General features: G+C 42.5%; 1 protein-coding gene across 1 annotated transcript; it reads right to left on the reverse strand.

Annotated features, from left to right (window-relative positions):
* Nucleotides 1-549: 549 nt before the first annotated feature.
* LOC122539642 (E3 ubiquitin-protein ligase TRIM41-like) lies at nucleotides 550-50,050 on the reverse strand. The gene is made up of 7 exons (XM_043674641.1): nucleotides 49,986-50,050; nucleotides 35,461-36,042; nucleotides 11,204-11,299; nucleotides 7,179-7,412; nucleotides 2,126-2,148; nucleotides 1,916-2,037; nucleotides 550-575 (listed from the first exon to the last, which is right to left on the reverse strand). Exons 2-7 carry the CDS (start codon nucleotides 35,971-35,973, stop codon nucleotides 550-552), a joined length of 1,014 nt encoding a protein of 337 aa, XP_043530576.1. The 5' UTR covers nucleotides 35,974-36,042; nucleotides 49,986-50,050.
* Between the last annotated feature and the right edge of the window lie 13,049 nt (nucleotides 50,051-63,099).

The raw sequence follows: 63,099 nt of genomic DNA on the forward strand, positions 1-63,099 counted from the left end.
CTCTTTTACTTGCCCCCTATTCCTTTTGAAGCATCTAACCCCTGGAGCATTCAATAACCATTCCTTGTTTTTTCCCTTCCTCTCCAGCTGCTTCATTTTCAAATGAATTTTTGCCACCTCTAGGGATTCTCTTGGCGTTTCCAGCAAATTGAAATTCTGAGCCATTGCTATAATTCTCTCTCCTTTCCTCATGGAAGGAGGCAGCTCCAACTCCACATTATCTGCTAATTCTAGCAGCTTAGCCTTAATCATCTTTTATAAAACCCCAAAAGTCACTTCTTCCATCCCCAGAAAGCTCTTGGTGACTGAAAGAGCCATTGCTATCCCAAGCTCTGTTTAAACCAATCAAATTCAACACTCGGAACAAAAGATACTAACACCTACCACTCACTGCCTTAGAGTCCAACAACCCTAATCCCAAATCGAACTACAGAACAAATCTCACAAAGGACCTCCAATCTGTTATAGATGAGGCCAGACCCCCTCAAAACATTTCAAGAAAGTAGCCCAGACCCTAACTTTGCTAGCTGTTTTAAACAGGTGGATATTTCAGGATGGATGCAGCTGGCCCAAAACTATTTAAACAAAACAAAATTAATTTGCAAGATCATCAAACGAAACACAAACAAAAGAGAACAGAATATAGAATAGCTTAACTTGTCCAAAAACCCAACAGACTATCCCAACTTAATTATGCTGTCCTAAATACTTGTAACAATCCCCTTGTCACAAAAGGTAAACTCAAACATAGGGCCTTACGGGAGAGAGAGTGATGGCAGAGGGACTCGGTATGGAACACCTTCTTCCATGTAGCTATTTCTTGGATCAGCAGTCTCAAGCTGACTGACAGTTTTCAGTGAACAGTCAGACTGCTAAAGATCAAACCAGAGAAAGGCTGAGCTTGGGGAGAACTGGCCATTCCCCCTTTCATTGTACAACCACCTGATGAAGGAGCAGCGCTCTGAAAGCTAGTGCTTCCAAATAAACCTGTTGGACCTGGTATTATGTAATTTTTAATCTCATTATACAAGTTTTTCTTGAACTTAAAAGCCTATTGCCTGAGGCAGTATCTGTTAGCTATAATCAAACTGGCCCTAAAACCCTTAAAACCTAAATTTTCAGAACCTGTGTCTTTATGACCTCCTGGAAAATAAAGACCAAGAACAACATAATCTTATTCAAGTAGCAGCATCATCATAAAATAAGCATGCTGAACAACTTCTTCACCATCCTGTCTACTTGTGACACCATTTTCAAGGAGCAGTAAGTCCTAGATTCCCTTGTTCTTTAACACTTCCCAGGCCCTACTATTGACTGTGTAAGCCCAGCTCCTGGTTTGTCTTACCAAAATGCTACACCTTGCATTTATCTAAATTAAACTCCATCTGCCATTCCTAGTCCATTGGCCCAGTTGATCAAGATTTCTCTGCATTCCCAGATAACCTTCTTCACTGTCCACTGTACCATCAATATTGGTGTCACCTGGAAACTTACTAACCATACCTCCTAAATTCTCATCCAACTCATTTATATAAACGATGAATAACAGTGGACTCAGCACCAATCCCTTTGGAACACCATTGGACACAGGCCTCCAGTCTGAAGAACAATCCTCTACTTTTACGCATTTGACTTCTACTGTCAAGCCAATTTTATATCCCATTAGCTAGGTCTCCTTGGATGCCATGAGATTTAACTTTACTCAACAATCTACCATTTGTATAGAAGATCTTTAAAATTACACCCCTGTATGAGATCACATTGGACACTTCTAACTTGGGGACCCCCTGTAAAACTGAACATTGTGGTGGTCTAATGGCAAATAAAACACTAGGAGTCTGGAGGTAAAGAAAGGAAGATTCTCAAAACCATGTTTTGCAAAATCTAAATTTTTTTTTGCAAATAATTTCCTCACCTGTATTAAAACCAATCTCATGGACCATTTTTTTCCAGGAATTGTACAGCATCAGAAATTTATATTTGGCACCATCTATCTTTACTGACACATCCCTGGGATCGGAGATTGTCATTTTAATTCTAGAAATGGGAATTCAATGTTAAAATATTAGGTAGACAACTCAGACAAGTCCAAACAAATAGAAAGTCAGTGTCAAAATGGAGTTACCTCTCTTGTGTAGTTTTCAGTTTCTGAAAGATAAAAACACAGATATGAATAAATTGATCATCTCAAGAGGATGTGTGAATAGACAATAGGCGTCTAACAGGCTCACTGAAAGGAACAGTAATTTTGGTTCACTTACTGCACAGGATCAAGGAAGGTGGCTTTATGGTATTGCTGAGCTAGTGATGGTAATACTCAGAGGATCTGTATTCACATCGATCAGGGTGGTTGGTTAATTTTTATAAAAATTCTAGTGATGACTATTTTTAATTTTCATAAAACCACTCTGCTTCACCACCTAAGTTGCTCTTTATCCTTACCCAGTTTAACCTGCATGTGACTCCAAACTCAGAGCAACGTGGCTAATTCTGAGATGGCCATTCAGTTATATCAAAATCACTAAAATGACTTAAAGAATGAAACTGGATGGACTGCCTAGCATTGGCCTTGGTACCAATAACCACAAAGGGCAAACACAGCCATGTTGGATGTGCTAAAACTTCCTTACAACATCTGGAGGCTAATGCTAAAACTAAGAGAGCTATATATGGTCAAGTATCAGTCAGATATACTCATGGAATTGTATATTACAGGTAGTGGGAGAAAGTGAGCACTGTAGATGCTGGAGATCAGAGTCGAGAGTGTGGTGCTGGAAAAGCACAGCAGTTCAGGCAGCATCCAAGGAGCAGGAGGATCGATGCTTCGGGCAAGAGTCCTTCATTAGGAATCAGCACTTCTGACCTGCTGTGTTCTTACAGATGGTGTCCTCAACACTACAATCATCATTCTTTGGTATGTCCTATCCCACTGACAGGACAGACCCAGCATTGGTGGTGACACTGTGGTATTCATATCACCAGGAAATTGTTCTTGGAATTGTCTCCAAGGACTCTGTACATCATGAAATCTCATAGAGTCAAGCCAAATATGGACAACAAAACCTCCTGCAGAATACATACCAAACCACCTCAGTTGAAGAGTCCACACTCCTCCATGTTGAATGCCATTTTAAGGAAGCACTAAGGGTGGCAAAGACAGGGAATGTGCTCCCGGTGGGGGATTTCAATGTCCACCATCAAGAGTGGCTCAGCAGCAGTACTACTGATCAAGCTGGTCGGGTCCTAAAGGACATAGCTGCTAGGTTGGGCCTGCAACAGGTGGTAAAGAAACCATCAAGAGGGATAATCGTACTTCACCTCATCTTTAGCAATCTACTGGCTGCAGATGCATCTATCTATGACAATTTTGCTAAGCGTGACCAACACACAGTACTTGTGAAGACAGCTTCCTGATTTCACATTGAGCCAACTTTGCATTGCGTTGTGTAGTACTATCTCTGTACTAAATATCTCAAACTCAAGACTGTGTATTCATGAAGCCCTGTGGGCCATGAACAGCAGCAGAATTGTACTCAAATACAATCAATCACCAATCTCATGAAATTGTGTTTCTCCCGCTATTACCATCTAGCCAGGGGATCAGTCCTGGTTCAATGCAGAATGCAGGTGGTCATGCCAGGAGCAGCATCAGGCAAACCTAAAAATGAAGTCACCTTTGTGAAGGTGCCAAACAGGACTATTTGGGTGTCAAACAGCAGAAGCATCAAGCAGTAGACATGGCTAAACAATCTCACAATGAAAAGATCAAATCTAAACTCCTCAGTCCTAAGGGAAGATGCAGCTCCCCCTTACACCCTTCCCCAGTCCTGAAGAAGGGTTACACCTGAAATGTTGACTTCTCCACCTCCTGATGCTGCCTGGCTTGCTGTGTTCTTCCAGCCTCTTGTTTGTCTACACTGCAACTTAGTGGTAACAGTGTGTACTATCTATAAGTTGCATTTCTGAAATTCATCAGGGTTGTTCAGACAGGACCTTCCAAACCCATGACTATTACCATCTAGAAGGACAAGGGCATGAGAGGTAGGTGGTGGTGTGCTCATGCCATTTCCCCTCTAATCCATTCATCCTGACTTGGAAATTTATCTCCATTCCTTCAGTGTTGCTGGGTCAAAATCTTGGAACATCTTCCCTAACAGCACTGCTTGTGTGCCTACACCATCTGAAGTGCAGCAGTATAGTGACAAGCTTTCTCTACACTTTCCCATCAAACACACCCAAGCAGCTCCACCACAGAGTTAGATACAGGATAAAGCTCTGTCTACATTGTCCTCATTCAGTACCTCCAAGATGGATGCAGATGATTTAGATGCAAAGTGTCGGTCTCCACATTCTGTGGTTTCGATATTTTTCTGCACTGAGACAATGAGGCCCTACTGTAGTCATGCAAGCTTATGATCATTAGTAGAGATATTGTCCATTCAGTCCTGTCTAGTAGACTGGCACCCACAAGAAACTTAACCAAGACTGGTAGAAATGCCAAATGTGCTTTGGATTAAGTATGTTTGTGTTGGCTCATGAGAACAAAATAGTCATTTAACTGGAGGCAGTTCAGAGGAGGTTCACTAGATTGATCCCAGAGATGAGGTGTTTGTTGTATGAAAAGAGATTGAATATTTTAGGCCTATACTTTCTGGACTTTAGAAGAGTGAGGGTGAGGATCTAAAATCTGGATTTAGGCTGTTTTCAAGAGCAACCATTTTATGCATGATTTTACTAACTACAAAATGGCTTCTCAATGCAAGTAACATAAAGTAACATAATAAAATGGCTCCAGGCTGCAAATTAACACTATGTTTAAAATGGCTTCTCACCCTGCTAAAGGCTGCACTCCTGCCATGCTGAGCTAACTTAATCAAAGATAAAGCAGAACAATGGACCCTTCATAGTATGGAATTAACTAAGCTAGATAGGATATTACTAACCACCCTAGCTAACCTTGAAATGCAAGTGGGAAGAGATAATGTGTGGTAAACAACTTTGTTTCCTAGGAAATATCATTGGGTTACCCTGCTGTCCATTATGTCATTTTATTATACTTTATTGGATTTACTCTGCAATTAAGGCTGTACTATTTCTTAAGAAACATATAAAAATGCCTTTGTTCCAAGTGAAGTTGTGCCATTTCTCCAAGAAACACAGAAGCCTTTAATCTCTATGTTGCTGGACAAACCTGTGCCCGGCCATTACTCATTAAAGTGTGAAATCTTGCTGTAGCAGACCATACTTCTGTTGTTTATTTGACCGATCGTGGAACCGAAAGACCCCTCCCAGGGGGTTGAGATCTTCAAGGGCAGATCAAATGGAGGTATTCAAGATGATAAAAGGTGTAGATAAATTGATGTGAAGTGGATGTTTCCTCTTGTGGGGCCTTCTAGGATGAGAGGTCATAATTTTAGGATAAGGGGTAGCAAATGTTAAACAGAGTTGGGGAGAAACTATTTCTCCCAAAGAGTTGTGAATCTGTAGCATTTGCTACCCCAAAGTGCAGTCGATGCTGGGACAGTGAGTAAATTTAAGGAGGAGTTAGACAGATTATTAATTGGTAATGGGTTGAAGGGATGTGGTGACAAGGCAAGAAAAATGGCGTGAGGAGCATGATTGGCAGAGCAGTCTTGATGGGCCAAATGGCATAATTCTGTTCCTATATCTTATGAACTCTAATGGACTTATGAATTTCAATATGAAACATTATTCATAGAATCTCTACAAGATGGAAACAGGCCAGTTGGCCCAACAAAAGTAACCCACCCAGACTCATTCCCCTACCCTATTACTCTAGATTTACTCCTGACTAATGCACCTAACCTACACATCCCTGAACAGTACAGGAAATTTAACATGGCTAATTCACCTAACCTCCACATCTTTGGATTGTGGGACAAAACCGGAGCACTTGGAGGAAACCCACACAGACACAGGGAGAATGTGCAAAGTTGCCCAAAGCTGGAACCAAGCCCGGGTGCCTGGCCACTAACCACTGCTAACCACTGAGCCACTGTGCAACCCCTTCAGGGAACATCTCTGGGACACCCGCACCAATCAACCCCACCACCCCGTGGCCCAACATTTCAACTCCCCCTCCCACTCTCCCAAGGACATGCCTCCTCCACTGGCGCTCCCTCACCAACCGTCGTCTGGAGGAAGAACGCCTCATCTTCCGCCTCGGAACACTTCAACTCCAGGGCATCAATGTGGACTTCACCAGTTTCCTCATTTCCCCTCCCCCCACCTTACCTCAGTTTCAACTTTCCAGCTCAGCACTGTCCTCATGACCTGTCCTACCTGCCATCTCCCTTCCCACCTATCCACTCCATCCTCCCCTCTGACCTATCACCTCCATCCCCACCCCCATTCACCTATTGTACTTTTTGCTACCTTCTCCCCAGTCCCACTCCCCCATGTATCTCTCCACCCTGGAGGCTTCCTGCCTCTAATTCCTTTTGCCTGAAACATTGATTTTCCTGCTCCTCAGATGCTGCCTGACCTGCTGTGCTTTTCCAGCACCACTCTGATCTAAACTCTGGTTTCCAGCATCTGCAGTCCTCACTTTTGCCTCTTTGTTTGAATTTAGCAGACTGTTGAATTCATGCACTAATATAAGAGTTAGAAAGGATATTGCCAAATGTCAGCACTGCTCAAGAGCTCACAATGAACTGGTGCCTCAGCTCAGAACACTTTGCTCAGATGAAGCTGTAAATTCAAGAATTTTATAAAGCACAACCGCAATGAAGTCTTAAAAAGTTTTTCAGAAATATATGTGATTGCCCCTATGAGTGGTGTTTTTCCTGGTGAATGGCACACCAGGCCATCATGTAATCTATAGCTAAGTGTGGGTACAAATAGGGCATAGGCTGCCAACAAATAGGTGCAACTTCTTCCCTTTTCTACTCCAGGATTTCTGGAGTCAAGTGTTGGCATGTGTGAGACATGAGTCGTGAATAATATTTTTCCTTTGTTCCACTCTCCCCCCTGTAGATAACTCTAACTTCCAAATGGCATTTTCCTAATACCGTGAGAGGGCCGAGAGAGGGAAGCATCACCAGCACACATCTGTGATCTCACAAGAACCAAGCAAATTCACAGTGAACAGGAGTGGTATTCAATGGTGCAGGTGATGTTGGGACAATGAATAGCTTACTTGGTATAAAATACTTAACCATTAAGAATAGTATGGCATCTTCCTGAATCAGATCTTCACTGACTGCTTGAATAGTGTCTGATAATGAGGTGGACTCGAAAGTCAATTGCATGATGATTTCTTCCAGCACAGTGAATCGCTGCCATGCATCGTTGTGGAGTTCCTGCATAATATTCTCTTCTTCCATTCTCAGGTACTCATGAAGATGTACAAAGACCCTCCCAATTCTCTGCTCTGTCAGAGACACTTCATCCTACAGAAAGTAACCACAGCACACAGGGTTAAACCGAGGAGGGTGGGTGGTTGAGGGAGCAAGGGAGGGACAGAGAGGGAGAAAGAGAAAGCAAGGAGCAAAATGACAGTGGATCTTCTGGGGGTAAATTGCCCAACTGGATTCAGGATGCCACTCACCCAGTTTTGATCAGTTTGGTGTCAATGCATGAACGAGTGCCTTCAATCACAATCCTGCTATTGGGTGACCCATGTACCACACTACTGTCTGACAGCCAAACAGAAGGCAAGTCAACTGTTCCTAGCCTCATGGAATGATTCTTCACGTCAAGTACACATGAAAGTTTTTGTCCATCTCTAATAATTTTATTACTAATAAACAAAAGTGTTCAAAATATTGTTTTGAAAAGAACACTATTTGTAATGCCTTCTCATCCTAGGATGCTTACTGCAGAAATTAACAAACGAGGATGCAAATGCCTGACTCTATTGCCTCTTTTGTTTCCCAGCCAATAGGTACCTGTCAATTCACGTGAATGAAAAGATTATCTTATCATGATCACTTTGCTTATAGTGTGTTTTTGCTGTGTACAAAGTGATAACTGTATTGGCTTCCATGACAGAATTGACACATTACAAGATCAATTAATTATTGTTAACTCAGTAACTTAAAGTCTGTGGTGTTTTGGGGTGATCATAAGGCATGAAAGGAGCTATATAATGCAAGCTTCTTTCAATGTTAAGTAAGGATCATAATCAAATTTTGCCATTTGCAGCTAAGTGCTTGGTATTCATTTTGTGATATAGTTACATGGGCATCAGCAATCCTACAGTTCCTGATTCATGCAATATTTATTCATTGCTAAATAACAAGTCATTATTTGATCATCAGGGCAACCAGTGGGCAGACAACTACAGTAGCAAAATTTAGTGGATGTTGTGGGGGGGGGGGGTGGGAGGGAAGCAGAGGAGGTGGCCTACAAAAAGCTGAAGTAACTATTTTTGGGACAACATCATTAAACATACAGACTTCAGCAGTGAGAATTAAAGGTTAAAATATAATCAAATTAAATACACGTCCTGAATCCACTTATACTGACATCCATGATAGAAACAGGAAGTGCTGGAGAATCTCAGTAGGTCTGGCAACATCAGTGGAGAGAGACATAGAGTTAATGACTCAAGTCTAATATGATCAATATGATCTACTTTGGATTTACTTTTTGGTTTTATTTCAGATGCCCAACATCCACAGTACCTTGCTTTTACTGACACATGTAAATTTCCATATATTGCATTGCTGCCTTTCACATATTCCTCTTTAGATTAGATTCCCTACAGTGTGAAAACAGGCCCTTCAGCCCAACCAGTCCACACTGACCCTCCGAAGAGTAACCCAGCCAGCCCCATTCCCCTCTGACTATATTTAGCGTGGCCAATTCACCTGGCCTGCATATCTTTGGACTGTGGGAGGAAACCGGAGCACCCGGAGGAAACCCACACAAACACAGGGAGAATGTGCAAACTCCACACAGTTACCTGAGGCTGGAATCGAACCCAGGAACCCTGATGCTGTGAGGCAGCAGTGCTAACCACTGAGCCACCATGCCGCCCCACTGTGCCACTTTTCTGTTAAAGCAACAGTTTTCACATATTTGTACATCAACATGACTGTTTCAAAGCTTCAAACCAGTAAATAATTTAATTTAGCTTGCCCAAATTGTAACAATGTGCATTTTGCTTGTGCATATCCTATGAAAAGTATAGAACATTGAGAATTTACAATCAGATTAATCATATTCCCCTTTCCCATATAAAATAAGTCTATCATTCTAATGCACAACATTCATTTTCCAAAGGTGATTATGTGTGCTGGGGGAGTAGGGGTGTTCAAGGCTGAAGGTTTGCTCCGTTAACCCAATTTTCTTGCACAGCCCTCTCAGTCATGGCCTTTGTCTCAAAATCCATAGCCTCTAATTTCCAGTTGCTTGCCATTATAATTCCTGGCCCATTCCTACTCTAACCTCTGTTCTAGGTCTCCTTCATCTCGACACAACTCAAGGTGCAGCATCTCATTTTTCAGTTAGACATTTTACAGCCTTCTGGACCCTACATTGTGCTCGGCAGTTTTAGACCATAACAGATGCTTCAGAAAAGTGGCTCAGTGGTTAGCATTGCTGCCTCACAGTGCCAGGGACCCAGATCCAATTCCCGCCTTGGGCGACTGTCTGTGTGGAGTTCGCATATTCTCCTGGTGTCTGTGCTGGTGTGCTCTGGTTTCTTTCCACAATCCAAATCCAAAGGATGTGCAGACCAGGTGAGTTGGCCATGCTAAATTGCCCATAGTGTTAGGTACATTAGTCAGGGGGAGATGGGTCTGGGTACTTTTCAGAGGTCAGTGTGGACTTGTTGGGTTGAAGGGCCTGTTTCCGCACTGTAGAGAATCTAATCTGAAAAAAGTAATTATTCTGCTGCTATCATTTATATCTCCACTGGACCCATCTTTTAACTCTTCGCTTTATTCTTTCCTGTACTCTTTTGCCTCACAACATTAATCCTTCAGTCATTTAATCTTTTCTGCTTTCCTTCCCATTGCTGACCTTTACTCCAATTCTTGTCTCTCCCCTACTGTCTGTTCCTCATTTCCCTGTCTTTATACTTGCTTTAAACCTGTTAGATCGCTACCCCCAAAAGAAAAAACATTTGGAATCAGCAGAAAAATGCACCAATGTCTCCCCTTTCTCTGACCAGAGTTATTTGGTTTGTATGGCGGCTAACCAGAACCAACAAGTCAACTTAACCCAGAACAAGTTCACACCTGAATATATAGCGGACTTCAGATGTTCTGCTTCACCAGCAACAGGAAATATGATCTGGAGACTTGATGTAGAGGTACTGGTGTTGGACTAGGGTGGATAACGTTAAAAATCAGACAACACCAGGTTATAGTCCAACAGGTTCATTTGAAAGATCTGGAGACTGACTGCAGGACTCACTCTCACCCTGGAGATGATAGAGTCCTGAGGCTGCAAGCTAGCAGCCTGGAACAAAATGGGAGGTTGGGGAAGCTGGAAAGTGAGCCTAGGAAGCAGGCTGAGAGGTTGGGGTGGGGGGTACATGCAGATGATAAAATCCAGGAATTAGGGAACTGAGGCCCACAGGAGCCAGGAGCAGTGGAGACTGACAAAAGCTAGGGCCAGTGGAAACTGACAGAAGTCAGGGGCAACAGAAACTGGAAGAGGCCAGGGGCAACAGAAACTGACAGAAGCCAGAGGCAGTGGAGACTGACTGAGACAAGGAGAGCAGTAGACAATAGCGGAGTTTTTTCAATTATAATGAAAGGTAAGAGACCTGAAGTATTGATTCTGTATCTCCCTCCATAGATGCCGTCAGACTTGATGCTACTTTTTGCTTGTAATCTACATTTTGTAGTCTAAGTCACTACTTAACAATCAGGAGTTGGAATGATCACTAATTTCTTCATAAAAATGATGAATGAAATTGGCAGCACATAGCAATTTCTCATCAATCCATCCCCCAGACCGCTGTGCCCACTGCGTGCTGTGATTTGTAAATATTAATTAAATATGACCCATGAAAAGAAGACTATGAAGCTGCAGAATATGAGTTTGATTGATAGAGTAATTCAGCAAAGCATGCAGGAAAACATAACACACTGGTCTTTGAGCCATGGTATCTGATTCATCATTGACACTTTGTGAGAGTTTGGTGTGAATAGATCAGCCATTAAGATCAGTATTACATTCTAGTCATTTCATAAGCTGGCCACAGCCATGTTCAATACTCACGCACCATCAACTGTGTCAGATTCTCCTCATAGTTGGACTTTATTACTTGGTGATGGATGAGCTTTCTTTTCAGCGATTCCAACATTGCAGTCAGTTCATGCTGAGAATAAAATACCTCTTAGTATCGCTTTCACTGATCTGCAAAATATAAATTACTAACCAAGGAATTCACATCAAGATTGCATACAGGGAATTGCAAATCTTAATGGTTCGAGTTGTGTAGAAATTACATCATAGACCTGTTAAAAGTATATTTAGAAAACTGAGTGGTCATGAGTGATATAGTCCCATATTTTTGTCTCTGATGAAAGTGATATTGTCAATGAGTCAAATGAAATGGCAGACATGGGTGGGTGTAATGTAGTGGTATTATCACTGAACATTGTTACAAAAACCCAACTGGTCACTAAAATCTGCCATCCCATCTGGTCTGATTTCCACATGACACTGAATCCAGAGCAATATCGTTGACTCTGAAATAACCTAACAAGCCATTCATTTATATCTAACTGCTACAAAGTTTAGAGGTTAAAAGGAATGAAACTGAATGAACTAGCCAGAAGTGTGGAACTAATGAGATATTGTCCTGTTGACCTTGCAAAATCTTATTTACGAACATCCCCACAGCTTGGAGGGCTGTTCAACAGCTGACCAACATTGTCATTCTCACATAATAGTGCCTTACAGACAATGTCCCAGGCACCACCATCACTATCCCTGTCCTTCTAATCAACCAACTTTATCTCAGCCTGCTTGGCACACCAGCCTTATTCCTGAAGAAGGGCTTATGCCCGAAACGTCAATTCTCCTGCTCCGCGGATGCTGTCTGGCCTGCTGTGTTTTTCCAGAACCACATTTTTCAACTCTGGTCTCCAGCATCTGCAGTCCTCACTTTCTTCTAATCAACCAGACATGCTAGCAAGGTAGAATATGTGGAGGTGCTGGCGTTGGGCTGAGGTGGACAAAGTCAAAAATCACAGGACACCGGGTTATAGTGTGATGTATTTTTTCTCTCTCACCTGGCTGCTTGAGGAAGAAGTGGAGGCTCCAAAAGCTTGCAGTTTCAAATAAACCTGCTGGACTACAACTCAGTGTCGTGTGATTTTTGACAAGGTAGAATATAGTTGAGATGAAGTTGACCTTGGAATCCTCGACATTGACCCCAAAGCCCCAAGGAATCTTATTGTAACAGGTCACATATGAATGGGCAAGCAAACCACATGATAATTATGGCTGACCGTCATCACTGGTGAATCCACAATCCTCCATGTTGACCACGGCTTGGATGATACATTGAAGGGCACAGATTGTACTCTGGATGAGGATTTCAATGCTCCTCTCCAAGAGTGGCTCTGTATCTCCACTGTTGACTGAGTTTGTCGAGTCCTAAAGGACATTGCTTCTAGTTTGGGACTGCGACATGCGGTGAAGGAACCAACAAGTGGGAAAGATGTACTTACATACAAATTTATGAATTAGGAGCAGGACTAGGCTGCTCATTCCCTCAGACCTGCTTCACCAGTCAATATGGTCATTGCTCAACTGATTACTTCACATTCACACCTATTTCCAAATAATCTTTCACCCCATTAGACATCAAAAACTGATTTACTTCTGCCATAAAAATAATCAGTAACTCTTTCCACTGCCTTTTGAGGAAGAGAGTTCCAACAAGTCATGACTGTTGAGAGAAAAAACAATTCTCATCAACTCTGTTTTAAATGAGCAACTCATTATTTTTAGACAGTGGGCCCTAGTTCTAGAATGCCCCATAAGACGAAATATCTTTTCCAAATTCACCCTGTCAAAACTTCTCAGGATCTTTTATTTTTCATTCAAGCCACCTCTTAACCTCTAAACTCCTGTGGATACAACCCCATTTCCAAATTGTTCCAGAAATTCACCTGAGATGTTACTTTTATCCTTTCTAGTGTAAAGAAATGCAAAGTTCATCTGCCATTTCATTATTTTCTATTATTAATTCTTTAGTCTCTTATTTTCTGCAATAAACTTTGATATGCCAATTTATCAAATATCTTTTGGAAATCCAAGTACAGTGCATCCATTGGTTTACCTTTATTCATAGTATATGTTACCTCCTTGAAGAACTCAAAAAAATTGGTTATCCATGAATTCCCTTTCACAAACCATGTTGCCTCTGCCTGGTAACATTGACATTTTTAAAGTATCCAGCTTTAGTAATCGCTTGACCTCACCAATTTGCCTGTCACAAATATCTCCATCCATGACAATATCAGTGGAACTGACAATTGCACAATTCTTTTGGATACAAAGTCCTATCTTCACATCGAGGACACCCTCTGTTGTGTTGTGTGGCAGTTCCAATGTGCATGGATAGATTTTGAACAGACATAACTCAAGAGTGGGCATCTATGAGGGGCTGTGGACCATCAGCAGCAGCAGCAGCAGAATTGTATGCAACTGCAACCCGTAACTCCATGGCCTGGTGTATCTCCTGCTCTGCCATTACATCAAGCTAGGAGATCAACCCTAGTTCAATGAAGAATGCAGGAAGACATACCAGGCATAGTTAAAAATGAGCTGTCAACCTGATACCAAAACAGCATAAGCAGCAAATGACAGGCAGAGCTAAGCAATGCCACAATCAACAGATCAGATCTAAACAGTTCTGCCACATTGCAGCCATGAATGGTGGTAGTCACTAAAGCAATCACTGGAAGAGGAAACTCCAAAAACATCCTATCCTCAATGATAGGGGAGCACAGCCAATTAGCATAAGACAACTAGCAAAAGAAACTCTCAAAAGAAAGTGAAAACGAGGAAGATAGAAAGACAAAGAGATAGCAGCACGAATACCTGTGTGTGAGAAGAATGCAGGCCAGCAAAAAAACTGCAGTGCTTCAGGAAATACAACAGTTAGCAGGTAGCCCATACCAGGCGGAACTCAGGGAGATGAAGGAGAGAGGAGCCTGCTCTCTGTTCCAGCCAGAATAAATCAGCCAGAGCAGTACTATCAATCACCTCTTCTCCAAGGTTCTGCAGAAGATGCATTTGGATGAGGAGGTGAAGTGTGAGCTCAGCAAGATGGGCAGTGAGAGTGAAGCACAGCACATCAAACTTGAGGGCAAGACCAATGACTTGGGGGAGGGGTGTACTATGAGGCATGGTGAGCAACAGAATCACATCTATTGCGAAGACCCCACCCCCCTCCCCACCAACCTCCCATATACAGCTGCTGCAAACTCAATCACAAATGGGACAGCATGAGCAATCCCAGGACAGAGTCTGACATCAACTGTTGAGAGATTGAGAGGTAGAGAGAGAAAACTGACCACCCCAAATAATAAAGCCCATTTGAAAGAAAAAAGAAGCGATAGGATCTGACAACATTCTGACAACAGTACAAAAGAAGTGTGCTCTAAATGCTGTGCCCTTTCACCACCTGTTCCAGTACAAAGATAGCACTGGTATCGACGTAGTAATTCAGTCTTATCCAATTATATCCTGTCCACAAAATAAGCAGGATAAATCCAGCAAGGCCAATTCCAGTTCCATTAGTCTACTCCCACTTGTCAGCAAAGGGATGCAGGTGTTGTCAACAGTGCTATCAAGCAGCACTTAGTCAATAATAACCTGTTCATTGATGGCCAACTCGGGAACGACAGTGCTACTCAACTCCTGGTGTTGATACAATTCTTGACCAAATATAGACCAAACAGCTGAACTCCAGAGGGCAAGGGAAGAAGGTGACTGCTGGATTGACCAAGTGTGGTATCAAAACAGGGAACTTAAGGAATCAGAGGAAACCTCTCTACTCCTAGCACTGCTTCCCTTTCTCGTCCTGAATTGGAAAAGTTTATCGATTTTGTTTCCAAATTCCACCTCATTCACACCTTCACCTGCCCCATCTCTGACTCTTCCCTTCCCTTCTTCGACATCTCTGTTTTCAATTCTGGGTTTAAGTAATCTAAAAAAAAATGTTTTGGGGACCTGGGTTCAAATCCCACTATGGTTGATGGTGGAATTTGAATTCAATAAAGAAAATGTGAAATTAAGAATCTTCTGTTGACTAGGAAACCATTGGCGATTGTCGAAAAACCCGTCTGGTTCACTAATGTGCCTTGGGAAGGAAATCACCATCCTCACCGACATGTGACTCCGGCCCTAAAGCTATGTGGTTGACTCTCAATTGCCCTCTGAAATGACCATTCAGTTGTATCAATCATGACGATGCCTCAAAAAAATGAAACTGAATGGGTCACCCAGCATTGACCTAGACAACAGAAAAGACACAAGAGTGTAGTACCACACTCACAACTCTGATCTCCAGCATCTGCAGTCCTCACGTTCTCCTAACAGAAAAGACACGACAGAAACAGCTTTTCCAACCCTGCAAAGTACTCTTAATAACATTTGGGGGATAATACCAGAATTAGGAGATCTGTCTCACAGACTACTCAGTCAATAGCTTGGCATAATCATACTTAAAGACAATTCCCTAGACACCACCAACACCATCCCTGATATGTCCTATTCCACCAGCACAACAGACTCAGCAGAGCTGGTGGCCCACCAGTATACATTTGGGAGTGCTCAACATTGATTTTTGACCCTATCAGCTCCTGACCTCATTACAGCCTTGGTTCGAACTTTTGACCCTATCAGCTCCTGACCTCATTATAGCCTTGGTTCGAACATGGAAAAAAGAGCTGAATTCCACAGATGAATAAAAGTGACAGCTCTTGACATCAAGGCTGCATTCGACCGAATATGGCATCAAGGAGCCCTAGCAAAACTGGAATTAATGGAAATCTGGGGGCAAACTCTCCTCAGGTTAGAAGCAAACCTGGTATATTGGAAAATAGTTGTGGATGTTGGAAATCAGTCACTTCAGCTCCAAGACATCTCTGCAGGAGCTCCTCAGGGTAATGTTCTAGGCTCAACAATGTTCAGCTGCTTTATCAATGACCTTCCCTCCATCATAAGGTCAGAAGTGGAGATATTTGCTGATGATTATACAATGTTCAGCAACAGTCACAACTCCTCAGATACTGAAGCATTTTATGTTCAAATGCAACAAAATCTGGACAATATCCAACATGGGCTAACAAGTGGCAAATTACATTCATGTCACATAAATGCCAGGTTATGACCATTACCAGTAAGAGACCATCTGATCACTGCCCCTTAACATTCAATAGTGTTACCATCACTGAATCTCCCACTATCAACAACCTGGCGGATACCATTGACCAGAACTTCAACTAGACTCACCACATAAACACAATGGCTATAAGAGCAGGCCCGAGGCTAGGAATACTGCAGCACGTAACTGGCCTTCATCAGTTAGGGCACTGAGTAAAGAAGTTGGGAAGTTTTGTTGCAGTTGTACAGAACATTGGTGAGGCCGCAATTGGAGTATTGTGTTCAGTTTTGGTCATCTGGCTATAGGAAATCAACAGGAAATAATGCAGAAAAAAAAAATACAAGAATGTTGCCAGGGCTCAAGGGTCTGAGTTATAGGGAGAGGTTGAACAAGCTAGGTCTTTTTTCTTTAGAGCACAGGAGACCAAGGGAGGATCTTATAGAAGTGTATACGATCATGAGAGGTATGGATAGGATGAATGTACTCAGTCTTTTTCCTAGGGTTGGAGAATCATGGATCAGAGGGCAGCAGTTTAAGATAAGAGGGGAAAAAAATAAAAGAGAACCTGAGGGGCATCTGTTTTACACAGAGGGTGGAATGCATATGGAATTAGCTGCCAGCGGAAATAGTTGAGGCGGGTACAACATTAACAACATCTAAAAGGCATTTGAACAAATACATGTGATGAAGGAGCGTCGCTCCGAAAGCTAGTGTGCTTCCAATTAAACCTGTTGGACTATAACCTGGTGTTGTGTGATTTTTAACTTTGTACACCATCTATAAGGAGTATGATGGAATACTCTCCACTTGCCTGGATGGGTACAGATCCAACCACACTCAAGAAACTTTGTTCTAAAGAAAGGTCCTATAGAAGGGTCATTACACCTGAAATGTTGACTCTGCTTTCTCTCCATGGATGCTGCCAGAGCTGCTGAGCTGTTCCAGCAATTTCTATTTCTGTCTCAAGAGGTTTGGCACTATCCTGGTTACAGCAGCCCACTTGATTGGTACCCTATCTAATACCTTTAACATTCAGTCCTTCTTCCACTATCAATAGCAGTAGTGTGCATCATCTTCAAGATGCATTATAATTAACCAAGGCTCCTTTGCCAGCCCCATCCAAACCTGTGACCTCTACCACCAAGAAGGCCAAGAGCAGCAAGTAGGTCACCACCTGAAAGTTCCTTACTAAGTCACACACCATCCAAGGGTAATTAGGGGTGGGCAACATTTGCTGGCCCAGCCAATGACACCCACACCCCCTGGATGGATTAAAAACGTTCAATTAGGAAAGATGTTGTGAAACCTGAATGGTTCAGAAAAGATTTACAAGGATGTTGCCAGAAATGGAGAGTTTGAGCTATATGGAAAGGCTGAATAAGCTCAGGCTTTTTTTCCCCAGAATGTTGTCAAAGGCTTGATCTTATAGAGGTTTATAAAATAATGAGGGGCATGGATATGGTGAATAACTAAAGTCTTTTCCCCAGGATAGGGGAGCCTAAAACTAGAGGACATAGGTTTAAGGTGAGAGGGGAAAGATTTAAATGGGACCGAAGGAGCAAATTTTGCATGTGGAGGGTGGTGCGTGTATGGAATGAGTTGCCAGAGGCTGGTACAATTACAACATGTAAAAGTCATTTGACTGTGTATATGAATAGGAATGGGGCTAGATTAATTTGGGACACCTGGTCGGCATTGACAAGTTGGACCGAAGGGTCTGTTTTTGTAATGTACATTTCCATGACTCTGTGATAAGGAATGTAATATTAAATTGCTTGTGGTTATCAGTTACCTGCCAAAATAAGAGTTACAAATACAATAATAATGAAAGAAATTGGATGTTACTGAGAAAGCAGCTATGATGTTGAGGGGTGGTACACATCAGGAATTCAGAGAATTACTGAATTTAAAACTCAAACAAATTAAACCACAAGAATAAATGGTCAGCAACTTGATCCTGATTGCACAAGGTGTACCATGGAGAATGCAACAGGGAATTATTGTCCCCTCCCCCATATACAGATTAAAATTAAAAAAAGTGGAATGTAAGTGAGAATATTTCAGAACTTCCCAAAGTTCTCTTGTTTTGGGAATGATTGGAAATGGAAGAGGATATTTAAGGAGCAGTTAGACTAACATCTGTATTCGAGAAATTACTGTCATCACTGATTAAATTTGCATTGTTAACAACCGTGAAAATTTTCAGTTGCTCAGATAGAACCAGCATAGGTTAGATCATGGCTGAAAAACCCACTTGAAATCTTTGAAAAAGTTAACATTTCTTAAAGTAGTGGGACAGGGAAATGTCTGTGATTGTTATTTATCTCTATTTCCAGAAGGTATTTGAAATCTCTTATATGAAATTGTTAGCCAAAGGCAAAGCTCATTGGATTTGAAGGCAATTTATTGCCTTAGTTCAGAAATTAGCTCTGCAGTAGGTGACAGAGAGTAGGGAAAATAGGCAAGTTCTCTAATTGACAGCATGAGACTGTTGGTGTACTACAATGATCTTAGTCTGAACTGAACAGAAATTTTTGAAGAAAGATTGATAAGTTAGGTGAATGGAAGAAACTGTGCACAATGGAAAGGGTTCAATCATCTCCTTTTGACTTAATGAAGATAGTCAGAGTATGTTCTAAATGGCGAAAACTCAGAATCTAGAGAAATGGGAGTCATTGATAATTAAAATATCAAGCACAGACATCACAAACAAATCAGAGCATTGTGAGATTTTAAACTAGATATTGTGCTTCTGTCTATTGACTTGAGACTCAGTCCTGACTTTATCTCTGTGAAGTCACAACACAATTGTGTGTGGTTCAGACAATGACTTATCTGAAGTTGTGAGGGAAGATATCCACCTGGTAACTCTGTAGTCCCAGACTGAATCATCAGGATTGATGGCCACTTCTGGGTTCAAAGTCAAGCCAGACCTGAGCAAATCAATGGGCAAGCCTGGAGTTCAAGCAAAGTGGAAGCACCTTGCTGGCACCACTCAGGCAGGTGGGTCTAACTGGAGATGGCTTGGGACAGGGATGGGGGAGGGGAGGTTGGGGCTGCTCACTCTGGGGCACGGGAGACATGAACAAGCTGGATCCCATCTCAAGCCCAGATACAGCTTAACAAGGTAACAGTGATGGAGAGAGAATGCCCTTAAGAAGCTGTTGAAGTACCTCAACTGGTCCAAGGCTGGATGGATACTCAACACCTACCTGTCAGGATAAGACTAACAGAGAGCAAGTTTTGTACATGGTATCCTCTACCTTCCCTCACATGTTATGCACCTTCTGCCTGCCAACTCCTGCCTTCTACAGGAATGGGAAGGATGTTGATATTTGGTCTTTCGTAATTGAAGAAAGTGAGGACTACAGATGCTGGAGATGAGAGTCGAAAGTGTGTTGCTGGAAAAGCACAGCAGGTCAGGCAGCAGGTCAGAGGAGCAGAAGAATCGATGTTTTAGGCATAAGGCTTACATCAGGGACTGATGAAGTTAACTGAAGGCCTGAGGAAGCTACCATGCAATGGGGTTTTGTTACAAATCGATGATTATATTACAGAATGGCAAAATAGGCTCAGGAACCATGCCTGTTCAGGGCTGAACCATTACAACAAATCCTCTTCCTGCCCTGGTGCCATATTCTTACATCAAATCCTCTTCTTGCCCTGGTGCCATACCCCACATTAAATTATCTTCTTGCCCTGGTGTAATACCCCTGTATCAAATTCTCTTTCTACCCTGGTAATGTACTCCTGAAAGATATACAATCCTCCTCATGAACCAATCTCTTCCCCTTTCAGTTCTAAATGGCCACTCCTTATCTGGAGACTGTGCCCCTAAGTTTGGACTCTTAAGGTAGGGGAAACTGCTTCTCAACATCTATCCTGTCAAATTTTCTATGAATGTCATCTATTTCGATGAGGTGAGATCACTGCTCTTCTAAATTCCAGAGTTTATATGTCCATTCTCCTCATGGATAGCCTTCTCCTAACAGCTATAAACCTGGTGAACCATTGTTGAACTCACTGTAGGAAGGCAAAGTCTTCCTCAGCTAAGGAGAGTGGAGGTATACACAGTACTCCAGTGGAGTCTCATCAAAGTAGTCTACAATCATACAATATGAAACAGGCAAATCAGCAGACCATTTCTATCCCTATTTTATGCTTCACCTAAGCCTCTTCTGCTTTTTAATTCATTCATGGGATGTGGACATTACTGGCTATGCCAAAATCGCCCTGAGGACTGTTAAGAGTCAATGACACATTGCTGTTGGTCTGGATTCACAAATAGGTCAGGCATAAGATTTCCTTCCCTAATAAACCAATTGGTTAAAAATCACACAACACCAGACTATAGTCCAACAGGTTTATTTGGAAGCACTAGCTTTTTAAGCGCTTCTCCTTCATCTGGTGGTTGTGGAAAATAACATTGTAAGACACAGAAGTTATGGAAAAGGTTTACTGCATGAATCCATGTAAGATTATATAAATCAATTTTTTAGATTAGAATCAGTCTGACCATTGTGGCACAGACAGCCTCACAGAGAGAAGTGAACACCTTCAATAAATTATCTGAGCCGACATGACACCAATTAGATTACCTACAGCGTGGAAACAGGCCCCTTGGCCCAACAAGTCCACACCGACCCTCCGAAGAGAAACGCGCCCCACTATATTTATCCCTGACTAATCCACCTAACACTATGGACAATTTAGCATGGCCAATTCACCTAACCTGCACATCTTTGGACTGTGGGAGGAAACCGGAGCACCTGGAGAATGTGCAAACTCCACACAGACAATTGTCCGAAGCAGGAATTGAACCCGGGTCTCTGGCGCTGTGAAGCAGCAGTATTAACCACTGTGCCACCCCAGTTGTTAAAGTTTACTTGAGAATGTAACTTTTTAAAAAGGTTTTGCTATTTACATATGAAAGAACTGAAACCAACATGGTCATTCTAAAAGATGACAGACTTAACAAACAATCCAGGTCTTTTTCAATATATAATTTCAGTTACATCACACTGTAAATTTCTGCTATAAATTCTGTGTCTTACAATCTTATTCTCCAAAACCTCCTGATGAAGGAGCAGCGCTCCAAACGTTAGTGCTTCCAAATAAACCTGTTGGACTATAACCTGGTGTTCTGTAATTTTTAACTTTGTACACTCCAGTCCAACACCGGCATCTCCAAATCATGAGTCAATTGGGTCTTTACAACAATTGCTATGTGTTAGTTGTATTAGATTAGATTCCCGACAGTGTGGAAACAGATCCTTCACATCCAACAAGTCCACACCGACCCTACGAAGAGCAACCCACCCAGACACATTCCCCTCCGTTTACCCCTAAAAAATGCACCTAACACTATGGAAATTTAGCATGACCAATTCACCTAACCTGCACATCTTTGGACTGTGGGAGGAAACTGGAGCACCCAGGGGAAACCCACGCAGACCCACGGAGAATGTGCAAACTCCACACAGACAGTTACCCGAGGTGGGAATGAAATCCGGGTCCCTGGCGCTGTGAGGTAGCAGTGCTAACCACTGAGCCACCGTGCCACCCCAGAATAAGCTTGTTGTGTTGGAATTTTAACACAGCAGCAGCGTTCAACACTGAACTTTAATAAGCTGCAGCAGGATAGGCAACCCGCACAAATGACAATGGTGGGATATGATCACAATTTTATTAGTTCTGTACTCCAGATTTTTTCATTCGAATTCAAATTTCACCATTTGTCTTTGCTATGTCATCTATGACCTTCTATCCTTTCATTCCTAATGTATTTATCTGACTTCCCTAAAAAAGAGCAATTCACTTCAATTACACCATGGTAAATCTCACATTCTTACCGCTCTTTGGACACAAAGGTTTCCCATCAATTCTTTACTTTATTTAGAGAAAATGGCCCTTGGTTACTGACCTTTAAGTCAGTCTGCAAATAGATGGGTGGGAACCTGATAAATTCTCCCACCTTCTCAATATAACAGTGGACATAAGAAAAGGTCTAGCAATGTTTAAACATGCATATGAATAACTTGTAATAGATATAAATTGAAAGCTATCCATGGCAAAGTTAAGTTCTGGCTTCAGGCTTGGAGTTTAAGGCCTGCTCCAATTTGTCAATATTTTAAGAGAAGTTTTTCAATCCATGATGCCAGGTGGTACATGTGTCAGTGCCATGAAGGTGTTGTTATAGAGATATAGATACTCAGTCTATGTTTATAGAAACAGAACTTTTAGAGAGGTCAGTTTGGCTGGAAATTCAATCAGTACGACCTGTAATTATCATGAATGGCAGAAAAGTCACTCAAAGTGGGACATTTCTGCCTTGGAGGATGGCCCAAGGGATCGACTATGAGACAAGTGGGATGTTGCTGTTACTGGGAAGGCAAATATTTACTTATCCTTCCCTTAGTTAAGAGTAACTCTTATTGCTAATTATATAGGGATCACACGAGAGAAAGAAACTAGATTCTCTTTTTAAACTGATCCAGAAGAGTTTTTGAATCAGAAGTTTCATGTTTATTATTACCGAGTCCAGCCTTAAATTCCAGATTTAATTGTGCGGTGGCATGGTGGCTCAATGGTTAGCACTGCTGCCTCACAGTGCCAGGGACCTGCATTTGATTCTAGCCTCGGGCGACTGTGTAGAGTTTGCATATTCTCCCCGTGTCTGTGTGGGTTTCCTCCCACATTCCAATAAGATGTGTAGATTACGTGAATTGACCATGCTAAATGGTCGGCATGGTGGCTCAGTGGTTAGCACTGCTGTCTCACAGCGCCAAGGACCCGGGTTCAATTCCCACCTTGGGCAGCTGTCTGTGTCAGCTGAGTTTGCACATTCTCTCCGTGTCTGGGTGGGTTTCCTCCGGTTTCCTCCCACAGTCCAAAGATGTGCAGGTTAGGTGAATTGACCATGCTAAATTGCCCAATTAAGCACACCGACCTGGACCCAATATACCGACCACTACAATGGACAGCTGGAACTGACAACCGGAAGCGGCAGATTCAAACCACTATAAATGCCAGAGGAAACATCACAGAAGTGCTTCACAGGAGGCTCCCAAGCACTGAGGATGTCACCTAGACAGGGGACGAAACGTCTGCAACACAAATTCCCAATTCGGCGAACAGAACCACAACGAAATTTCTCTGGTTCTCAATTCTACCCCTTTTAAATAAACCTCAGTCTTTGAAAAAAAATGGAAATCAGTGGTAGATTCTTGACACAGAGAGTGGCAGGTACATGGAATGCACTGCCAGCAGTGGTAGTGGAGTCAGATACATTAATTACATTAAATGGCCTCTGAATAGGCACATGCATGATAGTAAAATGTAGGGTGTGTAGGTTATTTAGATCTTAGAGTAGGATAAATGGTCAGCACAACATCGAGGGTTGAAGGGTCTGTACTGTGCTGTACTATTCTATGTGCTGGAGAAACTCAACAAGTCTGGCAGTATCTGTGGAGAGAGAACACTGCTCTTCTTCAGAACACTGCTTTCTCTTCACAGACCTGCTGAGTTTCTCCAGCAATTTCTGTTTCTGTTTGAGATCTTCTTTCTCCTATATTTTAGTTTGCCTTTAGTTTACTTTTAGTTATTCTTTGCCTTAGCTTTTGGTTTTTTGGTTTTAGAAAGATTTTGTTAACCTGTGCTAAACTATGTAATTCACAATAATCTATGTTCAAATTAATCTGCTAACTAAAAACCAATTCTGCAAGTTGATTAATATATTTTAATAAGTTGTAACACCCCTCCTCAGTATTGATTGCCCTCACAGCATGTTTACTTTGAACATTTAGAAATAGTGAATTTGATTTTAAAGTTCTAATTATTAATGTTATGTGAACATCATTTGGCCCAGCAACAATCCAGCAATTTTCCACTTTTGGTCAGTCTGAATCTTCTGAGAGCTGCTACCACTGTTGGATTTCTGCTCTCAGACCTACTCTCTTACCCTGTGTCCAAGCTCTGCATTTCTGGCCCCAAATCCCGATGCCAGAGGCTTCAGATGTTTGCAGTATTGCTCCAACCAGCTGTATTCTCATACTGTAGGATTATCAGAGGAATCTAAGCCCTACCCCAGTTTTACAACACTCTGTGGCATATTTTGGCAAGTCAACAAGTTTAAAGATTTAAAAGGTTCTTTGAAAACATGATAGGGTAGATGGATGATCATGACTGACTAATATCTGACAGGGTACAATGACAGGTGAATGAGTGGGTAACTGGATAAGGGGATGGGAAGGCAAGTGGATAAAAGAATGGTGTGGCAGGTAACTGGCGAGGCAGGGGAAGGGAACCACTGGTAAGGTCAGGGAGGGAGAATCAGGACAAAGGGGCTCATAGGTTGATGGGGATGTAATGGATCAGGCAGGGGCAGGTCAGGGGATTTGAGTCAGTGAAGATTAATTTGACAGGGTTCAAAAGTTAGATAAGGGGAGGTCTGGAGGTCAGTGGGTGTCAGATTTATAGTTAAGAGGTAAAATCACCATAGGGCTGTTCTCTCACTAGTTAGTGATGACTGATTGGTGATGGTTAAACCTGAGGTCACCACACTACAAGCGAGGGGAAAGGTTGAGAAGGAAAGTCTTTCATGGTAACCTCCACAGGTATAGGAATTAGAACATTAGAACATAGAACAGAGAAAAGTACGGGCCTTTCGGCCTATGATATTGTGCCAAGGATTAATCCTAATCTAAAATAAAATAACCTAACCTACACTCCCCTCAATTCACTGCTGTCCATGTGCATGTCCAGCAGCCCCTAGTGACTCTGCTTCCACCACTACCGCAGACAACGCATTCCATGTACTCACAACTCTCTCCGTGCCTCTCATTACCTTGTACACCTCGATGAGGTCACCTCTCTTCCTCTTTCTCTCCAGAGAGAGAAGTCCGAGCTCAGTCAACCTCTCCTCCAAGACAAGCCCTCCAGTCCTTTGCATCCTCTCCAAAGCCTCCTATAACAGGTCGACCAGAACTGGACACAGTATTCCAAATGTGGTCTCACCAGGGTTTTGTAGAGCTGCAGCAAAACCTCATGGCTCTTAAACTCGATCCCTCTGTTAATAAAAGCCAAAACATCATATTCTTTCTTAACAACCCTATCCACTTGTGTGGCAACTTCGAGGGATCTATGCACTTGAACACCAGATCCCACTGTTCCTCCACAATGTCAAGAAACCTGTCTTTAAGTACATATTCAGCATTCAAGTTCGACCTTTCAAATGCATCACTTCGCATTTATCCAGGTTGAACTCCCTCTGCCATTTCTCAGCCCAGCTCTGCATCCTGTCAATTTTGTGCTGCAGCCTGCAATAGCCCTCGATACTATGAATGGCACCTCCAATCTTTATGTCATCGGCAAACTTACTAATTCACCCCTCAACCTCTTCATCCAAGTCATTTATAAAAACTACAAAGGGCAGTGGCCCAAGAACAGAGCCCTGTGGGACGCCAGCCACCACGGAACTCCATGCAGAATATAGTCCATCTATAACCACTCTCTGCCTTCTGTCAGCCAACCAATTCTGAATCCAGGCAGACAAATCTCCCTGTATCCCATACCTCCTGACTTTATGAATGAACCTACCATGTGGAACCTAATCAAATGCTTGCTGAAGTCCATGTACACCACATCGATTGCTCAACCTTCTTCAACCTGTCTCGTCATCTCTTCAAATGACTCAATAAGATTTGTGAGGCATGACCTGCCCCTCACAAAGCCATGCTGACTGCCTTTAATTACCTTTGTTTTTCCAAATAGTCATAAATCCTAATCCTCAGAATTCTTTCCAAAGCTTTGCTGACCATAGACGTAAGACTGACTGGTCTGTAATTGCCAGGGATTTCCCATTCCCTTTCTTGAAAAGAGGAACAACATTCGACTCCCTCCAATCCTCCAATATAACTCCCGTGGAGAGTGAGGAAGCATAGATCTTTGCCAACAGCTAAGAAACCTCTTTTCTTGCTTCCCAGAACAACCGAAGATAAATCTGGTCTGGCTCTGGGGACTTCTCAATCTTAATGTTTTCCCAAATGTCCTGCACTCAACATCCTCAATCTCGATCTGTTCAAGCCTGCTTCCCCATTCCTCAAAGTTCTCATTCACAACAAGGTCCCTTTCCTGCATGAAAACTGATGCAGAAAACTCATTTGGGGCTTCCTTTATCTGCTCAGACTCCACGTACAAGTTCTCTACACTATCCCTGATCGGCCCTACCTTCTCTCTGATCATTCTCTTATGACTCATATTATGACTCATATTCAATTCCCGCCTCAGGCGACTGACTGTGTGGAGTTTGCACATTCTCCCCGTGTCTGCGTGGGTTTCCTCCGGGTGCTCCGGTTTCCTCCCACAGTCCAAAGATGTGCATGTCAGGTAAATTGGCCATGCTAAATTGCCCGTAGTGTTAAGTAAGGGGTAAAATGCAGGGGTATGGGTGGGTTGCGCTTCGGCGGGGCGGTGTGGACTTGTTGGGCCGAAGGGCCTGTTTCCACACTGTAAGTAATCTAAAAATCTAATCTAATTAGATTAGATTAGATTAGATTACTTACAGTGTGGAAACAGGCCCTTTGGCCCAACAAGTCCACATTGACCCGCCGAAGCATAACCCACCCAGACCCATTCTCCTACATTTACCCCTTCACCTAACACTATGGGCAATTTAGCATGGCCAATTCACTTAACCTGCACATTTTTGGATTGTGGGAGGAAACCAGAGCACCCGGAGGAAACCCACGCAGACACGGGGAGAATGTGCAAACTCCACACAGAGAGTCACCTAAGGTGGGAATTGAACCCCAGTCTCTGGCGCTGAGAGGCAACAGTGCTAACCACTGTGCCACCGTGCCGCCCACTATATGAGTAAAATACCTTTGGGTTCTACCTAATCCTTCCAGCCAAGCCTTTTTTGTTCCTCCTCTCCCTCCAGCTCTCCTCAGTCTATTTTTGAGCTCCTCCCTAGCAAGCCTGTAATCCTCTAAAGCTGTGCTGGACCCTTGCTTCTGTAAGCTGTCTTCTTCCTTTTGATGAGAGGCTCCTCTGTTCTTGTCATCCAAGGCTCCTTAATCTTACTTCTTCTTGCCTGTCTCAGTGGAATAAATTTATGCATCATTCACAACAACTGCTCCTTAAACAGTCTCCACATATCTTTTGTAACCATTTCTGTGGAACAATTGCTCCCAGTCAGTACTTCCCAACTCCTGTCTGATAGCATCATTATATCCTTTACTCCAATTTAATATTTTCCCATGGTAACTGCTCCTTTCCCTCTCCATGGCTGTGGTAAATGCAAGGCAGCTGAGGTCACTGTCACCAAAGTGTTCTCTCACTGTGAGATCTGACACCTGTTCTGACTCATTGCTGAGCACCAAATCCAAAATGGCCTCTCCCCTCGTTGGTCTGTCTACATACGGAGTAAGGAAACCCTCCTGAACACACCTGACAAAGATGGCTCAATCCAAAGTAGGCCTTCCACAGTGGCTCAGTGGTTAGCACTGTTGCCTCACAGCACCAGGATCCCAGGTTTGATTCTAGCCTCGGGCGACTGTCTGTGTGGAGTATGCACATTCTCCCCGGCTGTGTGGGTTTCCTGCGGGTGCTCTGGTTTCCTCCCACAGTCCAAAGACGAGCAGGTCAGCTGAATTGGCCATTCTAAATTGCCCATAGTGTTAGGTGCATTGGTCAAAGGGTCTGGGTGGGTTACTCTTCGGAGGGTCGGTGTGGACCTATTGGGCTGAAGGGCCTGTTTCCACACTGTAGGGAATCTAATTTAATACTTGGAAAGTTGAAGTCACCCATAACACCAACACTGCTACTTCTGCACTTTCCAAAATCTGCCGGCCTATGAGTTCTTCGATCTCCTTACTGCTATTAGGGGGTCTTTAGAAGAGCCCTAATGAGGTGACTACTCTCTTGCTGTTCCTAACTTCCACCCATACTGACTCAATAGACAAACCTTCCGTGACAACCTTCATTTCTGTAGCTGTGATTAGCAAAGCTACACCCACTCCCCTTTTCCATCCTCCCTGTTCTTTTTAAATGTTCTAAACCATTCCTGCCCCTGTGAAATCCAAGTCTCTGTTATGGCCACAACATTATAGTCCCAAGTACTTATCCATGCTTTAAGTTTATCAATTTTATTTCTGACACTCCTTGTATTAAAGCAGAGACACTTTAACAGATCCCTTTGTTCCATCACATGAAAAATCTTCCCAATAAATTCTCTACATCCTGTCACTGCCTCATCTACAACTACATCCTCCTCAGATGTGTAGTTCTGGTTCCCACCCACCTCCCATCTAGTTTTAACCTTCCCAAACCACTCGAGCAAATCTCTCACCCAGGATATTTGTGCCCCTCCAGTTCAGGTGCAACCCGTCCTTCTTGTACAGGTCCCACCTTCCCCAGAAGGCATCCCAATGGTCTAAGTATCTGAAGCCCTCCCTCCTGCACCAGCCCCGCAACCACATGTTAAGCTGCACTCACTGAGTGTTCCTCACCTCACTGTCTTGTTACACTGGTAGCAAACTCTACTTGTCCTGTTCTTCAGCTTCCATCCTATCTCTCTGTAGTCACTTTTCAGATCCTCAATCCCTTTCCTGGCTATGTCATTGTTGCCAATATGTACCACAGTTGTTGGCTGCTCAGCCTTCCCCTTCAGAATCTTGTAAACCTGATCAGTAACATCCTGGACCCTGGCACCTGGGAAGCAACATACCTTCCAGGAGTCCCATTCCTGACCACAAAATCTCCTAACAATCCGTTTAACTGTTGATTCTGCTACCGCTAGCGCTTTTCTATTCTCCCCCCTTCCCTTATGAGCCACAGTACCAGGTTCAATGCCACAGACCTGACAACTATGGCTTCCCTCTGGTAGGCCTTCCTCACCAGCAGTATCCAAAATGGTATACTTATTACTGAGGGGAATGGCCATAGGGGATCCCTGCTCTGTCTGTCCGTTCCCTTTCTGCCCCCAGACTATAACTCAGCTTTCCTTATCCTGCGCCTGAGAAGTGACCACCTCCCTGAACAACCTCAATTTCCCCCTCAGTCTCCCATATGATCTGCAGTTCATCCAGTTCCAGTTCCAGCTCCAGTTCCCTAACTCTGTTTTCAAGGAGCTAGAGTTGGGTGCACTTCCAGCAGATGTGGCCAGTGGAGACATGTCGTATCTCTCACCTGCCACATTCTGCAGAAGGAACATGTCACTGCTCTAACATCCATATCCAGCTACTCTTAAAGCCCACACAGTACTAAACAAGGTAGAGAGAAAAAAGAAAGTGTACAGACTCTTATTAAGGTTAGAAGAGGTGAATGGGAGGGAGGTCCTGCGGTGTAGGGTTTTGGGTTTAGATCGCACCCACTTAAAAAAACAATCACTTAGCTTCCCAGCAAGCTCCGCTTCTTCTGTTCTCTGCTTCCGCCACATGAACCTGAAAACGCCACTGGCACGTGAAGGTAGGTCCCTTTATACAAACCCTTACCTTCCCAACAGGCTCCACTTCCTCTGCTCTCTGCTCCTGCCGCCCGAACCTGAAAAACGCCACTGGTACACAAAGATGGAACCCTTTATAGTTCCCCTTACCTTCCCAGCAGGCTCTGCTTCTTCTGCTCTCTGCTCTGCCATCCGAACTTGAACTGAATTCATACTGTTTGGCAGCACTCTGCATTGTAAAACTGGCCATCCAGCCAACTGAGCTAATTCATCATTAGAACCCTGAACCTTTTTTTTAAACCTCCTTTCTTAATATAGGTACAATGTTGGCAATCCAGACACAACTTGTTTTTTCTAATGAATTATCAGGTCAAATGTCACAGTGTCTGTATTGGTTTTAGTCTGCATTCTTTTAAGCATCTCTGAAAAAAAATAAAGAAAACCAGGGTTTCTATCTTCTTGGTTCATTTAATGTTTCTCATATTTTTTAATTTTAAATATGGTATTGTCATTCAGGGAGATATCAGGAGGTCACAGATTACTTAGAATTGTAGGAACCTTAATGAGTATAAAATATGGCAATACCCTCCTGAGTGACACTCACTTTGGGTTCTGCGAGGTGCACTCAGCTCCTGATCTCATTACAGCCTTGGTTCAAACATGAATGAAAGTGCTGAATTCCAGCTGAGGTGAGGTGAGGTGAGGTGAGAGTAACAGTGGTCTAACCAGGGTTTTATACACCTGCAGAAAGACTTCATGGCTCTTCAACTCAATCCCCCTGTTAATGAAAGCCAAAACACCATACACTTTCTTAACATCTCTATCAACTTGGGTGACAACTTTGAGGAATCTATGTACATGGACCCCAAAGATCCCGCTGTTTCTCCACACTGCCAAGAATCTTGTCTTAACATACAAATTTGAAATTCCAAAATGAATCACTTTGCATTTATCCAGGTTGAAAGCCGTCTGCCACTTCTCAGCCCAGCTCTGTATCCTGTCAATGTCTTGCCTGCAACAGCCCTCAACACTATCTACAACACCATCAACCTTTCTGTTATTGGTAAACGTACTAACCCATCTGTCCACTTCTTCTTTCAAATCATTTATAAAAACTACAAAGAGCAAAGGCCAACAACAGATCCCAGCAGGACACCACTGGTTACCAACCTCCAGGCGAATACTTTCCATCCATTACCACTTGTTGTCTTCTTTCGGCCAGCCAAATATGTGTCCAGACAGCCAAATTTCCCTGTATCCCATATCTCCTCACTTTCTGAATGAGACTACCATGGGGACCCTTATCAAATGCCTTACTGAAATCCATATATACCACATCCACTGCTTGACCTTCGTCAACCTGTCTCATCACATCATCAAAGAATTCAATAAGGCTTGTGAGGCATGACCTGCCCCTCACAAAGCCATGCTGACTATTTTTAATCAAATTATGCTTTTCCAAATAGTCATAATTTCTGTCTCTCAGAATCTTTTCCAGTACTTTGCTTACCACGGACGTAAGACTGGCTGATCTGTAATTCCCAGGGATTTCCCTATTCCCTTTCTTGAACACAGGAACAGCATTCGCCTCCCTCCAATAATCCGATACTACTTCTGTGGAGATTGGGGATGCAAAGATCATCACAGTGCGCAGCAATCTCATTTCTTGCTTCCTGTAATAACCTTGGATATATCTGGTCTGGACATGGGGACTTATTTATCCTGATGTTTCCTAAAATTTCCAGCACATTCACCTTCTTAATATCAATCTGTTCAAGCCTACGAACCTGGTCTACGGTGTTCTCACTATCATCAAGGTCCCTCTGTCCAGTGAATATTGAAGTAAAAAATTCATTTATGATCTCCCCTACCTTTTCAAACTCCAGACACAAGTTCCCTCCATGATCCCTGATCAACCCTACACTCTCTCTGATCATCCTCTTATTCCTCAAGTAAGTGTAGAACGCCCTTAGATTTTCCCTAATTCTTCCCACGAAGACTTTCTCGTGCCCCCTCCTAGCTCTCCTCGGTCCATTTTTGAGTTCTTTCATAGCCACCATGTATTCCTCTAAAGCTGAACTAGATCCTTTCTTCCTCAACCTTAAGTAAGCTTCCTTCTTCCTCTTAACAAGAAGCTCCTCTTCTCTTGTCATCCAAAGCTTCCTCACCTTACCTTTCCTTGCCTGTCTCAGTGGGGCAAGGTTATCCAACATTGGCAACAAGTGCTCCTTAAACAGCCTCCACATTCCCCGTAGTGCATTTCCTGTAGAACAATTGTTCCCAAATTATACTCCACAGATCCTGTCTAATAACAGTATAATTCCCCTTCATCCCATTAAATACCTTCCCATACTGTCTGTTACTATCCCTCTCCCTGGTTATGGTAAAGGTGAGGCAGTTGTGGTCACTATCATCGAAATGCTCTCCCACCGAGAGATCTGACACCTGGCCTGGCTCGTTGCCTAGCACCAAATCCAATATGGCCTCCCATCTAGTTGGCCTTTCTACATATTGAATCAGGAATCCTTCATGGACACACCTGATAATATCGGCTCCATCTAGACCATTTGGACTGAGGAGCTTCCGATCAATATTGGGAAAATTGAAGTCACCATAGCAACAACTCTGTTACATCTGCACCTTTTCAAGATCTGCTGTCCAATCTGTTCTTCCATCTCTCTGCTGCTCTTGGAGGGGTCTATAGAAAACAGCCAATAAAGTGACTGCTCCTTTCTTGTTACTGACTTCCACACATACTGACTCAATAGACAAGCCTTCCTCGATTACCTCCCTTTCTGCAGCTGTGATGCACTCTCAAATTAACTGTGCTACTCCCCCCTCCTCTTTTACCCCTTTCTGTTATTTTTAAAAGATCTAAACATCCAACAACTATTCATGCCCTTGTGAGATCCATGTCTCTGTTATCTACCATCTAAAATCTTTTCTTTATGTCTGATGAATTAAATTTTATAATTTGAGTTAAGATGGTATGTCAACAGAACTCACTGGTAATCAGCATCCTCAAGTACATATCGAGTGTTCCTCATGCTGGAGTAAACATTGTTGGCAAAAATGGCTTCAACCTTCAGAATCACTTCATTCCAATCCAAAACCAATGGTTCCGTGCAGTAATTATTGGAATAATTGGGCAATGAAGGGGGAAACTGCAATCATTGAACAGATATTTGGAGACTATGATGGCTTACAAATAGGTGGCAAAGTATGATGGCAGAGTTAAAAATCACACAACATCAGGTTATAGTCCAACAGGTTTAATTGGAAGCACACTAGCTTTCGGAGCGACGCTCCTTCATCAGGTGAGCGTCGCTCCGAAAGCTAGTGTGCTTCCAATTAAACCTGTTGGACTATAACCTGGTGTTGTGTGATTTTTAACTTTGTACACCCCAGTCCAACACCGGCATCTCCAAATTATGATGGCAGAGGACTGCTTTTGTGTTTGGAAGCTTGTGATCAGTGGTGAACCACAGGCATCAGTGCTAGGGCCCTCGCTGTTTGTTATGTAGGTTAGCAACTTGATTGTGATTAGATTAGATTACATTACATTACAGTGTGGAAACAGGCCCTTCGGCCCAACAAGTCCACACCGACCCGCCAAAGCGCAACCCACCCATACCCCTACATTTACCCCTTTACCTAACACTACGGGCAATTTAGCATGGCCAATTCACCTGACCTGCACATCTTTGGATTATGGGAGGAAACCGGAGCACCCGGAGGGTGCCCACGCAGACAAGGGAGAACGTGCAAACTCCACACAGTCAGTCGCCTGAGGTGGGAATTGAACCCGGGTCTCTGGCCCAGTGAATATACAAGATATAATTTGTACGTTTGCATAGAACATAGAAAATAGAACAATACAGCGCAGTACAGGCCCTTTGCTCCTTCATCAGGTGGTTCCTTCATCCACCTGATGAAGGAGCAGTGCTCCGAAAGCTAGTGCTTCCAATTAAACCTGTTGGACTATAACCTGGTGTTGTGTGATTTTTAATTTATACTTATAGTACATCACCCTTAATCCTGACATTTGTTATAGACAGACTTCAACCTATCTCGCTGACTGCAACTTTGCCCTATCAACTGTCTATCCTTCCTCACTGACTCTCTGCACGCTATATCTGCTTGCTCACCAGCTACCCCATCCTCTGATCTATAGCTCCAGTTCCCATCCCAAAATTGGGGGTGTTGTTGATAGTGAGGAGGATGGTCTCAGGCTGCAGTCTGATATTGATGAGCTGATAAATTGGGCAGAGCAATGGAATTTAATCCTGATAAGTATGAGGTAATGCAGCTTGGCAGGCCTGATAAGGGAAGGTTATATACAATAAATTGTATGTCCCGAGAGAGTGTTGAAGAACAAAGGGTCTTTGGTATTCAAGTGTTTTGATCCCTGAAAGTGTCAAGTCAGGTAGACAGATTGGTGAAGAAGGCATACAGAATTCATGAATTTACTATCCAGGGCATAGAATATAGGAGCAGGGACAACCTGTTACAACTTAATAAAACATTGGTTTGGCCACAGATGGAATATTGTGTGCAGTTTTGGACATACCACTATTGGAAGAATGTACCTGCAATGGAGAGAAGATTCACCAGAATGCTGCTTGGGATGAAAAGTCTTAGTTTGAGGAGAGATTGGATAAGCTGGGTTTGTTTTCCGTAGAGCGGAGGAGGCTAAAAGGGGATCAGATTGAAGTGTACAAAATTATGAGAGGCATAGACAGAGTAGATCATAAGAACCTTTTTCCCGTGTCTAAGACCTGAGGGCATAAGTTTAAGGTGAGGAGTAATTGGCTCAGAGAAGAACTGAGGAAAAATGCTTTTACTCAGAGGATGGTAGAAATATAGAGTGCACCGCCTGAGAGGGTTGTAGAGGTGTGTACTCTCATAACATGTAAGAAGCATCTGGGCATACTTTTAAAATGCTAGGGCATGGTAAGTTATGCACCAAGTGCAGGTAAATAGGATTAGTATAGTTTGGTGTTTGTGGGTTGGAATAGACAGGATGTGCCAAAGGGCCTGTTTCTGTGCTGTATGACTCCATTACTAAGAGCCCAAAGATTGTTTTCTTTATGTTGGTGACACATTCTGCCATTTTTGTATTTTTGATGGAGGCAGCATCGGAAAGGCTGTGATTATTGTTTACTAAATGTCCTGAAAGAAATAGCAGAGTTGATCAGTTACTATGAGACTGGAGTCATGTGTAGATCAGACCAGGTAAATGGAGAATGCTGCCATTGTGAAGACAACAGGAAATAATTTGGGTTTTTCCCAACAATCCAACTGTTTTAATGGTTGTACTCTAGCACCTACCACAAATGGCCATTTCAGATTAATTCAGCATGGGTGGAATTTGAATGAATGATGTCTGTGTTGCTAAGGCTGTTATATTAATAAATGGCTATAATATCTGTTTGTACGGACTATGTACTGAAGTATTTTTATTATCCCAGATTTTCCTGTTTTATTATTATGTCAACAATAGCGCTATCGTGTCTGAGTCAAGAAGTTGTGGGTTCAAGTCTAACTCAAGAGTTTAACCCCCTTTGGTACCTGAGAGCTGTACTGAGCGAGAGCTGCTCTTCAAATGGTGTGGTCACCCTAAGTTCAGCACTATACAAATACAGAACTCTCTTTCCTATTGTCCCTCTATTCTGCACTTCTAAATTACCTTATAGTATCGAGCGGCTTCATTGATGGGATAAACTCGATGGTTCTTGTGTTTGTTGGAGTCTCTGCAAATTAGACAAATTAACTCTTGGTCATCTTCACAAAAAAGCTTCAGTTTCTCCTTGTGCTGAGGACACATGTCATAATCCTTAGGGTAGAACCCGAGAGAAGAGGCATCTGGGCTCAGTGACCAAAGGAGCACAATCACGAAGATGAGAATGACGAGGAGCAGGAATCCAAAATTATTGTCACCACTTGACTCAGTTTCTTCCGAACTGTTCCCTTTCTTTGACTGTAGTATCTCGACCACACAAGCTAGCGTTCGATTAGTTCTCAAAATGCCAGAGGAATACTGTCGACACAATGGACAGATGGATGTTTCCTCCCTGTCCCAATACTCTGTTATACAGGGTCTGCAGAAGTCATGTTCACATTCTGTGGTGACTGGATCTTTAAATGTATCCAGACATATTGAGCATGAGAACTGGCTCCTGATGTCGTCTTCTACAGACATGGTTCCAGTTTGGCAGCTTGGTGAAGTCTTGATTGTCCTGCTTCCAATACACAGAGAAACCTTCAATCCCTGCGTACAAGGAAACATGAGATGGTCTCATTATGTGGACACACACACACACACACACACACCCCCGTGGGCTAACTCTAAATTGTACTGATGCCCAACTAGACTTAGCCAGGACTCCACAGTCAGGTTTCAAATCACTAACTATCAAACTGTGTGTAAATGTCCTCATGCTGAATGGCTTAAAAAAAATCTTTGAAATTAAAAGACACCTTCTCTTCCTGGAAAAGAGTGTTTCCAAACTGGCCTTTCATTATGAAAATGGGAAACGAGAATTTTTGGGGGCATATTCTTTCCCTAGTAGGGTTCTGTGAGATGGTGGGAACTTGAAGAAGATAAACAAGTGGCCCCTCCAGAAAATGAAATAAATAAAACTAGGGTGCAGTTTAAAAAAACTTCACTAAATTTTGGAATTTCCACAATTGATGTGACTGAACACATTGTGTCTTACAGCTGATCCTCTGACTTACATGTACCCAACGACCAAACAGACAACCAGAAGGATTGACTCTTACCCTTCACCCTACGCTTGCTAGCTGTCTCGCATTTCCTCTAGAGTCATGGAGTCATAGAGTCCTACAGCATGGAGACAGGCCCTTCTGGTCTAGACTAGTTCATGCCACCAAAATATCTGCCCACACTTCCCTGCATTTGGCCCATATCCTTCTCAACATTTCCTATCCATGTATTTGTGCTTTTAAAAGTTGTTAATGTACCTGCCTCAGCCACTTTCACTGGCAGCTCATTGCATGGATATATCGCCCTCTGTGTAAAAAGGTTATCCCTCAGGTTTGTTTTTATTCCTTTCCCTCTAACTTTAATCTGATGCCCTCTCATCTCCGATTCCCCAACTCTGGGAAAAATACTTAGTGCATTCACCCTATCCATACCAGTCATGATTTTATACACTTCTATAAGACTTCCCCTCAGTCTCCCACACTCGAGAGAAAAAAGTCCTAGCTTGTTCAACTTCTCCCTATAACTCAGACCCTTGAGCCTTGGAAACATCTTTGTAAATTTCTTCTGCACTCTTTCCAGTTTAGTAATATCCTTTCTGTAACAGGGTGACCAAAACTGAACACAATACTCCAAGTGTGGTCTCACCAACGTCCTGTATAACTGCAAGATAACTTCCCAACTTCTATACTCAACGCTCTGACTGATGAAGGTCAGTGTGCCAAAAGCCTTCTTCACTGCCCTGTCCACTTGTCACTCCACTTTCAGAGAATGATGCACCTGAACTCCATGATCCCTCTGTTTCACTACAATCCTTAAGGCCCTCACCTTCACCATGAAACTCCTATCTTGATTTGACTTTCCAAAATGCAAGGCCTCACACTTATCTATATAAAACTCCATTTGCCATTTTTCGATCCACTTCCCGAGCTGATCAAGATCCTGCTGCAATTTCTGATAATTTTTCTCACTGTCCACGATATCACCAATTTTAGTGTCATCTGCAAGCTTAATAATCATGCCTTGTACATTCTCATCCCAATCATTGATATAGGTAACAAACAGTAATGGGCCCCAGCACTGATCCCTGAGACACTCCACTAGTCACTAGCCTCCAGTCTGACAAACAGCCTTCCACTATTACCCTCTGCTTTCTACTATCAAGCCAATTTTGTATCTAATTTGCCAACTCACCCTGGATTCCATGCAATCTAACCTTCCAGAGCAGCCTGCCATATGGAACCTTATCAAAGGCCGTACTGAAATCCGTATAGACTACCTTTACTGCCCTGTCCTTGTCAACCTTCCTGGTCACTTCAACAAAAAAACTCTAACAAATTTTTGAGGCATGATCTCCCACTCACAAAGTCATGCTAACTACTTCTAATCAAACCCTGTCTTTCCAAATGCATGCATATCTTATCCCTCAGAATCTTTTCAAAATGTTAAACTTCCTGGTCTATAGTTCCCAGGCTTCTCTTACTGCCCTTCTTGAATAATGACACAGCATTTGCTACCTTCCAATCTCCCAGGACTTCATCCGTGACTAACGATGATGCAAAAATATCAGCTAGGACCCCAGCGATTTCGTGTCTAGCCTCTCACAGTGCCCTTGGATGTATCTGATCAGAACCAGGAGATTTATCCACCTTTGTACACTCAACACCTCCTCTACTGTGATATGGACTGTCCCCAAGATATCATCACAAACTTCCCCAAATTCCCAGGTCTTCATGTATTTCTCCACAGTAAACATAGAGGAGAAATATTCCTTGAGAACCTCGCCCATCTCCTGTGGTTCGACACATACATGTCCACTTTGGATCTTGAGGGACTCTATTCTTTCTGGATATTCTTTTTCCTTTAATATATATTTAAATTACTCTTTGGATTCATCCTAATCTTCTCACCCAAGGCTATCTTGTGACCTGTTTTCACCCACCTGATTTCCTCCTTCAGTAAACACCTGTATTCCCTATATACCTGCAGGGATTCCCTTATTCCCAGTTGACTGTACCTGAGCCACATCTCCTTCTTTTTTCTGATCAGAGCCTCAATATCTCTTGTCGTCCAGGGTTCCCTATTCCTGCCAATCTTGCCCTTCACCTGTCACAGGTACATGTGGACCTTGAACTCTAGCAATTTCACTTTTAAAGGCCTCCCATTTGCCAGGGGTCCCTTTGCCTGCAAACAAACTACTCTAATCAACTCCTCTAATTGTGTCTCCATTCTTATGTTTTGATTGCTGGTCATTTGTCCCTCTCTCCATTTCTCCCTGTGCAGTTATGTGTTCTTTTCATCTTCTGCATGTCTCCCACATTTCCTGATTGCTCCGTGTTGTACAAGATAGTTTCTATCTGAAAGAGTTAACTGACATCACGCGATAAGCTCCACCTATCAGGGGATAAAGGTTGTCCCTGGAAGGAGCGAACCAGTTGTTATGGTTAGATGTCTCTATATCATAGACAAGAGTGTTCAGTGACTATGCTGTATATGTGGCCTTAAGTATTTAATAAACTAATGATTTCCAGAGCTGGAAGTATGAAATAAAGTAGAAAGTACTGGACAAACTCAGCTGGTCTAGAATTATCTGAGAGAGAAAAGCAAAATTAATGTTTCAAGTCAAATGACCCTTTGTCAGAACTGACAAAAAATAGACTCAATTTATACCAGATGTACATTTAATGGAGCTCACAACCAGATAAGAAACAATATGCACCACATCAGGAGTTTTGCCGTTGCTGAATGGAGCTTGACCATCTGCTGCAATATTGTTTGGGTGAAAGGTCAAACGTGGGCTGAGGGAGCAATGGTGACTCTCAATCTTGGGGGCTGCTTCTCCCCAGCACTTCAGTTGCTACTTCAGAGGACTGGAGCTGCAGGATTGCCTAGTTCTGGACAGGACAAACCGGACATTGGCCTTTTGAGCTGCTATGTGCTGGAAAGAGGGAAACTCTGCAGTATAGTAGGAGGATGACAGAAGCTGAAAATTGGGATGGAAAAGGAAACAGAGCAGAACTCAAGAACTGAATCTGGAGTGGGTAGCAGATTGATGCAAAGCCTGAAGCCTGCAGCTTGATGATCTTTTAGATCCCTCTTGATGGTTTGTTGGAGTAGTGGGAAGCCAATACAGACAGAAAAAGACATTTTTGTCCCATCAGGAGCAGCAGGGTGGATGCCATGTATTGAACTGCATGTGGATTACATTCAGAATGGTGATACTCTACCTCTTGATTTCATGGACTTTGCCCCTGTTACACACTCTATTAGGTGCTGGCATCTCCACCTCTCACAATAGAAGAGAGATTGATTTAAAAACAAATTAGAGGATGCCGCCATCATTGATTAGGCCTGAGTTTCTGGCCCATATCTAATTGCCCTTTTCAGATGGTGATGCAGAATCAACCCTACTTTGCAATGTATTTGAAGTCTGATTTCTGTCTCTGAATGACATTTGTCCTTTAGAAAACTACAATGACCCAGGTAGGGTTTGAACTACTGATGGTAGCAACTTCAAGTTTAACATTACTGAGACTTTGCATGTTCTCCCTGTGTGGGTCTGTGTGGGTTTCCTCCAGGTGCTCCACTTTCCTCGTATAGTCCAAAGATGTGCAGATTAGGTGGATTGGCGGTGCTAAATTGCCTCAGTGTCCAGGGATGTGTAGGTTAGGTGGATTAGCCATAGACAATTGCAGGGTTACAGGGCCATAGGGGTTGGTCTGGGTGGTATGCTCAGCAGTGTGGACTCAATGGGTCAAATGGCCCACTTCCATGCTGTAGGGGTTCTATAATTCTATGAATTCCAGTTTTATTTAACGAAACTTGAAATCCCCCAGCTGCTGGAATTTGAACCTGTGACCCAGAGCCTGGGCCTTTGACTGTCAGTTCAAAGACATCTGCTTTATACACAGCATCACCTTGCTTTGTACCTAACGGTTAGTGTGACTTTGTCCCTAGTCCCACAATAAATGCGGTTTCCCTTGTTTTCTCTTTCCCAAATGCTGGACAAAATTAAAACATTAAAATACCTCACATACTTTACGTTTGGAAACATTAAATATTTAAGCAAATAGAATTACTTAATGTTCTCTGACTAAGAGCTTTTTAAAAGGATCAATAAAAATCTGCATTCTGAGTCTGAGGATAATGAGTGTTGATTGTTCATCTTGCTTCCTTAATGTGATCCTACAGCTTTAAATATTTGGAGTATTCCAAGCACCATTTGTAACTTGGCTACGATTTGTTTACACAGATGTAGAAACATCTCAGCTTGTCTCTACTTGTTGACTCCAGACTTTGCAAACACGCCTAGTCTTCAAACCGGAGGTAGAGATTGGGCTGTGAGATGGGCTGGCTTCTCTGCAGAACAGAAAAGTTGAGAGGTCTGGGATTCAGCACTGAGCTTCTCTCAGAGAAAAGGGGTTGGAATACTGTGTTCAATTCTGGTCACCTGCTAAAGAAAAGATGTTGCGAAACTTGAAAGATTTCAGAAAAGATTTACAAGAATCATGCCACAGTTAAAGGGTTTGAGCTAAAGGGAGAGGCTGAATAGGCTAGGACTATTTTCCCTGGAGTGTCAGAACATGAAGGGTGACCTTATAGAGGTTTATAAAATCATGAGGGGCATGGATATGGTGAATAGGCAAGGTCATTTCCAAGGGTAGGGGATTGCAAAACTACGGAGCATAGGATTTGCAAGGTTTGCAAAAGTGCTGTTACGTCGAATGAGATCATTGCTTCGTCTTCCTCTATTTTGGTGTTTTTGATGATTTTTTTCTTCCTAAAAGTTCCTAAAAATCCTACAAAAATGTATAAACAGTGTGTACTTTAGTAATCAAAGGCCAGCAACAAACCTCTGACTGGTCGTTCTGACTCAGGTAGTTACTCATCAACAGGGAGACAAATATACTTAACAGAAGAGCATCCTGAAGCATAATCACCTCATTAGGTTTTAGTTGATGTCTCTGGAGATATATCTAATAATGTTGTGCTAAATGCAACTGATTAACTAATTTCACTATGTTCTTGTTACATGCTGCCCATGTAAACAATTATGATTTCACTTCTGCTCTGGACACAAAATATATAAATATTGAACTATCTATTCATTTGAAGCACTTATTTTGTTATTTATATGTTGAAATGAAACTTTTCTGCTCATCTTGTTCATTATGCTCATTGTCTATGTTTCCATGAGTGGTAACAGCAGAAAGGGGCTATAAATTCACAAACCAGAGATAGAAACACAACCAGACATGTTAACCTGAATATACTCTCTTCATTTTTAAATTAATTTCATTCTGTCATTTCAGGCATAAATAAGAATGTTACACTGTCACAAGTGCTTAAGAGACTCATTCACTTCCAAAGGCACAAACTCTAGGGGGATCTCATGCAGGTTGCCTTCCACAGGAAATGTATTGCCCGTACTGAGTATTTGTTGCAAAACCCAGGAGTACAACGTTTGGAACCCCTTGTGATCTGAACAGGGCACTTCCGAATTTTGTATGTTTCTCCCAAGCATGACTCTTTTCAGAAACAGTGACTGGAAATATCTGGAGAGATAAGGCCAGCTATGAATTGCTAAACTGCTTAATTTCACAACTAGTGGTCATGGAGAGGAATGAAACCAATGTCTTGCAATCATATAGCGCCTTTAATGCAATCAAATACACCAAGGTGCTTCATCAGAGACTTTTACAAGTTTGATACCAGTCCATGTAAGGAGATGTTTGGAAAGATGCTGGATCAAAGGATAGGTTTAACAGAGAAGGAAAAGGTAGAACAATGGAGAAACTTAAAGAGTGAATCCCAGAATGTAAAGTCGGATGTAGTGAAGGAATGGGAAACACTAGCAGGTTGATTGAAATTGAGAATATTTCGGACAGGCGGTTCTGTGGCCGGACAGGCGGTTCTGTGGACATGGGCGAGACTCACGGATGGTTTGTTGCCTCCCGGGTGCCAAGGTCCGAGACGTCGCAGACCGTGTCTTCAGAATCCTTAAGGGGGAGGGTGTGCAGCCAGAAGTCGTGGTGCACATTGGCACCAACGACATAGGTAGGAAGAGGGGTGGGGAGGTCATTCAAGAGCTCAGGGAGTTAGGCTGGAAGCTAAAAGCTAGGACAGACAGAGTCGTCACCTCTGGGTTGTTGCCGGTGCCACGTGACAGTGAGGCAAAGAATAGGGAGAGAGTGCAGCTGAACACGTGGCTGCAAGGCTGATGTAGGAGGGAGGGCTTCAGATATGTGGATCATTGGGATACCTTCTCCGGAAGGTGGGACCTGTACAGGGGGGATGGGTTGCACCTGAACTGGAGGGGCATCAATATCCTGGGCGAGTGGTAACAGCAGAAAGGGGCTATAAATTCACAAACCAGAGATAGAAACACAACCAGACATGTTAACCTGAATATACTCTCTTCATTTTTAAATTAATTTCATTCTGTCATTTCAGGCATAAATAAGAATGTTACACTGTCACAAGTGCTTAAGAGACTCATTCACTTCCAAAGGCACAAACTCTAGGGGGATCTCATGCAGGTTGCCTTCCACAGGAAATGTATTGCCCGTACTGAGTATTTGTTGCAAAACCCAGGAGTACAACGTTTGGAACCCCTTGTGATCTGAACAGGGCACTTCCGAATTTTGTATGTTTCTCCCAAGCATGACTCTTTTCAGAAACAGTGACTGGAAATATCTGGAGAGATAAGGCCAGCTATGAATTGCTAAACTGCTTAATTTCACAACTAGTGGTCATGGAGAGGAATGAAACCAATGTCTTGCAATCATATAGCGCCTTTAATGCAATCAAATACACCAAGGTGCTTCATCAGAGACTTTTACAAGTTTGATACCAGTCCATGTAAGGAGATGTTTGGAAAGATGCTGGATCAAAGGATAGGTTTAACAGAGAAGGAAAAGGTAGAACAATGGAGAAACTTAAAGAGTGAATTCCAGAATGTAAAGTCAGATGTAGTGAAGGAATGGGAAACACTAGCAGGTTGATTGAAAGTGAGAATATTCAAGGATTAGAGGAATTCAGACAAGTTGGAGAGTTGTAGGACTGGGAGTGTGTTGAAACTACAATGGACTGCAGTAGTTCAAGAAGGAAGCTCACCACCCCACTACTCAAGGACAATTAGAGGGGGTGGTAAATATTAGTCCAGACTGAACAAAACAAAATGCTAGAAGACCTAATGAGGGACAATCATGCTTAGTCACACTACCCTACTGTCCACATGCTTCTGAGGCTTGGCCACAGTTTCTCTTGAAACTCCTGTTTCTGACTGACTCTTCAGCTTTTGTTTAACTACCAGCATGTGTCCTGCCTGTTGATTTTGTCTCTGTACAAACACAGCTGAGACACAATTCATGCTTTAGTGCTTTGCATTAAAGATTTCCCGGCTTGATGAGATGAGTTGTTTAACACCAGACATACATTGTAGCTCTTAGTCCAATATTTGTCTCATTGGCATTTTACCTATTTTCCACTGCAATGATTAAAACAAAACTTTTTGTCAATGTATTTTGGTTTACAAATCAAGTAATATTTTTTCTATGAAAAGCTGGTCAACAAATGTCAAAATATATCAGAAACAGAACAGAAAGATCTGATATGATAAGGGAGATGTAAGAGCTATAAATTTCATCTGAAAAATTACTTGTCCATTGGAATATTGAATGAAGGTCAGAATTGAATCTCTGTCCATTTTCACTCTCGAGTATGTTCCTAGCGATGAATGAGGAGCTAGAATACTCCCTCTGAAACCAGCAGGGACAAGATTGTAGTATCAGCTGTCACTCAATAGTAGCACCCTTGTGTTTTGAACCAAATGACCTTGAGTTCAAGTTCCATCCAAGCTCTTGGTGGTGATAGAGTGGAGTAATGAGGTAGTATTGGAGACGGTTGGAGATGTTTCTTGAGTATCATGTCCTCCCAAGCATTATTATCCTGTCATTCTGGAAAATCTCCTCTGGACTTGCAGTAAAATGCCCTTTCAAATTTGCAGTGTCTGGAATTGAGCACAATATTCTAGCAGACACCAATTAGGCATGTGTAAAGTTGTGTAAACAAAATTCCCTTTTGTTTCTTATGACTCAATGTAGAATGCCAAGGATCATGTACATTTTTCTCAACTATCTCACCAATTTATCCTTCAAAGATTTGTGCATGTGAACTCCCAGTTCTCTTATTTTCTTCTTGGAGGTTCAGTCTTGTTTGCGAATGTTATGGACCAGCCAGACTCCCTCAAAACATTAAGAAAGTAGCCCAGACCCTAATTTTTTATTTTTGTAAAGGTAGATGTAAGGTGGATGTTCCAAGAGTGATGCAGCTGGTCAAACCACTCAGCTTTAAACAAAACAGAATTTATTTAAACATTATGGATGAAACACAAACAGAAAGGCATAATTTGATTGGAGGAAAGTTTAGGGGGATGTCAGAGGTAGGTTTTTTTATACAGAGTGGTGGTTGCGTGGAATGCACTGCCAGCTGTGGTAGTAGAGTCAGAGACATTAGGGACATTTAAGCAACACTTGGATAGGCAAATGCAAGATAGTAAAATGTAGGGTATGTAGGTTAGTTTGATCTTAGAGTAGGATTAAAGGTTGGCACAACATTAACGGCCAAAGGGCCTGTACTGTGCTGTACTATTCTATGTTCTAAAAGAAAACAGAATTTAAAATACCTTAACTTATTTGATAACCCAACCAACACAATATCCCAACTTAACGAAGCTGTTCCACTCCCTGCAATACCCCTTGGCAAAAGGTAAATTCAAGGTTCTTTGAGGCAGGAGTGTTTTCAGAGAGAAAGTTCAGGCAAGACTTCTGTTGAAATGTGGAACCTCCTTTCACTGTAGCTACTTCTGTAAGTCCTCAGCAGTTTTCAACTGCATGCTAAAACTAAAACATACTAGAAAAAAAACTGAACTCCCCTGCCACTGTTCAAAATAACCATTCCCAGGTGAATCAACACCTCTGCCTTTACAACACCTCTGGAAGAAACCTAAGGACAACATAACCTTGTTAAAGGGGCAACATCGTCACAGTGAGGCATGACTCAGTAGCTGGTACTCTCAGCTGGCTCAGAAGGTTGTGTGTTGAAGCTCCACTCAGAGAATTGGTACTTAATCCTGACTGACACTTCAGTGCAGGACCAAAACAGTGCTGCTCTGATGGAAACACTATCTTCTGGGGAGGTTTTAAAAGCAGGACTCTGCCTGCTGTTTCAAATAATAGAAAAGATCCCATGAGATACCATCCAGGATAAAGCTCTCCACTTTATTGTCACATCTGCAACCAACTCAAACTTTCACTTTCTCCACCTGGCACACAGTTGCAGTAGTGTGTATAGCTAGAAAATGCACTGCAGCAACTCACCAAGGCATCTTCCAAACCCATGACCTCTCCAGCCTAGAAGGGCAACGGTAACACTATCATCTTCAAGTTTCCTCCCAAACCATATACCGTTTTGACTTGGAACTGTGCCTGCAGTTCCTTTATTGCTAGTTCTGTGTCTGGGTTAAAATCCTGAAATTCCCTTCCTAAAAGCACAGTGGTGCCCCTGACCAAAGAAAATGGAACAGCTCAAGAAAGCAACTCACCACCACTTTGTCCCAACAATTAGTGATGGGCAAAAAATGTTGGCTTTTCCAGCAACCCTACATCCAATGAAAGGGTAATAAAAAAAAAATAACTTTGAGAAAGAGCAGAGGGTCTTGGCAAATATTTAACCCTCAACCACATCACTGAAACAAAATGTCTGGTCCTTTATTGATTTGTTATATACAGAGTTCTTGCTGTGCATAGACTGAGTGCCTGTTTTGTAGGTCACAACACTGACAACTGTTTAAACAAAGAATTGCCCATCAGTTAGTTGAATTTTTCTGAGAAGGTATAAGATGCTATACAAATGCAAGTCTTTCTTTACTACTTGACCTGAATTGGATTGAGCATAGAGACTGACGAAATGGAAAAGTAAGTTGTACATGGGCATGTCTGGATGGACTCTGCAGATGGTTAAAGGTGTTCTCTCATTGATGAGATGATTAAGGGGGTTTTACACAGGAGACATGCCTTCAACATACAGACCTTGTCATCCAGTATCCATGAAGGTGTTCAAGTAAACTCAAAAGCTGAGCTCCAGCATTGCTGAGAATGAAGGAGTCATCATGACATCTAGGAAACCTGGCAGAGGACTGAAGGAACTGTGTTTAATGGACACCACTCTTAAATGTTGCATTTGCGACAAACTTGAAGCAGTAAAGATGCTCTATCTTCAGGATGTGGGTCCTATGATGGTAAACACTTGCAGCAGGATAATGCATTCAGGGACCAAGAGCTTCCAATAGTGACTCTCTCTGCCCACCTTGTCATGTTCCCTCACATTTTTAGGAACCTGCTCATCCTCTGGATTGTAATTCCATTCACTTTGTCTCCCTCTCTCACTCCTCCACTCACTGATGGAGTTGACATCTCAGTGTATGGGACATTAATTGAAGCAATCATATCTCAAGTCTGATTGACCCCCTTAGCCTGACTGTATAAATTGCATCTTTCACTTCTGTTTTACTTGTGTCTGCATCATAGATTAATGTGTGTGTTCCAACAACATTTATATCAGTGGCATTTGCTAAGCTAGGCATGAACTGAGATAGTTGCCCTGATAGAATCCTTAAAGTGTGGAAGCAGACCATTCTATCCATCAAGTCCACACTAACCTTCCGAGGACCATCCCACCCAGACCCAACCCCCATACCCTATCCCTGTAACCAAGCATTTCCCATGGCTAACCCACCTGCTCATCCGTGGACATGGAGTAATTTAGCATGGCCATTCCATCTAACCTGCATATCTTTGGACTGTAGGAGGAAACCGGAGCACCCGGAGCAAACCATGCAGCACAGGGAGAATGTGCAAGCTCCACACAGTGACCAAGAGTAGGCAAAGCTCATGTCGCTGGCGATGAGTCAGTAGTGGTAACTGCTGAGCCATTGTGCCATCTTATTGTGATGGAAGAGACAAAAGATTTCTTTGTAATGGAAACTTATAAATGTAATGAACCTAATGATGGTCTTGGAAATTTCAAGTGATGGGGCTGTGATTGTTCGCTTTTGCAGTTTCTGAGATTCACTTTGGGAAAGAAGATTGTTGAGACACTGTTGTGAAAACAGATGGTTTTTGTAGTTTGTGTGGAAGATTACGTCATGATGCATTTTTGCTGGAGAGCACCAGGTACTTGTTTCTGTCAATCCTCACCCCGTTCACTTCTTTTATAAAATACCATCAGCGTGTTCTTCTCCCTGTTTTGTTTTATGATTTCCATTTCAAGTCTTAATCTTGCTACACATCTTTTGAATCTCTTCAATCTTGTCCTTCTCTCTTGCCATGTAAGGACCCTACACAGAATTGAATGCTCCAGGATTGAACAAATAAATGTTTGATATGCCTTAAAACTGATTTTTGCTGCAGTACCAAAAACTCCTCCTCAAAAACCCACGAACCCTGCTTGGTTTGAATATTATGTGGAATCCCTGTTGAAAATTGTTTTGAAGATGAAACCCCATCTTATGGTTGTGTATATACCTTTTAGAAAACTGATCACAGAACTTAAGGTGATGCATTATTGATGTAACGTTATAAAAACATGTAAGGATACATAATTTAATGCAGTAAATATAGTCCAGACAGTTTTGGAATTCCAGCCCTCTTACAGAGAATTGAAATGATCTTGAATTTTCTCTGATGCATAAACCATAGAATCATCTGCCAATTGTCACATCCTGCTTATTGTTAGGAAAGTTGGTTATCTATAACAAGTGGAGTAAAGATCCCACTTGATCCCACGCCCTGACCACTAATGCCTTTCTCCGTTGTTTTAGCAGCACACTGTCTGTCAACTCATTGTCCCATAACTGATAAATTTCCACTCCAGGTGCCCTGGACATCAGAGTCCAATGGTCAAAATTCTGAGAGTTACAAAATATTAGATTAGATTACTTACAGTGTGGAAACAGGCCCTTCGGCCCAACAAGTCCACACCGGCGCGCAACCCACCCAGTCCCATTCCCCTACATTTTGTCCCTTCATCTAACACGACAGGCAATTTAGCATGTCCAATTCACCTAACCTGCACATTTTTGGGCTGTGGGAGGAAACCAGAGCACCCAGAGGAAACCCACACAGACACAGGGAGAATGTGCAAACTCCATGCAGTCAGGCGCCTGAGGCAGGAATTGAACCCGGGTCTCTGGCGCTGGAGGCAACAGTGCTAACCACTGTGCCACCGTGCTGCCCACATACCTGTGTTCTCATCCAGATCTTTTTCTTCTGGGTCATATTTACTGCGTTGTACCTTATTTTCTTCGAGTAGGCCTTATTTGGTGGGTAGGACAGGTTCCTGAGGACACAGTGCAACCCTGGCTCTGTTGGTATGGAACATTTGGGACTTTTGCTGATAAGGACTTGTAAAGGACCCACAGCTGCTGAGAATTGACTGTCTGGGAGTTCCTTATCAGATAGAAGGGGCAATTATAGGCTTCCCATTGTCAGGGCTATGCTTCCTCTCTGATGCCCCAATCATAGGTACAATGGAGAGAAGTGAAAGAATTGTCAGAATGGCTTGTCCTAGCAGTTTCTAAAGGTGTTGAGGTGGGTAAAATATGCTTAGTTTCTTTCCTGGATGAGGGGAAGGGATACTACAGGCAGTATTTATGGAGTGTGACTCTGGCTTTATGAAACAATATTTTCTATGCAGATCAAATGCTTCAACATGGATGTGCAGAATGTGTGATAATAAAAGGGTTACAAATATCATGTATAAGTGTGATAGCTGTTATGGCCATTCCAGCTGCTGTCCCCTTCAACATGGCATAAATTGTGGCAAAATTAAGAGGCCCTTCAATGGGGTGACACCTTCCAGCACAACTCTGTCACCAACTGAGGTGCACACCCACTCCTTCCTCACATATATAAACTCATGCCCCATGCAAAGAGTCATATCTTTACACACACGTACTCATACGCATGCACACTCGCACACATACATGTGCTTGGATCCATACCCACATATGGACTGACTTCTGCACACACGTACATATCATATACACACATATCCTTCACATGTACATGTACACTTATATACATACAGGTATATACAAAAACTTTAGTTCTGAGGAGCAGGACTCTCTAGGTTCTCTCTCTTGGACAGTGCTGCCATTTCTGCTGCTACTTAGCAAACTCCAGCAACTTCAGCATTGACTGGGAATGAAATATGGGATCTTCTTATTCTCTTTATTAGCCACTATGACCAGTGAGGCATTACCAATCAAATATTTGTGAATATTTGTATAATGCTTTTAATAATTACTAGCCGATGGTAATGTTTTTAAATAAACACAAATATCAGGTTATATTATACAGAATTCATCAGCAAATATTGAATCTAAATAATGAAATGGCACATGTCCACCCGTTATGAGTTCACCTTACCTGAGCGTCAGTTAACCGAATGGATTCTGGCAGACATTCAACTTAAATGATTCATGGAATCCAATATGATTGGTCCTTCTGTTGGATCTTTGAACTATGCTTTGATTGAAGAGCCAATGGTAGATTGACAGGACAGTTCTGATCATTTGCATATCACACAATCACTTTTTATTCAGGTTGTTGAGTTTTAAGTGAAGACCATTAAACCAAGTCAAAGGCAAGCTGTTAAACTGATTTCAGGATGGCCAACTGGAACAGATACTGGGGCAGACAGAGGCATCGTTGTGAAGGTAGAATCATACCAGAGTAAAGACAGACAGTAATACAAGAGTGAAAACAAACAGTGGTACAAGAGTGAAAGCAGAGCAGAAAACCAGATCAAGGACATTGACATGCTGTGCTAAAGGGTTTGTGATGTCATATAGGATTTACCCATAGGCTTTAGTGGGTACGTGTCCTGTGGAGATCTGTGCGGAGCGGGGGAGGGTTGAAACATATAAGATCCTGCAGAGACTTTTCTGGTGCTTGCGACAAGGATGTTCCCTCATGTGGGAAGATCTAGAACCATGGCATCACTATTTCAGAATAGGGGATCGCTCATTTAAGACAGATTTGGGAAATTGCTTTTTCTCTCAGAAAGTTGAGAATCTTTGGAATTCTCTCCCTTAAAGGCAGCAGAAGCAAAGTCCAGTATTTTTAACCAGAGGTAGATAGGTTTGGAAACTAAAGCAAGGTTATCAGATATAGGGGGAATATGTGGATAAATCAGATCAGTCATGATGGAGCAGCCTTAAGGGGATGAATAGTCTACTGTGGGCCTAATTCATTGGTCAGATGTACTCAGAGGATGTGTGATGGCAGGGTGTGTTCAGGTAGTGTGTACTATGGGAAAGGTTACGTTGGGGGCATGTGTTAGGAGGTTTGAGTTAGCAGCATATGTGTTGGAGTCTGTCTTTTGGGAGGAATGTGTTTTCAGAGGACTGTGTTTGGGGAGATGTAGGGATTTGCATTTGGGACGTTGAGTGGTAGAAAGGGTTGGATAGTTTTGGGAGCAATAACGGTATGTAAAGAATTTTAAATTCTGCTGATCATGGTTTTCCATCAACAGGGCAAGTTAATTTAGAAATGTTGCTGTATTAATTATGGGAGAAGGAGAGGTTAGGGTAATTTGATTGTGCTTTTTATGAAATAGAAAAAAAAGGAACCCTCTTCAGGAGGATTTAAACTAATTTGTCGGGGGATGGGAATCATAGCTATTGATCAGAGGATGGGGTAACTGGTGAAAAGGCAGATACAGCATGCAGAGAGTCTGTGAGGAGGGATAGGCAGTTGATAGCGCAAAGTTGCAGTCAATTTGATGGGTTAACATGTGTCTTTTTAAAAAATATATCTTTATTGAAAAAATAGATCTTTTAATATTGCAAGTACAAAACAACACAATTCAAAACAGTACAAAACTGCCCCCCCAAAAATCCCCAACCCACCCTCATGTACAAATGTATAAACAAATATAGAAAAATGTAGAATAAAAAAAACAAACTGGCTATTTAACTAAATAAATAAATAACCAAAAACAAACTAATAAATAGCAATAACACAGCCCAGCCAAACAAAACGCTCATACGTTCACAGTTCCTCCTCCCTGGATATTGGACTCATAAAACCCAATCGTTACTGCTATATAAATGCCCTTGTTAGTGTGGCAGATAAATCTGTGTCAAGGTATTCCAAAAAGGACTGCCATGTCTTGTAAAAATTCTCAGTTTTGTGGTGTACCATATTTGTGAGAAAACCCAGAGGAATAGGCTCCATAACAATGTTCCGCCAACCCGACAGGCCTGAAGCGTTTTTGGATATCCGTTTTTGGATATCCGGATATTCTTTCTTGCACAGAACGTGAGAATATTGAAAAGTTTTTCTTATGCGTATCTGCAGGAAATACAGTGGGCAGGCCCAAATGGAGAGAAATAGGGTCCTTCTCCACTCTTACACCCAAAGTCCTCTTCATTGCACCCGCCACAGCAATATGTTTGAAGCCTATCGCAAGACCAAAGACAATAGGTAAGAGTCCCCGTACAGATCTTGCATTTGGGGCATGCTGAAAATACCCTTGGTTTAAATTTTGACAAACTGTCTGGAGCCAAGTGGACCCTGTGGAGAATCATCAACTGTAAAACAGGGGTTGCAAATTGATATCTTCCTTGCATTCTCCCAAATATCCTCCCATGCCTCTGAGTAGACTTCAACACACAGCTGTCTTTTCCACATCCTGCAGAGTCGATCGAACTCATCTGAGGGGGGACTCCACAACTGATGATATAAATTACTGACAGAAAGTGTACTCTTAGCACTTAGCACCCCCCTCTCTATGTTGGATTTGCAGGGATCAGTCAAAAATGTAGTCTCTTTTTGAATAAAATCCCTAACTTGAAAAAAATGAAAGAATGAAAAATGAAAAATGAAAAATTAGATAACTCGTACTTCAGTACTAACCCTCTCTATGTTGGATTTGCAGGGATCAGTCAAAAATGTAGTCTCTTTTTGAATAAAATCCCTAACTTGAAAAAAATGAAAGAGGTCTCTATTAGATAACTCGTACTTCAGTACTAACTGATCGAAGGACATCATTACGTCTTTCTCAAATAAATCGATCATGGAAGACACACCCCGAGCTGCCCAATGTTTAAATCCTGAATCTGTCATCCCCGGTTGAAAACCTGGAATACCCACTAAAGGTGTAAACAAAGATGTTTTGTCAATATTGCCTTCCCTCTGCCAAATTGCCCTCCATGCTTTAACAGTATTGAAGACTATTGAGTTCTGGCAATATTCCCTAACTGTCCTCATTTTGACCAAAAAACACCAAACTAGTAAGGGGGCACCTTGCCTGGTAGGCTTCGATATCTAGCCATATTGAAAGAGGATTTCCACAAACCCAACCACTCACGTAGGACAAAAGCAAGCTTAATTGGTAATTTTTAATGTCTGGAAGGCCCACTCCCTCCAATCTGTGAGGCAGTTGCAGTTTGGCTAATTTAATGAGGGGCCATTTACGATGCCAAATAAAGGAGCCGAACCAGCCATTCAGCCTCCTGAGTGTTTGCGTATTGAAAAATCAGGGGGAGCATCGTATAGGGTTTAGCAAATGAGGGAGAATATTCATCTTAATAAGCGCTATCTGACCCAAACATGAGACTGGATGTGCCTCCCATCTTTGAAGATCTTGTTTAATTTTTCCAAATAATTGGATAAAATTTGCTTTGAACAAGCCGATCCAGAACTGGAGTAATGAATATGCCCAAATACACAAACCCCACCCCGTGACCACCTAAATGGGAATCTTTAGTTGCCCTCAAGAGCTAGTTCCTTCGTAAAGCACCCATAGGCATAGCCTCTGATTTCGCAAAATTAATCTTGTACCCTGTAAAAGCACCAAATGCGCAAATGCATTGTATCAGGCGAGGCACTGAAATTGCTGGATTTGTCAAAGAAATTAGGACATCGTCTGCATACAACAAAATCTCATGTAATTTTGACCCCACTTCTGGAGCTGATATATTGGGATCCGCACAAATGGTTCAATCACCAACGTAAAAAGCAATGGTGAAAGGGGACAGCCCTGCTGGCTGCCCCTAAAAATATTAAAATTGCTTGATCGTACGTTGATGGTGCTGACCGCTGCAAAAGGGCCACCATAGAGAACCTTTACCCATCTTATGAAGACTTCGGCCAAACCAAACCAGTCTACAGTATAGAAAAGATACGGCCAATCAACTCGATCAAATGCCTTCTCTGCATCTAGAGAAATCACCAATCCCTGTACTGACTGTTGTTGGCATACTTGAATTACATTAAGCAGCTTCCTATCATTATTAGAGGATCTGCGATCCTTTATAAAGCCCGTCTGAGACTCTTTAATAATAGAAGGTAACACAGTCTCCAGCCTTAACGCGAGAGTCTTAGAGAGGATTTTAAAGTCCATATTAAGAGCGAGATGGGCCTGTAAGAAGCACAATCTTCCAGGTCCTTCCCTTTTTTAAGGATAAGTGAAATATTGGCCTCTATCAGAGATGGTGGGAGACAATCATGACTGTATGAATCATTAAACATATTGAGCATTAGGCCTGACAGCATTCTTATAAATTCCTTATAGAATTCACTGGGAAGTCTGTCAGGACTGGGCGCCTTTCCACTCTGAAGCTCCTTCACAGCTTCCTGCACTTCTTTCTCTGAAAACAGGGCATTGAGAAAGGACTGTTGCTTGGGAGTCACACCCAGGAGCTTCAGATTCCTAAAATAGATCCCATTTTGGCCTGCCCCTCCTCACAATCCTCAGATCGGTATAACTTGTAGTAAAATCTCTGTAACGCCACATTATTCTTTTTAGAATCACGTTAGGTTCCCAGACCCTTTCCTAATCACTGTAATGGCTTGTGGGGGACTCCTCTTTCTGGCAAGATACGCTAAGTATTTGCTTGGCTTGTCACAATGCTCGTATATTTGCAAAAGCCAGCTCCTTCTTTGCCCACTGTGTGAGCACGGAATTTAATGCAGACAGCAGCGCCACAATCCTCTGTAGTTTGACCAACGAGGGTCTGTCAAAGTAGGCTTTCTCGGCTGCCTTCAACCATGCTTCAAGGAGACGTTGTTGCCACTTCCTACTGGTGGAATATGAAATAACTGCCTATAGGCTTAGGCAGTTTCCCAGAGAATGGATGAGCTATCAACTGAGTCTATGTTGATGTCTAGGAACGCCCGAAATTCCCTCGAGAAATACTCCACAAACTTATTAACCTTGAGGATAAAGGGATCTATTCTCCAGTACCTCGAACCCACTGTAATATCCTTAATCTTAACCATAAGGTACACTGGAGCATGATCAGACATGGTAATATTACCAATCGTACAAGATGCCACCAAATCCAGGGTTACTGCAGGGGTCAGAAAAAAGTCAATCCTGGTGTGACATCTGTGCAGATTGGAGAAAAACGTAAAATCCCTACCTATAGGGTGGAGATGCCTCCAGACCCCAACCAACTCTAACTCCGCACATAGACCTAATTGTTTGTACAGAGGGTATTGAGGGACCTTTGGGCAACCTGTCTACTCTGGGACCATGAAACAGTTAAAATATCCCTGTATAATGATGTGCCGGTTCTCGAGACTTATCAGTTTAGAAAAAGCGTCTACGAAAAATTTAAGGGGCTGAGCTGGAGGGCAATAAACATTTAAAACACAATATTCTTCCCCATTTATCAAGGCTTTAAGAATTACAAAGCTCCCTTGTGTGTCTTTTAACACACTCCAACAACTTAAATGGGAGATTCTTCCGAACCAATATAGCCACTCCCCTACTTCTGGTATTAAATGATGAAAAATAAACTCAGTCAAAGCCATTCTGCTATAATTTCAAATGTTGCTTGACATCTAAATGTGTCTCCTGTAACAAAGAAATATTCACCTTCTCCTTTCTAACACTCAAAAATACCTTCTTCCTCTTAATTGGTGAGTGACTTCCCTTGATATTTCAGGTACACCATTTAATCAAGTCATTAGCCATAATCTTCTACAATAACATTTAAATTCCAGACAGGAGGAACCCAAACCACAAACTGCTGAGCCTTAGTGTCACATGATCCACCAAATATAAATACTACATAAACTAAAACCACTACATTTAACAAATCTACAAAACTATTGAGAATTAAAAACAGCAAAAACCAAAAAAAAACAACATATAAAGCACTAACAGCGCAGAGTAGGGGAACTCACCCCTTGCCCATAGGGGGCAACTACCCATCCCAAACTGCTCATAAGTAGGCATCTAACCATCCCAACCACGTTCACTTCTCCCAGTTAGAGCCGCACTGCAAACACAAGCAGAAAAGAATAAACACCCCATAGATTACCAATATGAATAAAAAACGCGTATTTTAAAAAAAGGGGAATAAATACCCCACCCATCCTTTGGTACATCCTAACTCAGAAATTGAAAATGTAATCTCAACCACCACCAAACATAGTTTAAACCAAATTATTATCAATAGTGAAAAAAAGAAGAAAGATAAAGCTCCAGCCGGACTTCCTCCGTTTCTTTTACAGAATGTTAAACACATATCCAAACAACACTATTTATACATACTAAAATTGTTCAAATTAGGTTAGTTTGTCCACAAAGTCTCTTGCCTTCTCCAATGTGTCAAAAAGATGTATGGATCCATCTAAAGCGAATTGAAGCACTGCCAGGGAGTACTGAATCACATGCTCCATCAGTCTTCTCTTGACACTGGTCGTAAGAGTTTCGTTTCTGGATCATCACCGCTGAGAAGTCCTGAAAGAACATGATCTTAGACTCCTTGTAAATTAGGACCTTTGGATACTTCCCCTGGACTCTGGAAGCCTCCATGACTCTCTCCTTATCCCTGTAATAATGGAACCGCATCACGAGAGGACGAGGACTTTGACCCAGACCCGATCTCTGTGCTGCGATCCGGTGAACCCTCTCTATCTTTAATCCTCTCATGCCAGCCTCCAAGTGAAGGAAATTTGGCAGCCAGTCCTCAACAAATTCCACAGGCCGCACACCCTCCTTACCTTCAGGTAGCCCAATGATCCAAATGTTTTTTCTCCTGCCCTTGTTCTCAAGATCATCCACTTTGTCACGCAAATTACGGATCTGCGTCTCCAAGGCTTGGATCCTATCCTTGGATGAACTGGCATCAGCTTCCACCACTGTTATCCAATGCTCCACCTCATCCGTCCTCTTCTCCAGGTCTCCCAGGTGCTGCTCATGCTTCTGCAGCATGAGAGAGATTGGAGCCTACTTCTCTTAAATCTGTTTCCCTAGCATCTCGCAAGATTTCGAGAGCTCGTTCACCAGGGCCTGGAAGGCAATCAACTCCGAGGATCCTGCAGGCTGAACTGCAGACCCGATCTCGGATCGTCTTCCTCCCTTTCTGGCTGAACAGCTGGAAACACGGGTAAATTAATTTTTAGAAGTTTCTTGGGACTCCACGACCTTTCCGGAGTCCCATGATTTTGCTATGGCCTGGGTTGGGCGAGTTAAAGGGCCGTCCTGCTTGTGCTACGATGCCAAGCTCTGCAGTGCCACCTTCTCAGATTGCCACCATCTTGAATCCCTGACATGTGTCTATTTTAATACAAGAAGTGTCAGGAATAAGGATGATGGAATTAGATGGATCAGTACTTGGATCTACGATGTTGTGGCCATTGTGGAGACTTGGAAATCACAGAGGCAGGAATCGTTGTTGGATGTTCCAGCGTTAGATGTTTCAAAATGAATAAGGAGGGAGGTAAAAGAGGTAGATAAGTGGCTTTGCTAATCAGAGATGCTATCACAGCCGCAGAAAGGGATGTCGTCGAGGAGGATTTGTCTACTGAGTGGAAGTCAGAACAGGAAAGAGCAGTCACTTTATTGGGAGTTTTCTACAGATCCCCAATAGCAACAGAGACATGTAGGAGGAGATTGGGAAACAGATTTTGGAAAGTAACAGGGTTGTTGTCATGGGTGACCTCAAATTCCCTAATATCGATTGGAACCTTCTTAGTGCAAATAGTTTGGATGGAGCAGTTTTGTCAGGTGTGTCCAGAACAGATTCCTTACACAATATGTAGGTAGGCTGACTAGAGGGGAGGCCATATTGGATTGGATGCTTGGCAATGAACCTGGTCAGGTGTCAGATCTGTCAGTGGGAGAGCATTTCAGTGATAGTGATCACAATTCCCTGATCTTTACTATAGTCATGGAGAGGGATAGGATCGAATGGTATGGGAAAGTATTTAATTGGGGAGAGGGAATTACAATGCTATTAGGCATTACTGTAGAGCATATACTCTCAGGTAAATACATAATAGAAATGTGGAGATTGTTGAGGGAACACTTGCTATGAGTGCTGAATAGCAAGTGAGGCAAGGAGGGGATGGCCAGGTGAAGGAACATTGGGTGGCAAGAGATGTGGAACATTTAGTCAAGAGGAAGAAGGAAGCTTACTTAAGGTTGAGGAAACAAGGATCAGACAGGGCTCTAGAGGATTACAAGGTAGCCAGGAAGGAAATGGAGAATGATCTGAGGCAAGCTAGAAGGAAGCATGAAAAAGCCTTGGCAGGTAGGATAAAGAAACCCCAAGGCATTCTGCACTTATTGAGGAACAAAAGGATGGCCAGAGTGAGGCAAGGCTGATCAGAGATAATGGAGGGAACTTGTGCCTGTAGTCAGAGGAAGTAGGAGGGGTCCTGAATGAATACTTTGCTTCAGTATTCACTAGTGAGAAGAACCGTGTCGTTATATGCTCAAACAGGTTAATGTTAAAAAGGAAGATGTGCTGGAAATTTTGAAAAACATGAGGATACATAAGTGACCTGGGCCAGAAGGGTTATACCCAAGGTTATAATGGGCAGTGAGGGAAAAGATTATTGCGCCTTTGGTGATGATCTTTGCATCCTCACTGTCCATTGGAGTAGTACCAGATGATTAGAAGATGGAAAATGTTATTCCATTGTCCAAGAAAGGGAATATGGATAACCCTGGGAATTATAGACCAGTCAGTCTTATGTTAGTGGTGGGTCAATTATTTGAAAGGATTCAGAGAGACAGGATTTATGATTATTTGGAAAGCATAGCTTGATTGGAGATAGTCAACATAGCTTTATGAGGGGCAGTCATGCCTCACAAGCCTTATTGAATTCTTTGAGGATGTGACCAAATATATCGATGAAGCAGTGGATGTGGTGGATGTGAATTTTAGCAAGGTGTTTGATAAGGTTCCCCATGGTAGACTCATTCAGAAAGTAAGGAAGTATGGGATACAGGGAAATTTAGCTGACTGAATACAGAATTGGCTGACCCATAGAAGACAGAGGGTGGTAGTAGATGGAAAGTATTCAGCCTGGAGCTCAGTGACCAGTGGTGTTCCACAGAGATCTGTTCTGGAATCCCTGCTGTTTATGATTTTTATAAATGACTTGGATGAGGAAGTGGAACTGTTGGTTAGTAATCTTACTGATGACACAATGGTTTGTGGAGTTGTGGAGAGTGTGGAGGGCTGTTGTAGGTTGCAACAGGACATTGATAGGATGCAGAACTGGACTGATAAGTGGCAGATGGAGTTCAATCTGAAAAAGTGTGGAGTGATTCTTTTTGGAAGGTGGAATTTGAATGCAGAATACAGTGTTAAAGGTAGGATTTTTGGCAGTGTGGAGGAACAGAGGAGTCTTGGAGTCCACATCCATAGATCCCTCAAAGTTGCCACCCAGGCTGATAGGGTCATTAAGAAGGCATACGATGTGTTGGCATTCATTTGCAGCTGGGTTAAGTTTAAGAGACGTGAGGTTATGCTGCAGCTCTATAAAGTCATGGCTAGACTACACTTGGAATAGTGTGTTCAGTTCTGGTCGCTTCATTGTAGGAAGGATGTAGAAGATCTAGAGAGGATGCAGAGGAATTTTACCAAGATGTTGCCTAGACTGGACAGCAGGTCTGATGAAGAAAGTTTGAGGGAGTTAGGGCTGAGTGAAGAAGGATGAGAGGTGACTTGATAGAAGAGTACAAGATGATAAGGCATAGATAGAATGGATAACCAGAGACTTTTTCCCAGGCAGAAATGGCTATAGTGAGGGGTCATATATTTAAGATGATTGGAGGAAGGTTTAGGGGAGATGTTAGAGGTAGATTCTTTACACACAGAAAATGGTGACTGTGTGGATTGCACGGTCAGAGGTGGTAGTAGAGTCAGATATGTTGGGGACATTTAAGCAACACATGGGTAGGCACATGGATGATCGTAAAATTGAAGGGTATGTAGGTTTGCTTGATCTTAGAGTAGGATAAAAGACACAACATCGAAGACTGAAGGGCTTGTACTGTGCTGTATTGTTCTATGTTCTATGCTCCATGAAACAATAATTCTCCAATTTTCCTTGCTTGCCCTTCTACCTTGGTATTCCTTTTTGAGATAGAATCCTGAAGTGGTCCTGGTCCCAGTCCTGTTCCATACATGCCTCTAGCTAATCTATTTGCTGAATTTTAATTGGCAGTTTGAGTGAGGGGAGGGACTGAATTCCTAAGGAATGCTGACAATCAGAAATCCAGGATGATTCCATTCACTTCTCGCTTCTTCATATTGACACAGAGAAATACCAACATGCCAGTACAATATTTAAGGCAGTAATTAATTCTGAACTTAACTGAGCATTCTGCTTCTGCAGCCAGCATATGAGTTTGTTGATGGCACCACACGAGGGCCTGATGGTTCTGTAAAACTGGCAGATTTCCAAACTTTTACAGACTACAACAGGACAGTTGTTTTGGTTGTTTTGGCTGCATCTTTATCTTATGCAGCAGCCTATTGTGTGGCACCTTGTCGAATGCCTTTTGGAAATCTAAATACACCACATCTACTGGGTCCCCGTTGTCCATAAGGTCATAAGACATAGGAGCAGAAATTAAGCCCATCAAGTTTGCTCTGACATTCTCCCACTTTCTCCCTGCAACCCTTGATCCCCTTGATACTCAAGAATCTATCTATCTCAGTCTTAAATATACTCAATGACCTTCCTCCCTGAAGAAGTTGCTCTGTTCTAAAAGGTCTTCCCTTTAATCTAAGGCTCTGCCCTCAGGTCCTAGTCTCTCCTACCTATGGAAACATCTTCCCAATATCCACTCTGTCCAGGCCCTTCAGTATTCTGTATAGAACACAGAACATAGAACGTTACAGCACACTTTAGGCTCTTCGGTCCTCAATGTTGTGCCCGAGCTGTGAAATTAATCTGATGCCCATCTAACCTACACTGTTCCATTATTATCCATATGTATATCCAATACCCATTTAAATGCCCTTAATATCAGCCAGTCTACTACTGTTGCAGGCAGGCCATTCCACGGCCCTACTACTCTCTGAATAAAGAAACTACCCCTGATATCTATCCGAAAGCTATAACTCCTCAATTTAAAGCTATGTCCCCTTGTGTTAACCTTCAACACCAAAGGGAAAAGGCTCTCACTGTCCACCCTATCTAACCCTCTGATTATCTTATATGTCTTGATTAAGTCATCTCTCAACCTTCTTGTCTCCAACCAAAACAGCCTCAGTTCCCTCAGCCTTTCCTTGTAAAACCTTCCTTCCATACCAGGTAACATTCTGGTAAATCTCCTCTGAACCCTCTCCAAAGCTTCCACACCCTTTCTATAATGATGGTGACCATAACTGCAAGCACTATTCCAAGTACGGCCTTACCAGTGTCCTCATGACCGCATGGCTCTGAAACTCAATCCCCTATCCAATAAACACCAACACACCATATTTCTTCTTAACAATCCTATCAACCTGGGTGGAAAGCTTCAGGGGTTTATGCACCTGGACACTGAAATCTCTCTGTTCATCTACACTGCCAAGAATTTTACCATTAGCCCAGTACTCTGCATTCCTGTTAATGTTTTGATTATATATGCACTCATCCTTGGAAATTCCATCGAGTATAGACCCAGTGTCCTCAAGCGTTCCTCATACATTAAGCTTTTCATTCTTGAGACCATTCTCATGAACATCCTCTGAACACGCTCCAAGGCCAATACATCCTTCTTGAGATATGGCCCCAAAACTGCGCACAATACTTCAAATGTGGTCTGACTAGAGTCTTATAGAGGAGAATAGTACATCCCTGCTTTTATATTCAAGTCCTCTCAAAATAAACGCCATCATTGCAGGTGCCTTCATAACTGCTGACTTAACCTGCAAGTTTACCTTGAGAGAACTTGGACTAAAACTCTCAAGTCTCTTTACACTTCAGACTTGTGAATGTTGTGCAGAGCATTTATCTTAATCTAAGATCAACCTAACCAACACACCTCTCCATTTACTGCCATCCATGTGATTGTCCAGCAGTCGTTTAAATGTTCCTAATCTCTGACTCTCCTACCACTGCTGGAAGTGCATTCCACGCACCACCACTCTGCGTAAAGAACCTACCTCTGATATCTCCCCTATACCTTCCTCCAATCACCTTAAAATTATGACCGCCTCGTGACAGCCATTTCTGCCCTGAGGAAATGTTTCTGGCTATCTACTCTATCTATGCCTCTCATGACCTTGTACACCTCTATCAATTCATCTCTCTTCCTTCTCTCCCTGTGAAAAGCCCTAGTTCACTCAACCCTTCTTTATAAGACAAGTCCTTCAATCCAGGCAGCATTCTGGTCAATCTCATCTGCAGCCTCTCTAAAGCATCTGCATCCTTCCTATAATTAGGCAATCAGAACTGGACACAATATTCCAAGTGTGGTCTAACCAGGGTTTTATAGAGCTGCAGCAAAACCTCGCAGCTCATAAACTCAATAAACTTTAATGAAAGCTAAAACACCATATGCCTTCTTAACATCCCTATCAACTTGGGTGGCAAATTTGAGGGATCATGGATCCCAAGATCCCACTGTTTGTCCACACTGCTATCTTTAACCCTGTATTCAGCATTTAAATGGTCAGGATAGGTCAGAGTCAGCATGGATTTATGAAGGGGAAATCATGCTTGACTAATCTTCTGGAATTTTTTGAGGATGTAACTCTGAAGATGGATGAGGGAGATCCAGTAAAAGTAGTGTACCTGGACTTTCAGAAAGCTTTTGATAAAGTCCCACATAGGAGGTTAGTGAGCAAAATTAGGGCGCATAGTATTAGAGGCAAAGTACTAACTTGGATTGAAAGTTGGTTGGTTGATAGGAAACAAAGAGTAGTGATAAACGGCTCCATTTCAGAATGGCAGGCGGTGACCAGTGGGGTACCGCAGGGATCAGTACTGGGACCGCAACTTTTTACAATATATGTTAATGATATAGAAGATGGTATTAGTAATAACATTAGCAAATTTGCTGATGATACTAAGCTGGGTGGCAGGGTGAAATGTGAGGAGGATGTTAGGAGATTACAGGGTGACCTGGACAAGTTAGGTGAGTGGTCAGATGCAGTTTAATGTGGATAAATGTATGCTTATCCACTTTGGTGGCAAGAACAGGAAGGCAGACTACTACCTCAATGGAATCAATTTATGTAAAGGGGCAGTACAAAGAGGTCTGGGTGTTCTTGTACACCAGTCAATGAAAGCA

Source organism: Chiloscyllium plagiosum, chromosome 33, assembly GCF_004010195.1.
Source record: "Chiloscyllium plagiosum isolate BGI_BamShark_2017 chromosome 33, ASM401019v2, whole genome shotgun sequence".
NCBI classification, from domain to species: Eukaryota; Metazoa; Chordata; class Chondrichthyes; order Orectolobiformes; family Hemiscylliidae; genus Chiloscyllium; species Chiloscyllium plagiosum.

What these genes read in the sequence shown, in the direction of transcription:
- LOC122539642 (XM_043674641.1), bottom strand. Translation starts at nt 35,973, where the DNA reads ATGTCTGTAGAAGACGACATCAGGAGCCAGTTCTCATGCTCAATATGT. An exon ending in CTGAAAACTACACAAGAGAG is followed by an intron (nt 2,038 to 2,125) that starts GTAACTCCATTT and finishes TCCCATTTCTAG; the next exon opens with AATTAAAATGACAATCTCCG. An exon ending in TGAGATTGGTTTTAATACAG is followed by an intron (nt 576 to 1,915) that starts GTGAGGAAATTA and finishes TTGTTTAAATAG; the next exon opens with TTTTGGGCCAGCTGCATCCA.